General features: G+C 38.4%; 2 protein-coding genes across 3 annotated transcripts; one reads left to right on the top strand and one right to left on the bottom strand.

Moving 5' to 3' along the window:
• Positions 1-37,111: 37,111 nt before the first annotated feature.
• Positions 37,112-37,732, bottom strand: LOC132313815 (uncharacterized). Its single transcript, XM_059812758.1, has one exon. It carries the CDS (start codon positions 37,730-37,732, stop codon positions 37,112-37,114), a length of 621 nt encoding a protein of 206 aa, XP_059668741.1.
• Positions 37,733-40,490: 2,758 nt separating this feature from the next.
• Positions 40,491-69,822, top strand: LOC132311091 (uncharacterized). 2 transcript variants are annotated; one of them, XM_059808819.1, is made up of 13 exons: positions 40,491-41,006; positions 41,553-41,674; positions 41,766-41,926; positions 46,841-46,958; positions 47,724-47,758; positions 48,225-48,300; positions 48,392-48,422; positions 49,054-49,346; positions 51,338-51,595; positions 65,937-66,038; positions 66,160-66,213; positions 67,380-67,488; positions 67,599-67,746. In XM_059808819.1, the coding sequence occupies exons 1-13, from the start codon at positions 40,832-40,834 to the stop codon at positions 67,640-67,642; spliced, it is 1,578 nt and encodes a 525-aa protein (XP_059664802.1). In that variant the 5' UTR covers positions 40,491-40,831; the 3' UTR covers positions 67,643-67,746. The 2 variants fall into 2 exon arrangements, with proteins under 2 accessions (XP_059664802.1, XP_059664801.1); XM_059808818.1 differs by lacking the exon at positions 67,599-67,746 and adding an exon at positions 69,171-69,822 and having other exon boundaries at positions 40,493-41,006.
• Positions 69,823-72,089: the final 2,267 nt, after the last annotated feature.

The raw sequence follows: 72,089 nt of genomic DNA, 5'->3' as shown, positions 1-72,089 counted from the left end.
CCACACGTTGGCCCAAAACCGCCCCTAATGCATAATCGGATGCATCACACATGATCTCAAAGGGAAGAGACCAATTAGGGGGTTTCATGATCGGGGCAGAGGAGAGGAGAATGCGAAGTTTGATGAAAGCTTCCATGCAAGCGTCATCAAAATTGAACGGAACATCCTTGGCTAAGAGATTACACAAGGGCCGTGAGATTTTGCTAAAATCTTTGATGAAGCGACGATAGAATCCGGCATGGCCAAGAAAAGAACGGATTTGACGGACGGAATTCGGAGGAGGAAGATTAGAGATTAACTCAACTTTTGCCTTGTCTACCTCGATTCCCCGCTTAGAAATGACATGTCCTAAAACAATGCCTTCTTGGACCATAAAATGGCTTTTCTCCCAACTTAGAATGAGATTCGTCTCTTTGCATCTTTGGAGCACAAGAGATAAATTTTTGAGACACGAGTCAAAGGAGGAGCCAAATACGGAAAAGTCATCCATGAAAACTTCCAAGAACCTTTCAACCATATCGGAGAATATGGACATCATGCACCTTTGGAACGTTGCCGGTGCATTGCATAGACCAAAAGGCATGCGTCGATAGGCAAAAGTACCAAAGGGACATGTGAATGTTGTTTTCTCTTGATCTTGGGGGGCGATGGCCACTTGGTTATAGCCGGAATAACCATCAAGAAAACAATAGAAGCTTTGGCCGGCTAACCTTTCAAGGATTTGATCAATAAATGGGAGCGGGAAATGATCCTTCCTAGTTGATGAGTTGAGTTTACGATAGTCAATGCACACACGCCACCCGGTGGTGGTTCGTTGTGGCACGAGCTCGCCCGCTGAATTTTCAACAACGGTGAGCCCGGATTTCTTGGGGACAACTTGTGTGGGGCTCACCCACTTGCTATCAGAGATAGGATAGATGATTCCCGCATCTAGCAATTTGATCACCTCTTTCATGACCACTTCCTTCATGTTTGGATTTAACCGGCGCTGGACCTCTCTAGTAGGCTTGGCGTCATCCTCCATATGAATGCGGTGCATACAAATGGAGGGGTCAATTCCTTTCAAATCTGCCACTGTCCAACCAATAGCTTCTTTATGCTCTTGGAGCACCGCTAAAAGGTTGGTCTCTTGGTCTTTTTGAAGGTCCGAGGCAATAATGACCGGAAGGGTTTGCTTTGGACCAAGGAACACATACTTGAGATGGGCCGGGAGCGGCTTAAGCTCAAGTTGTGGCGGAGATAACAATGATGGGACCGGAGGAGTGGTGGAAAGTTGGGGAAGTGGTTCTTTTGGAATTTTCCAAGGAGGTACATCCATGATAGCATTAATATCAAGCAAGGAATTGACTTCTTGAATGGCTTGATCAACATCAAAGTTTGAGAAGTCAAAATGAGACATGCAAGTTTCAAGGGGATCTTTGCTTAGGATGAAGGGGAGAGATTCTTCGACCACTTCATCAATGACATCCACAAGAAAACAATCATCCTCATTGGAGGGATGTTGAGTGGCATGAAAGATGTGGAGTTTGACTTGCATGTTTCCAAAAGCAATGTCCATCACCCCGGTTCTGCAATTAATTGATGCATTAGCCGTAGCCAAAAATGGTCTACCAAGGATCACGGGAATGTGCTTTTTTGGGTCATGGACTGGTTCCGTATCAAGAACCACAAAATCTACCGGGAAGTAGAATTTGTCCACTTTGATGATGACGTCCTCAAGAATACCTCGTGGATGCTTGACCGATCTATCGGCAAGTTGCAAAACCACGGAAGTCGGCTTAAGATCGCCCAAACCAAGTTGTAGGTAGACCGAGTATGGAATTAAATTCACACTAGCTCCTAAGTCAAGGAGGGCCCTCTCGATTTTGCTGTCACCAATGACGCACGAGATTGTGGGGGCACCCGGATCCTTATACTTCGGGGGAGTGCTGTGCTGAATAATAGCACTAACATTTTCAGTCAACCTCACTTTTTTTGGCAAATGATTTTTAGAAGTGCGCTTTTGAGTGCACAAATCTTTGAGAAATTTTGCATAGGGAGGGATTTGCTTGATAGCATCCAACAGGGGCAAGTTAATCTTCACTTGCTTGAAGACTTCCCACATGTCTTGAATTTTACAATTCTTGTTCCCAAAGTGTGTCGACTCTTGAAGACGTTGAGGAAACGGAGCTTTTGGCTCATAAGTAGTTTCCACATTTGGGGAGACATGTGTGGGATATCCGTGAATGGTATTGGGACAAGAATTTGGATTAGAAGAGCTTGAATTTGGATTTTTCAACGGCGAAACTTCTTCACTTTTGTCTCCATCGACCTTGTTGTCCACCACTCTACCACTCCGAAGGGTGGTGATAGCTTGAACTTGTTCATGAGTCGGCCCACTCGGAGGAGGGGTTTCGTCAATCACATGCATTCCTCTAGGATTTTCAAAAGGTTGAGAGGGAAGCTTGCCCTTGTCCTTTTGAAGCAATTGATTCACCGAGTTAGCTATTTGGCCCACTTGATTTTCGAGATTAGCTATGGATTGAGTATGAGAGTGGACCATTTGGAGAGTAGGTTGCAAGGATGTCAAGAGTTGCTTGTTGGCATCCATTATTTGCTTATTTAATGATTCCATCATTTGCTTGTTTGCAGCTACTATCTCGTCAGTTGGACACACAGGAGGTTGATTGGAGACATTTGGATTGTAAGGAGGACGGTAGCTTGAAGAGGCTTGGAAAGGTCTACCTTGATATTGAGAAGAGGGCTGATTTTGCCGCCCTTGGTTTTGGAATTGGGAATTCTGTGGGGCTTGTTGCCGCCATGAGAAATTCGGATGATCACGCCAACCCGGATTGTAGGTGTTGGAATATGGATTGTTCCCGGGCCGCGAGAACATGGCATTAGCTTGCTCTTGGTTGGGACTAGGAAATTGCTCCGTTGTGGGGCAATCTTCCGAGAGATGGAATGGACTAGTACATGAAGCACAAACTGAACTTGCCGAATTTTGAGACAATGAAGGAGGAAGATGTGGTGCCATCAATTGATAGAATTTATGAGCGATGGCATCCACTTGAGATGATTCCTCCCTTATTGACTTTGGTTGACAAGGGTTGGTGTTGCTTGGAGTGATTGCGGTCGGAGCCCTACGAGAATTGTGTTGAAGTGAATTTTCACTCAAATTCTCAAGTAAGGTCCAAGCCTCATCCGCATTCTTGGACATGAACATCCCACCACAAGAAGAATCAACCATGAATCTATGGGTTTCGGTCAAGCCGGCATAGAAAGCTTGCACTAATTGCCATTTTGGGATCAAATGATGAGGACACTTCCGAAGAAGATCTTGTAACCTTTCCCAAGTCTCGTGGAGTTGTTCTCCATCAACTTGAGAAAAGCTTAGAATGGAACGCCTCATTTGGTTGGTTTTACTCACCGGATAATACTTCTTAAGAAATTCTTGTTGCAATTGAGCCCAAGAAGTAATAGAGTTGGGAGCGAGGGAGTTCAACCAATATTTTGCCCTATCTTTTAGGGAGAATGGGAAGAGATGGAGATGAAGTGCATTGTCCGGAAAACCTCTCAACCGGATGGTTGAACAGATTTCAAGGAACTCATCAAGATGCTTGTATGGATCTTCATTATCAAAGCCATGAAATGATGGAAGCATTTGAATGGTACTAGACTTGATCTCATATTGAGCTGCATCGATGTTTGGCATCACTATGCAAGATGGAGAAGCATAGGTGGTAGGGATGAAATGATCTCTAAGAGTCATTGGCTCGATATTAGGAATTTCAGCCCTTTCATTCCCCGGATTTCCTACGTTATCCCCCATTATATTGAATTCAGTTTCAAGGTCCCTTGTAAGAGTGGGTTCCCTAAGGTTCCGTCTAAGAGTTCTTTCAAGAGAATTGATATCAATGGGCGAATCGATTGTGGGTAAGGAAAGTGACCTACGACCGAACATCAACAATAAAGCATATACTCAACAAAGCAATTCATCAACCACAACTCCACATACGATGTTCCCTTTCTCCTCAATTATCAAGACGGAAAATGTAAATGGCCACGACAAGGACCGATGCTTTAACACAAAATTTAAACAGGATAAGAGCCTCAACAAGGGCGTCACAACTAAACTAAAACTAAATTTAACACATGCACAATATTCACAACTCGAAACTAGAAGTCACGAGACTTACCTGGGGTCCTCTAGACTTACAATTTGCTAGCATTCCCACGGCGAGCTTCGAGTCCCTAGAATCTTACAACACTTAAAACACAAAGGTGGTCAAAACACACAAGGAATATTCACAAGACACAATATTCACAATCAAACTAAATTTAACCCTAGAAACTTCGGTTGCTAAACCGTTTGTAGTCCCCGGCAACGGCGCCAAAAATTGATCGGTTGGTCAATTAACATCAACCTTCGCAATAGCACGAATCATTGTAAAATAGGGCTATTGGTCGGGTAAGTCGAACCACTGGGACTGCGCTAGTCTATGGCAACCTAAGAGTCTAGATTACTTTTAGAATGATGAGGGGGTATATAGAGTTTTGTTGGTTTGTCACTTAGTCACTAGAATTGAAATGTGCTTAAAGAAATAAATGCAAGGAATTTAAGAAGAAGAAGTCTAGAAAAGGAGGTCTAGGGAAGTGAATTCACCACCAATCCTATAAACATACTAAATTTCTATTAACTTGGGAAACAATTTCACTACATGGCAATGATATGTAGTAATACTAGATTGCTACATTATCCTCAAGAAAATCATAGGATCAAGATTTAAGTATAATCCCTCAAAGAGCCACATGCTAGAACTACCTAGATTAGGTGTAGCCATAACATGCTCACTAAGCTAGGGACCATCAAACCCCTTAATCACTATGGTAATAGCACATGAAGTCAAGATACAAGATTAATCCATCAAAAGGAAGTCTTAAGCTATGGATTAACAAATTTCTCATACAACATGCCTTTAAACCCATTTCACAATTTCATTTCCATTCTCACTATGAAGATGCAAGTTATATAATCATGAGAGGATAAAATCTAAGACAAGATAAGAACTCAACATGATCATTTATAGGCATTGAAATCCATTACAACAAGTGTAAGTGCTCTAAATCATGAAACTACCATGTACATGAATCATTCCCCAAATTAGATGAAATTAAAGCATGCTTACAAGAGAGAGCTTCATCACCTCCCTAGATGGAGGTTTAGTTATCCATGGATACAAAAATGGAAGAAGGAAGATTGGAAGAATAAGCCATTTTCGAGCTCCCTTCCTTTGGCTTCAAGAACACACCCTCCTTGCTCTCTTCTCTCTCCTCTAATCTTGCAAAATGAAGCTTAATCATATATGTGGCCTTTGGGTAGCCTTTTATGCTCCAACCATACCCTCTCTCCTCCAAGGGACACCTCCAACCACTTCATAAAGAGGGAAGATGGCATTGAGGAATCCAATGTGCAAGTGGGCTGAAATGAGCCATTTCCGAAGGGCATTCTGCCTGATTTTCGAGCGCACGCTTGGTGACTTCGAGCACTCTAACTTAGTGCAATGTGTAACATGCTCCTCTTGCTCAGTGCTGACCTATTTTGGGAAAACTGCTATAACTTTGTGCCCCGAACTCCGAATGACGATCTGTTTGAAGCTTTGGAGAGCTGATTCAGTGCTTTAAAAACTTCATGTTTTGATGAAGACCCAAATCTCAAGTCTGGTTGGTCGAAAATGGGGAGAAAGGCAGTACATCAGTGCTGCCAGGCAGTTCTGCGCACCTCTGTTGTGAAGATCATAACTCTCTGCTCCGAACTCCGAATGATGAACCACTTGAAGCTTTGGAAAGCTGATTCAGAGCTCTAAATCTTTCATGTTATGAAGGAAGTCCAGATCTCGAGTTTGGAAGGTCAAAATGGCAAGCAAAGACCAGGCTCTACTGCTGCCAGAATTCAGCATTGGCACCCTTTTGTTGCTCAAGACTCCACAAGGCCTTATTCTTGTTCCATTTTGGCCAATGAACCTGAAAATGCATAAAAACATAGAATTGGAGTTAATCTACATAAAATAATTAATAACTGGACTTTGTTAATGTAATTTAGGGCGCTTGAATATACATTATTCGGCGCTCATCAGTCGTGCATTGGAAATATGGAGACCGTCCTCTTGACGGATCCAATTTATGAGGACCAATGAGATTCTCATCTCGTCGAGCTATCGACGCTAAACTTAGCCATTCTTAGGGAGCACCAAACTTCCTAAACTTCTTCATCTCCTCTCCTCTTCTTCTAAAAAAAAAAAGAAAAATCCAAAAATACGAAAAATTGCCTAGGTATGAACCTTAAATTTAACACTTTTTCAAAAGTGCTTCGAATCTCATTTTGTTGGTCATACTAGGTGTCCAGGGCATCAAATAGGATCTGTTAAAAAAATATAAAAAAATTGGGATCATTTCAGTCTCCAATTTCTAAAATTAAAATTCTAGAAAATTGGAAAATTGGCGTACGGATACGCTTCCTTGCGTCCAGACGCAAATCCACCTAGGAGCAAATTGTTTTCAAAAACTTAAAATTTTGATTTTTTCCGAAACATGTCCGTTTTTTATTCCGACTGTTCCGAGGGGTGTCTTAGTGTTAGTACATCATGTCCAAGCAGGCTCGTGAATTATGGATCTTATTCTAGCCTCCAAATGGCTGGAACGAAAAAACAGTGCCTAGCCTATTTTGCATCCGGACGCTCATTGCCATCATCTATGTGTGATACCCCTCGAATCCGAGACATGGGTTGATCAGGCCCAAGCTCAAACCCGAGGGAATATCAAACAATCAATATTTTAAATGAACACATATTACAAAATGAATTAAGAAATAAATAATTAAAAGTTGAAAGAACTCTAAAATATAATCCTTTAAAATTAATACTTAAAATCCAAAACCTCTAATAGTTTAACAACTAGGGAATCCCTCCAAATGGACCCCTAATAAAAATACAAACTGAAATGTAAATAACTGAAAGAATATCCGAAGTTAAACCACGGAGAAAAGTCTTACATCGTCGTAAGAATGAGTGATAGTTTCTGCTCCGCACGATCAGGTCTAAGACTGGATCTGGCGAATACCTGAAAAATAGAAGTAGGTCAGGCCCACGAACAAGTTATATCCTACTACAATCCAAACAGAGACTCAATACGCATGTACATTCTAACCAACTTAACAATAGCTATATAATCCGTATATATATATATATATATATATATATCCACACTACAGGACTCTCACCGGACTATGCAGAGGGTTTTAACCGAAATAGAAGACAACATGCAAAAATGCACCTGAGTGGGCATGAGTACCTAAGCCTAACAGGGTATACCTCAACCTAACATATCCAGCTACGCATCCTACTACATATACACTCCCTAACCGGCGACTCTGAGACTCTAACTCAGATCGCGGTACCATAAATATATACTTAAAGTCCATCCTATCCATCCATAATAAATCTAGTTAGCCGTTCAGCTTGTTCAGCCGCACAGACTTACATATAAGTAGGATTTTATTTTCATAATCCGTTCCCTTATTCCGATATAGGTAGGACTTAGCGTTTTGAGCTAATCCAAACCTAGTATGCCACCGTCCTATACCAATGTATACAACTCAAGCATCCAGTAGTTGATAATACAGACTATAAATGTAAATATCAACTAATCCATAAATCTCACAATTGATAACAGAAATATTAAATATAAATATCAATTATTCCATACTAAGCATGATAAAGTTTTATAAATTAAAAGGCTTATTGATACTACTTCCCCAGGTCCAATAATTGATAATTCATATCATACATGTAAACATCATTTAATCCCAACTAGGCATGATAGAGAACAGATATATATATATATATATATATATATATATATATATATATTAACATGCAGATTTAAACCTACTCCAACAAACTCCAACAATTGACAGTACATCAGTATATGTAACTATCAATTTATCCACAACAAGCAAACTAGACATCTGTAAATTCGTAGGCTTATATGAGATTACTAAAACATGATAATTGTATTCACATCATTGAGAATTGCTATCCTAAGATTTAGCAATTTAAAACCCTTTACATCCGAAAACCGTAAAGTAATTTATTTAAAAATTACCTACTAATCAAGTATAAAACTAAGTTGGTTTATTTTGCATTAGCCTACTCTCTGAAGTTTTAATAAGTCTTAGAACATCTCTAAACACTCCAATATAGCTTCTACCTGAATCTGAAAACCCTAAAATCCAAGCACCGTAGCCAAAATAGTCGCCGAAAAGCTGAAAAATAAAAAGAATTCAAGGGAGCCTGCTCCCTCAAAGAGAGAGCCGCCTCCCTAGTGCATGGAGCCGGCTCCCTCCTTGAGGGAGCCTGCTCCAAAAGTCCTAGAGCCAGCTTCCTCCTTGATGGAACCTACTCTTTGCTTAAGGGAGCCTGCTCCCTTCCAACGGGAGCCGGCTCTCCTCCTGTTCCTTCTTCATCTTCAAGTCCAGCGACTTCCCAGATGTCTGTCCTTCATTCCTAGGGTTCCTAGGTGTCTGAACTAGGTTCCAGTATATTCAAGAGGCAATTAAATTCTTTATACAACTACCGACATCAACTTAAACATGCATTGTGCACAAAAAATCTAAACCAAACAGTTTACCTTTCATGATCACCTACTGTTTAAAGCAACTCAACCATGCAAACAGATTAATTTCAGTTTTTCCCCAATGTGTTACAGACTAATTAAACTCTTTATACATCAATTTACATGAATTAAAACAGAAGTTCGCACGAAAGAATTTAAAACAAACAATAAACAACTTGTAAACACGTCCAGTTTTAAGCATCTCAGACATGCAATCCTGTTTAATTTTAATCTTTATTTATTCTTGGAGTTGTATTAGTCGTATAAAGAATACGAGCCAAATGGAGAGAGTTAAGAATAGAACTTGCCTTTAGGTCTCAGTCTGAAACCTTGCACCGTCGTCTTCCTAAATTCTCCGGCGAAAACCGACTACTATGAACCCTCATCTGTTCTCTTTCTGCCTCCACTGTCATGAACCCTAGGCAGAACTTAATACATATATTTATAGGCCACCCTTAAACCTAAGCCTAAGTGTAATATGAGACGGAGAACTAAGTCGGCTACAACGTGAAGAAAAATAAAACAAAACCTTAAATTTCAATTAACGCATTTAACTTACTCACACAATTACGCCAATGAAAGAAAATACCAATAATCCAATTAACGTAATTATAGGAAAAAAAATAAAATACAATTTAATAATTAATTAATTCACATAAACACCATTAAATGAAACAATAAAATAATTCACTTAAATAAAACAAATCGTCAAGTAATGCAAATGAACACGCCAATAAACAATTAAACAATTAAAAATGCAATTTAAACAATAAATTAAATACCAGGACTATCCTTTTGAAATTAGGGGTATTACATTCTTCCCCCCTAACAAAAGGAATTCTGTCATCGGAATTCGCTCTTACCTTCTTCCAATATTCCAGGAAACTGCGAGCGAATGACATCCTCCCGTTCCGAAGTAGACTTAGCCTCATTGTGATGACTCCACTAAACACACACCCAAGGAATAACCTTATTACGAAGGATTTGATCCCGACGGTCGATAATACGACACGGGTATGACGACCCAAGTTTTGTAAACCCGGTGCGTCAGTGATGACCAAAAGATGACCCGATAACGGATCTGAAATGCGGAAGCAAAAGGTGAAACAACGGTCTCTAGAGATACAATGTGTCTCTAAGACACCAATGTGACCCTCAATGAGGTCATGGAACCCAAAGGAAAACGAATGCGGAAGTGTCGTTTCAAAAACGGACAAAAAAGAACCTACGAGCAAAATGGTCATTTTGCAAAAAAGTGGATTCAAGTGCTATCGAGCACACCACTGGGAAGACAATGAAAAACTAATCATGATGGACTCAAGAATTTCATTATTCGGATTCTGGACGAAGGAGAAACGACAAAACAAAGAAAAACGAGCAATAAAGCTAAAAGGGGTAAACTGGTAATTATCTAGAAATATCTGGGTGCAACCGAACACACCGTTGGATAGACAATGAAAAATTAATCAATTTTAAAAAAAAAATTCACTTGATTTAGAGTCCGGATGAGGGAGAAAGGTCAAAAACAAAATTGGCGTCACGGCGGCCCGACGAAGGCCGTGACAGCTACAGTGCCGTCAACCCACTACTACTGCAACTGAGAGTAAAAATGGGCATCTAAACGGACTTTTTTGGAAAAACTCAAAGAAGAAACCCCCCTAAAATCAAGTTTCCTACCTCGATCGCGAAGGGAAACAAAAAAAATGCATTGTAAAATGCCCAGAATGCCCCCAAGAAAATCTTGTTAAGGGGGTAAAAATTTCTCCGAGCTGCTGCCCAAAGAAAGGAAATAGGGCTTCGGGAGGTTTTTAAATTGCCTAAATTGAAAATACAATCTTAAAATACACCCACAAGACCCATGGAAGTTTCGGATCAGTCGTCACACTTTTCAAAAAAAAGTCAATGAATAGTACCAAGTACATATGCACTAAAAATCTGCAAAACCTGGCAGCAAGGATTTTTCGGACAAATATGGATTTTTGAGGGCCAAGATGGCATTTTCTGGAAAAACACAAAGAAGAAATCCCCCTCAAAATTGAGTTTTCTACGTGACTCACAAGAAAAAATGAAAAAAACTGTGACGGCCCAAGTTTTTCAACCCGGTGCGTCAGTGATGAACCGAAGGGTGACCCGATAAAGGATCCGAAATGCGGAACCAAAAGACAAAACAACGGTCTCTAGAAATACAACATGGCTCTAAGATACCATTATGAACCTCAACGAGGTCACGAAACCCAAAGGAATCAAATGGGGAAGCAACGTTTCAAAAACGAATAAGAATGAACCTAGGGGAAAAATTGTCATTTTCAGCTTAAAAGTGGGTGTCACCAAGCACACCATTGGAAAGACAACGAAAAATTAATGAATTTAGACTCAAGAATCACTTCATTCGGAGTCCGGATGAAGAAGATATGGCTAACGGAAGAAACAGGGACAAAACGGTCAAAAAATACTAACCCAAGAACATCTAACCGGTTAGGAGACCTTCCTAACCGGTTAGGAGGCCAAAACACATGACCAACACACTGCCCCAAGCCATCTAACCGGTTACCAAGACCCTTCTAACTGTTTACATGTAAAGAGGCAGTAAGGGTGCGACCCAAAAACCTGGCAGCAGGGGTTTTTTGGGAAAAAAATGAAAATTTGAGGCCCTATATGACATTTTCTGGAAAAACTCAAAGAAGAAACCCCCCTCAAAATAGAACTTTCTATGTGACTCACGAGGAAAATCGAAAAATACATAATGTAAAATGCCCAAAATGCCCTCCCAAGAAAACTAGTCTAGAGGGTCCAAAAAGCTGCTAAATTAAAAAGTGAGAGCTGAACTTCGGATGCGATTTCCAATGCCAAGATGGCATTTTCTGGAAAAACACGAAAAAGAAACCCCCCCCCCCCCTAAAATCATATTTTCTAATCAACCATGTGAAGAATGGAATTTATTTCTCAAAGAAAATTCCCAAAATACCCTTAGGTCAGAATATGCAACAAAAGTGAAAAATGAGTCCGTAGGAGGCTTATTTCACCAAAGAAGAATCCTTGCCCAGAAACGACCATGCACGCAAACGTAACTTACCTAGTAAGACATGCTACAATGGTCCATGGCCCAAAAATATGGCCGATACAAAATATGACCCCCCAACGGCCAAAATGCCAAAAACGAAGTTTGAAACGAAAACTTGGAATTTAAAATCATGAGATGGTTTCAAAATGCCGTTTGGCCCTTGGCCACACTTCTTACATGGTGAATGAATGCTAATGGAAGAATCAAAATGGAATTCCCACACCCAATGCTAACATGGTGAAGTAAAAACTTAATATTTTTCAATACATTCATAATATTCCATGAAGTCAAAAATTACATAGGATACAAATTACATGTCATTGGCCTCCGGCCTCATCTCATACATGTCAAATACATCGTAAATAGTGTACTCATGTACACATTACATATAAGGAATCAAATGTACACATGTTGACATATAAAACTATAAGACTACAATTGGCATTCCGAGCGAACCTTCACAAAAATGGAAGTCTCCAAGTCCACAAACCATCCAAGCATAATGAAGACCTCAACTTTGATTCTTGTACCTGAAATATGCCCCAGTATCGTAGGGGTGAGTAACATAAAGCTACTCATAGGAAATGAGCATGCATCGACCTACGTTTTACAAGTTTGCATGATTTAATCATTGTGGTTCATTCTACCTAACGTCTATGTTAAAGTTGAGACTCAAGGAGCATCCTAGCTACCTAAGATCATTTCTAACATCAATCACCTCATTCATGCAATTTTAGCAACATAGGTTCATGCTTACACAAAGCAACAACATATAGATTCTCAAGGTTATCAATTTGAAGTCTAAGATGCAACATCAACTAAATATAATAATTTAGCATAATTAGAATATCTAATATCACACATCAAGACATAGATTCTCTAGGTTACCAAGTAGAAATCTAAAAGTGTGAAATCAACTAAATATATCAATTTAGTATGGATGTACTTAACAACATCAAAATCGCCAATAGCCAAAACCACAAGTCAACAAAGTAAACATGATTGTCAACTTAGAATTGAATGCGAAAACAAATAGTGGAAGACTTGGAATTGAATGCGAAAACAAATAGTGGAAGACTTGGACATCACGTTCGGAATTCTGCCGAGACCTCAATGGTTATTCCGGGCACTAACCCGCAAGGAAGACCACCCTAAGTGCGCACTATCTCAATGACTTAGAGGACTCACGTCCCCGTACTAGAGCCAAACCCTAGCCATCTCAACTCAACGATGTTCCAAGATTCCAAAATAAGCCAAATAAGTTCATAACTTATATATATTACTACTACATAGTAACAAGTTAGTAATATAACTCTCAATTGTGCATAATAAGCATTTCATATCCATAATGCTACGAAATCACAAGCCAACAATATATTCATATTAGAAACATACTCTCATGAATATAAATTTAACAACAACGTCCTTCAATGCATATAACACAACCAAGTGAATATATCACAAGTCAAAATCCATGCTCTTAAAATAGAAACAACTTCTAAAACATGATTAGATCCATGGATAAACAAGATAGAATTTAATTACATCAAAATAATTAAACTCTCTAGCTTTCAAATCATTTCCAAATGGCCTCAATTTAATATATGATTAAAGATATATCATGCTCATTACATATATTCACAAAAAAGCTTAATTAGGCCCATGAAACCACCAAAATAGATTTTAATTAATTCCCTTAATGAAAGTCTCTAGATTTCCAAACTCAACCAAATGCTCTCAAATTAAAGTATGTTAACAAACATGCCAAAACTTAATTTAAAAGCATAATACAACTCAATTTCATGCAAGGTACGGCCATGAACTTTAATCTTTCACAAAAGATAAATATTAATTAAAAAGAGCAATTCTTATTTAATTAATCCAAATTTAATACATGTTAACCAACATATTAAAACAAGATTTTCTACTATGCCACAATTCAAAACAAAGTTATATATTATCATGAATTTTAAATCTTATACAAAGAATTAAAAATTTCTAACTTTCTAGATTTGATACAAGGCACATATATAAGTTGTATAATCATGCTAAACACTCAATACAACACACACAAAAGCCTAAAACATTCCCTACCTCCATTTGAGATGAAATCTCAAATCCCCACCAAAATAAATCGGCTCCGAATCCGACGAAACTCCTAAATTTTGTCGGGGACAACACCACGAACATGAATCCCAAGGAAGCCCCATCAAAAACACAACTTGACTTCAAACCCGAACTTAAGAAATGGCCAAAACGAGATTTCAATCGGTTGGAATCGAATGCCTCGCCAAGGGGAACAATAAACACAAAGGCATCACCACTTTTTAATGAAGGGAAGAAGTCCAAAAGAGGAGAGAGAAGATGGCAGCCATGGATGGAGCTTGGATCGGCCATGGGAGAGGAGAGAGAGAAAAATTTGATTTTTCTTTCTAAGACTTCCTATTTATAGAAAAACTTAAAAAGTGCCCCGAACGGGCCCCGTCGGGTCCGAAAAAGTGGAATTCACGCAGACGCGCTCAAATGGCAAAACTCCGTGAACGAAAAAGATTCCAAATGAGAAAATATGAACAACGGAAGAAACAGCGTTAAAAATCGAGTCCCGAGAAGAGAGTTATGCCCAAAACAAGTTTGGCGCAAACTGGGGCCAGAAACCCTGAAACTGGAAAACATCGTCCAGGAGGAAATTCTAAGAGTCCACGACTCGACGAAATGTGAAAATGAATCCCGTACGAGAATCCAGGCTCAAAACAAGGCATTGAGCAATAACTTTCATTAATTGCACAATGACCGATCCAAAAAGTGAAAACTGCGAAATTGCCCCAGAATGAAAATATCTTCCAAAATATATTTTCTTAGATACTCCTGAAATAAAATATCTTCAAGAGATATTTATAAAAAATGCCCAAGAAAAGAAAATAATTCCAAAGAATTGTGCATCCACGCCCCTATGGACACCGGGAGCAACCAGAGTACTTTCTTGCAAAAGTGAAGATACGTATTTCATAGAAACCACTCAAGATAAAGATACGTGAAGTCAAAAACCAACTCCGAACATAAGAAGAGTGGTTACGCAAACAAAGTGACAATAAGGAAAGGACGAAATAGGGAAAAAGACAAAATAGGGAAAAGACAAAAAGTGAATAGTGTCTAAAAATGAAAAATGCGAAACTGACTCGGTCCTCAAAGGAAGTTGTCAATCCACAGAAAAGAGTCTCAGAAATCACTCCAGAGTACTCGAGATGACACTAATCGACAAGAAACCAAACTCAGAAGGGAAAAGACAATGAAAAAATTTATCCGAAAAATTCGGGTCATTACAACCTTCCCACTTTAAAGGGATTTCGTCCCCGAAATCCAGCCCAACGAAACAGAAAGCGAAACCAGGATAACTACAGAGTACATCTCCGAGTATCCCACATAACATGCCATACCAGCGACCTCAAAGCTGAAAGGAACACACAAGCCAATGTCATCTACACCCACGTGCTCATGACAAGACAACCTCTCAAAGGAAAAGTGACCACATGGCCACACGATAAGTTTGAACTCACACAGAGAACCCAAGGTCAGACAAAAGAACGAAAAACAGCAACCGAAAGCATTCCTCCTGATGAACCATCAAACTGATCCAAAAATAACCACCAAAAGGACTCCAAGAAACCACATATCGAATCAAGGTACAGAACAAACACAACGTGGCAGTACGAATAGCGACCAAAACCCGCCCGCAGCGTACTCAAATGTGTGGTAGCAATGACAGTACCTAGTGCCCGCCCACACTTACTCGTCAGTAAGGTAGCGTTGACGGCAACTAGTACTCACCCACAACACACAACCTTGTACAGTAGCATGATAGTATAAGGCACTAATTCATAACCTGCCCCCCACTAGGTCTGCCCCCCACTAGGTCTACCCTAGTGAAACCTCTCGATACAAATGACATCAATGTCACAAAACGATCACGGTCAAAAGCAATATGGGAACTAGGCATCTGTGAGAGTTAGAATATGATCCAAAGACGTTCCGGCCATCTCGGCCAATCCCAAACTCTGACAACAATGTCATAGGCACCATTATGCTTAAGGCCCAAAATCCTGAACACAACATAACCAATAACTCCAATGTCTCAAAATGCTACTACCAATAACATCAATCGAGAATCCAGAGCAACCTGAGAAGCAAATCAAAACTTCCAGAGATCAAAACGAACCTCACCATAAGGCATTTCATCGAAAACCTACATTTCTCCCTGAAACTGATCAACTACAAGACCAATCACCATGATTAAACATCAGATCCACATCCCTATCACGGATAACTAAATCCTCAAAATACAAATCCACCAAGTGGCACACACATCAAAATGCCAACAACCAAGGTCACAAGATGAATCTCTCAAAACCATGCTTGGCAACATCAAGCTAAATCAAAATTCCTCAATTTTTGATCCACAACCAATCATCAGAACTACGATTCCTCAAAACTAAAGTAATTTGTGCAACAAAAGTAATTTTTACTTGTTTTAGCTACTGCATATATATACTGTTTTTCTTTCTTCTCTTTTCTCATATATATATATATATATAATTTATAAGAAAGAGCTTGAGTTTTTTCTCCACAACATTTATCTACACTACTAAAATGGATATAGCATTCACCAACCAATAACAGTATTCTCAAACACATATGACATTCCTTCCTACAGGTATGATCTCAATGCATAAGACACGCTTTAGATAAATTTTCATAGAATAAAAAATTAATGCAGATACTTGAAAAAGTAATTCAGAGACATACGATTCTGTAATGACCCAGTCATTTCCTTCCTTTCCTTTTTCCTTAGAATTTTACGGATGAATTTTTTTCGTTGAAATTTCTTTTTTAAGTTCAGTTTCTCATCGTTTAGTGTCGTCTCGAGTGCTCAGAAATGGTTTCTGAGACTCTTTCCTTTAGATTGACAACTTCCTTTGAGGACCGAGTCATTTCCACATTTTTTCATTTTTTTTACACTATTCACTTTTCGTCCTTTTCCCTATTTTGTCCTTTTCCCTATTTTGTCTTTTCCTAGTTTGTCACTTTGTTGACAAAACCTCACTCCTTGTGTTCGAAGTTGGTTTTTGACTTCACGTATTTTCATTCTAAGTGGTTTCCACGAAATATGTATCTTTACTTTTGTAGAAAAGTACTTTAGTTGCTCCCGGTATCCATAGGGGCATGGATGCATAATTTTTCAGAATCTTTTTCTTTTCTTGGGGTGTTTTTCATAAATATCTTTTGAAGATATTTTATTTCAGTGGTTTTTAAGAAAATATTTTTGAAAGATATTTTTATTCTGGGTCATTAGTGTAGTTTTCACTTTTTGAATGGGCCATTGTGCAATTAATGAAAGTTATTGCAAAATACCTCGTCTGGAGCCTGGATTCTCGTACGGGATTCATTTTTACATTTCGTCGAGTCATGTACTCTTAGAAATTCCTTCTGGTCGTTTTTCACCAGTTTCAGGGTTTTTGGCCCCAGTTGCCGCTGAACTTATTCGGGGCATATCTTTCTGCTCGGGACTCGGTTTTCGACACCGTTTTTTCCGTTGTTCATATTTTCACATTTTGAACCTTTTTTGTTCATGGAGTTTTTCCGTTTAAGTGCGTTGTTCAAAATCCACTTTTCCGGACCCGTTCGGGGCACTTTTTGAGATTTTCTATAAATAGGGGGACTTAAAATTTAAAAGTCATCTTCTCCCCTCTCCATGCACGACCAGAACCTGCTACGGCAGCCCAAGGGGGCTGCCACCCTTCTTTTTTCATTTGAACCTTCTTCCCTTTGTTAAAAAGTCGAAGTGCCTGTTTGTCTTGACCACGCACATCTTTCCCTCTAATTAGAACCCGTTTTTGGCCAAATTTTGAGTTCGGGTTTGAAGTCAAGTTGTGATTTTGATGGGGCTTCTTGTGGGTTCATGTAGATCGTGTTGTCCCCGACATAACCCTTCGGTATCGTCGGATTCGGAGCACTTTTTTTTTCGGTGGGCTTTTGAGATTTTCATCTCAAATTGAGATAAGGGATGTTTTAGTGTTATATTAATGTTGTATTGATTGTTATATGAGTATATACAACTTGTGAGCATGCCTTGTTCAAGTTATAGAATTTAATTTAATTATTTTCTTTGTTTAAGATTTAATTCTCATGATGCTAGGCAACTTAGAATTAAATTGTGGCATGCTAGAAATTTAAACCTTGGTATGGTGGTTGATATATTAAATTGGGGTTTTTTGAATAAGAATTACAAATTTTATTTAATATTTATCTTTTGTGAAAGTTTAATTCACCTAGTTGTATCAAGTATGGAATCAACTTATAATGTGATATTAAAGTAGGCCTTGGTGAGTTCTTTAACATATATTAAATTGAGGATATTTAGATATATTTGAAAATCTAGAGAAAATTAATTAATTAACTTAATTAATTTTATTTTTAAGTGTTGTAGTCACTTAAATTGATTTTGGGTATAATATATGTGAAGACTATGCTATATCCCTTAAGATATATTAATTTGAGTTCATTTGGGATTAATATGAAATCTAGAGACTTTTCATGTTAGGTTGAAAATCCCTTTTAATGTAGTGAAATTAATTACCTTGTGAGCATATTACTAATTGGATGTAGAATTAGTACTTGGGGCCTCTTAAAATGGTAATTGGACTTAGCATGATATAGAATATCATTGACTTGTAAAGCTTGTTTAAATATATCTTGTGTAGGTATATAGCTTATTAGAATATTACAATTGTTTACCTTGAAAGCTTGTTACTAAATTGAAACTTATTTAGTACTTGTGGCTTAGGATAGTAATGTGACTCAATTGTTGTAAAATATTCTTGCTTTGTGTAAAATTGCATATTAGAGACTTGACATGTCATATGCTATTTATACTTGAATCATTAGATATGGTTTGTGTGGATTCAACTTTATTTGTGCATGAAAGATGGTTTGATGCATTATTGATTTTGATATAAATTTGGTCTAACTTATTGATTTTGGGAAGCTTGTAAGGACAAATTTCACATAATGGCTAGGGTTTGGCTCTAGTACGGAGACAAGAGTCTTCTAAGTCATAAGTGCGCACTAGGTAGTACCTTGTGGGTCGTAATTGCCCAGAATAACTTATGCATGTGCACACTAGGTAGTGTCTTGTGGGTCGTAATTACTCGAAAACACTTGCTTGGTCTAGTGACCGCATGTCCTAGTCTTTCCATTATTTGTTTTCGCATTTAATTTCAAGTTGTTAATCATGGATTACTTGTAGCTTGAGAATTGATGCTTGCTTTGGATATTTGAATCTTATTTAGTATACTTGAACTTGTATACTTGCTCCGTGAGTTTAATTTCATTTAGTATGCTTGTGCCGTGTATACTTGTTTTAGGCGTACCTCTTTTAGCTTAGTATACTTGTGTTCGTATACTTGACTTACGAGATTTCCATATGAAATGTATACTTATGTAAATATGCTTAGACATTGCATGACTTGTCTTAATATGGTTTAGTATACTTGGAAATATATGCTTGTATGTTGTATAATATGTTTTAGCATTACTTAGTATACTTGAGCCTGTATACTTGTATGCCGTTGTTCACTTTAAATTGCATGAGTAGCCTAGGATGCTCCCTGAGTCTTATTTTGAAATAGACATTAAGTGGCATGAGCCCTTTGATATGCTTCACCTTAAGGTGATATAATTGTAAAACGCTAGGTCGATGCATGCTCATCTCCTACGAGTAGCTTTATGTTACCCACCCACGTAGTGGGGACATTTTTCAGGTACAGGGACTTTGATTTGGGATGCACACTATGCCATGGAAGTTTCGTAGACTTGAAGTATCATTTTCATGAAAATGTTGGCTTGAAATGTCATTGTAGCCTTATTTGTCAAAATGTGTATATTTTATTCCAATTATGTAATGTGTACATAAGTACACTCTTTATAATGTATTTGACATATATGAGATGAGGCCATAGGCCAATGACATCTAATTTGTACCTTATGTAACTTTTAACTTCATGAAATATTATGAAAATATTGAAAAATGCTAAGTCATTGGTTCATTATGCTTGCATCGGGTGTGGGAATTTCATTTTTATTCTTTCATAGGGTCTCGTTAATCATGTATGAAGTGTGGCCAAGTGCCCAATGGTAATTTGAAATCATTTGTTAATTTTGGTTTTCAAATTTCCCTTTTCTTGTTCATCTTGGTCTTTTTGCCCGTTGGGGGGTCAGATTTTGCATCGGTGGTATTTTTAAGCCATGGACCATTGTAGCACGTCCTAATAGGTAAGTTACATTTGTGTGCATGGTCATTTCTGGGAAAACTTTCTTCCTTGGTCAAATGAGCCTCCTATGGACTCATTTTGAAACTTTGTTGCATAATCTGATCTAGAGGCTTTCTAGATCTTTCACATCAGTTTTATTTTCTTCTTTTGACATGGTCGCTTAGAAAATGTGATTTTAGTGGGGGTTTCTTCTTCGTATTTTTCCAGAAAATGTCGTTTTGATACCGAAAATCCATTGCAAAGTTCAGCTTCCAGTTTTACATTTAGCAGCTTTATAACCCTCATGACCAGATTTCATGGAGGGGCATTTCGGACATTCTACATTGAGTTTTTTTTTTTTTATTTCTCTGGCGAGTCACGTAGAAAACTCGATTTCAGGAGGGGCTTTTTTTTTCGTATTTTTCTAGAAAAATTCATCTTCTAACCCGTTTTTGCTCTTAGTTGCGGGCAGATTCTGAAAACAAATCTTGTAGCAGCTTTTTGGGTCCCTTTTGACCTAAGCTGATCTAGGGGCATTTTAGGGATCTTACAGCGTGTTTTTCTTCGTTCCTTTCGCTATATCGGGTAGAAAACGTGATTTTAAGGGGGGTTTCTTCTTCGTGTTTTTCCAGAAAAACTCGTTTAAGGGTCCATTTTTCGCCTTAGTTCTGAGAAAAAAATCAAATGTTGCTTGCTGTAAAAACACTATTCTTGCCCAGATTTCTTACCCGGAAAATAAGTTGATTTTTTTGAAACTTTGAGTCTTCATATCTTTATCATCCGGACTCCAAATCAAGTGATTTTTGAGTTTAAGTTTATTGGTTTTTGCTGGTCTATATAACGGTATGCACGGTTGCATCAAATTATATTTGAAAAGACCATTTTACCCCTTGTAAAGTACCTTTGCCGCACTGATTTTAAACCCAAAAGTTAGTTTTTATGAAACTTTGACGTTTCATATCTTCTTCGTCCGGACTTCGAATCAAGTGATTCTTGAGTCTAGATTCATTAAGTTTTCCTGGTCTATCTAACGGTATGGTCAGTTGCATCCAGTTTTGTCTAAAAAGACCATTTTACCCCTTGCGAAGTACCCTTGCTGCATTGATTTCAAACCCAAAAATGTAGTTTTTATGAAACTTTGGAGTTTTATATTTTCTTCATCCGGACTTCGAATCAAGTGATTCTTGGGTCTAATTTGATTAAATTTTTGCTGTCTTTCTAGTGGTGTGCTCGGTAGTACCCGATTTTATATTTTCAAAAATGACCATTTTGCCCTTGGGGGCCTGTTCGGTCTTTTTCTGATCATTCGTTCCCGCATTAGTTCTCATTGAGTTCCACGACCTCATGGAAGGTCACTTTGACTTCTTAGAATCTTGTTTTCTATTTTCGCTTCCGCATTCGGATCCGTTATCGGGTCAATCTTCAGTTCATCACAGGACGCACTGGCTTGAAAAACCAGGGCCGTCACAAATTCCATAATAAAGATATAAATTGTTGATCAAAGGAAAATAATATTAAAATTGACTCACACGATTATAACATCCTCTAATTAATTTATCACACAATTAAGCATAGAAGCTAGGAGATAGAGGCAGATAATTAAGGAATGGAATACATGGAACTTAATTGTTTGATAAAAATTAAAAAATATATCAGATAGGGTTTGTTAGAAGACGAGTAGTACATAAATTAGGGTTTTTCTCAAATCGAACACTTCAGAACAATTTTCAGGTCATTATTTAAGGAAAAAATCAACTAAATTAGGGCTTCTTTTTCAAAGTCGTTTACTTTCAACATGAAAGCTCAAATCGAATAATAATCAGTCAAAAACAGAGAGAAGAAACAAAATTTTTTTGAAGTAACGGAAAGCTACAAAAACCTCGGTTGTTCTTTGAAGAGAAGACAAAATCAGGGACTGATGATGTCGTTTATGGTCGTAGAAGGACTGTGTTGCACTGATTTACCCTTTGAAACTGAATTGCCTTGGAATCACTAAACGCCCACTGCTGCCTTTAACCCTAAAATGTTCCAACTTTCCCTTTATACCTGAAGTCAAAAGTTGGAATAAGTGGATTTTTGTAGCCTCCGCTACAGTATTGTAATGGCCCAAACAGTACCTGAAACATGCTAGAACACCATTTTGTAGTTTCATCTTTTGGCCCAAAAAATGAATTTGTTCTAACACTGTTGAAACCAACACAGGCCTGTGCCAAACATGTTTTGGGCCTCAATAGTGCTACTGTAGCGGGCCTAGAACACTACAACACAGAATAGAACACCAACCAACAAGGCCTTTATTTTGGGCAAAGGGGAGCAATGTACCATGTATTGGTTTTTTTTTTTTTTTTTTTTTTTTTAAGTTTCTGTCATTGTTGCCATTCATCCATTTTTTTTTTTCCAACCGAACCGACAACTCTGGGATTTTCCGAGATCATTTGGGTGTATTTGAACACCGCATATCCATTTTGGACCTTGGGAAATCTTCCTGAAAGCCTACTTCCATTCCTTGGGCAGAACTTCAGCATTTGGACATCCAGACACCCATTTCTACGTCTGGACGTAGCTGCTGTTTTGTGTTCGACAATTTTGACACCCGATTTTGATATTGCCATAACTTATTCATTTTAAATCCAAAGTATGTGATTCTTGAGTCTAAATTACAGAATTTTGAGTCATCTTTTCAATGGTATCAATTCCATTTTCAGATTCAATTTTTAATAAGAGATATTCTCATTTTATTGGGACAGTGTTGGGATTTAGTTCGAACCGGGATAGGGTTTTCGTGGGATACCGCTTCCAATGGCATTAGGACTTCTTATGAGGTTACCAAAGGATTATATTGGATTCATTTGATCTCATTTGACTTGTTGGGAGTAAAATTTTCTCTCTCTTTGAGTAGAATGACCATTTTACCCCTATTCTTGTTTTTGACTCTTTTCAACCTTAGCTTCCGCATTCATCTTCAAATTGAGTCTAGTGACTTCTTAGAAGACCACTTTGTTGTCTTAGAGGTAATGTCTATCTCTACATACTCATTTCTTTTCTTGCTTTCGCATTTCGGACTCGATAACGGGTCAGTTTTCGGGTTACTCATTTCAACACAAGCTGTGAGAGCCTTTTCTTCTTTCCAAAAACTATTTTCATTGGTGTTTTTCCAGCATCCGAAAGTAGTTCACTCACATTTTACTCTAAGTCTAGTTTCTAAATAATTTTAGTTTGCCTCGTTTTGATAAAAAATTGAATTTTCTTAAGTTAAGCACTACTATTCCATTTTTCGTTTTAACCTTATAAATTGCGCCCTATAGTTTAGGAACATGACATACCTTAGGCCAAATGAGGGCATGTCCCTGAAATAATTTTTTTCAAAAAAAATAATGAGATTACATAATTAGGCCTTAAAATTAAAACGTAAGAGTATTTCTCAGTTGTATAATGTTATTTGTGTAGTGAATTTGAGTGGAAAAGTAATTGTGTAGTGAAAATGTGATAGGGACAAAATTTGAAATGTCTTTTGTTTGAAGAATATTTTTTCCACTCATAGTTTCTCTGGCCATGGTCATTATCAATGATTCTACCTCTTCTCCCTCATCTCCTAAAGAATGATTTACTTATATATTTATAATATTTTAAAGGTTCCACTTAACATAACTGAAGTAATTAATCATTTTTGGCATTCTTGTTGAAGATTCCACTTAACATCACATGTATAGAAGTATTGTCATCTGCATACTAACTCTTTTAAATTTAACTTGGATTTTCGGGTATCACTTCATTTCACTTTAGCAGTCAAGTATAGAAAAGTAACTGAAGTTTTCACTTCTTGCAACTATGCATTTTGGTGGTAGCAATTGAGCTGCAATTATTATAATGAGCGCAAAGAAATGGCATGTAAACTTAATCTTGATAGTAAAATAATCATACCTGTGATTAGAATGACACAAGCACACGCATAAAAAACATTTCTAATTCCAATATTATGAATTTATGGCTAAAGTGCAACTTGACCTTAAAAAGTGAGGCTTGATAATGGTATATTTCTATTTGCAACCTTTACCGATTAGTAACTATGATAAACTATATTTTTAAAAATATTTTTTTTTTATATGCTTGTAATAGGCAAAACCGCAAGCGGATAAATAGAGAACTACACCTATTAACAACTATGGTAAGTTGCTAGAGTTGTTTACAAAAGATAGAGTGACTGGTGATGAGGCTTCAACTACTAAGGAGAAACATTTTCAATGGGCTAGCTTAACCAATGACGAGTTAATGGGAAGCATTGATGGTATTGATTAGCTAGTAGCAAAAAATGAGGTGACTTTGGAGAATGCTGAGCATGTGGCTGATGAGATTGAAAGGACAATGTCTCCTAAGGCACCTTCTAATATACCTTCAAGTGCAAAAGGAACGAGGAAACGGACTTCACGTGGTGTCTCTGATGATACCCAAGAAATAACAAATGCAATTTCCTCTGTTGCAGAATCAATAAAATAGGGAAATGCTTTTTATAGAAAATATAATCATAAGGTGCATTCGGAGGAGGAAATCTATAATGAGCTGGAATCAATTGGACTTGAGCCATTTTTAATTGATGATGCTTACTTTTATCTCGCTAACCATTGTAATCAAACGAGGCAATTCCTTGGTGTTCCAGTTGTAAGGTGTAAGAATATTTTGGAGAAAATAATGTATAGTTTATCATGATGCTGCTTGATGATGGGTAGTCTTTCTTTTTGTTGGGTATGGGTTACTTTTTTAAGAAACACTTATGATAATTTACTTTGGGAATGCTATGAATTCCTTTTTTTGGGTGAAACTTGTGATGCTATATTATAGAAAAATTATGTATTGGGTACAATGATGTAAATCTGGGAACTTGACTATGATGTAATTATTATTGTCTACTCTTTTGGTTATGGAATTTTATAATGATTATACTTTTGGTCTTTTGATTCTATTTAGCAGGTGATGTTTGTGTTTATTGGGGTTTCTTTTGTTGGTTCCGTAGTAGGTTTTTTCCATTGAAATTGGGGTTGTGTTAGTGGACTATCAAACCAGAGCGAAATAGGAAACTATGCTTCGAATTACAACATGTGCCTTGGAGAATATTATCAAGGGAGTTACAGTATGTGCCTTAGAGAATATTATACAGAAATATTTAATGCACTGGATAATCAAGGCAGGGGCCTTTAGAGTCAAGTTGTTTTGCTTGAATAACTTGTGCCATATTTGATGTGCAAGCCTTGAAACACATCTCATGCACTTTTCAATTTTCAGTTTATGCAAAAATCCTTGTTTGCTGATTAATTAAAAAAAAAAAAATTGGCTAAATGTATCCTCTTTTTTGTTTGTTTGTTTGTTTTTTGGTTTTTTTCTTTCCCAATAATTAGATTGTTCTGACTGCCTAGCTTGTGGGAATTTTGGGTTTGAATGCACCTATATAGGCTAAAAGTTGTAAAGTTAAGAGCTATACAGACCACACTCACTTTACAATCACATAAATTTTCCTGTTATATATGTGCACATGTTTTTTTAAGACATGTTGAGGGGGTTTTACTGATGAAACACGAACAGAGATTGTGAAAAGGTGTAGCCATTTCTAATAGAATTTCAAAATTAAATTCAAATTGCAGAACTTATCGGAAGTTTGTACTTTGGAACAACAGAGTGCCCCTCCTTGATTAATTTTGAAATGTAAAGATATATGCTATCATTGTAGTTTTATTTTGTTGACTGTGATCAAATTGCAAATGAAATGATTCTAAATACTACTTTGATTGGTTAGCATAATCCTTATTCCTTTGATTTTTGATTTTTGGTTGCAGGGCTGCTGTAATTCCAAGAGCAAAGGGAGGTACGCACCATCAAATGAAATTGGTTTACAATCACTTGGTGCCCCTCTTCTTGTTTTTGATCCAATGGATGGATTGCTCCTGTACGTGTCTGCTCCCCAGATATCTAAACCTTTTTCACATACTTGTATAGAAGGTTTGGTTTTACACTTTTCCGTCTCTATCCCTTTTTATTATAAAATAAAAAAATATATACATAAATTGAACTTGAGTTCTATATGCTTCTTTTAGAAGAACAATGGAAAAGGATATTCATTCAATAAATGGCTTCTTTTATTGATAACTTATTAGAATTTTCATTCACTAAACAACTGCTAAAACTTAGAAATAATTGTTAAATAAAATTTGGGAATGTTTCCTTCTGAATTACCCTAAACCCTAAAACCTTTACTGAGTAATGAAATCACAAGTCCCTAAATTTAGTGAAAACTTAGTTTCCTATATTCTTTTTACAGGTGTTCACGATGGAAGACCAAACATATCTACAAATGGAAGGAAGGCAACTATTAGAATATAAAAAGGTATAATAGTAAATTTATTAAAATACTTTCCTTTCTTTTCTTTTACCAAATATGATTATTATTCTTTCATTTCTTTTCTTTCATTAATCAACCAAACATGATAGGGGTTTAAAATTATCCTTCACTTTCTTTTCTTTCATTAATCAACCAAACACGATAGGGGTTAAAAATATCCTTCCCTTCCCATCCCTTCCCTTCTCTTTCTTCTCATAACTAATGTTATCCTGTCTTTTCATTTCCACCGTACCAAACATAGCTCAAGTGACCAAGTGATGCAAAATTGCAAGGGAGCTTGTAATATAACTTGTAAATGTTGACTCTTCACCTTGGAGAAGAGTATGCATATATTTTGTTATTGACCAACAAGAAGAATCTAAAGAGTAAATTTAGGACATTCTTAAGGGTCAGTTTGGTGCAATGGAAAAGGGAGGAAAGGAAAGGAAAGGGGATAGAGGGTGATTAAAAATTTATATTTGGCTTAAATGGTTGGAAAGAAAGGGAAGGTTTTGGAAGGTTAACACAAAGCTTAAACATAAATTTCTTAACCTCCCAAAAATGGGAGGAAATGGAAAAAAATGGAATGAGAGGCTTGGTGTGTGATTTTTGATGCCAAATTAGCCCTTGATTACACGTGAATTTAATTTGCAAAACAAGAATTACAGACCCTGATTAGTTGATTTAAAAAAAAAAAAAAAAAAAAACAAGGTAGCAGTTGTAGAGAGAGAGGGGGGCAAGCTTGAGAGTTGAGAGAAAGAGGGCCAGCAGCTAAAGCTTACGAACGGCAAACCCGAATTGGAACAACAGGTGATGGAAACTGAAAGATCGATATGGGTTTTGATTTTTTGAACAATCTGAAATGATGCCGATATGTGTTTTAAACTTTTGATTCTTGCAGACAAATATATAAACTGAAATATATGGGTTTTGAACTTTTGATTCTTGTAGTAGTTTGCAGTTGCAGAGAAAGAGAGAGAGGGCAAATTCAAAGTTGAGAACGAGAATAGAGATGGAGGCTGAAATGATTTGCCCTAAAAAAAATTTTCCTTTTCTGGTTGCCAATCCATGGGCCTTTATATAGGAGACAAATATATATATATATATATATATATATATATATATATATATAAATTTATTTTTTAAAATATAAAAGGGCATAATAGTAAATTTATTAAAATAATTCTCTTTTTTTTTTTTTTTTCCTTTCTTTTTCCAAACATGATTATTATCCTTCCCTTTCTTTTTCATTCATTAATCAATCAAACATCCTTCCTTTCCCTTTCCCTTTCCCTCATAACTAATGTTATTTTCTCCCTTCAAACCCACCGCACCAAACATAGCCTAAGAGGGCATCTTGGGATGAGAACGTGGACATTAAGGGAGCTTACATTTTCTTCGTCTCTATTCCTATTTATTATTGTTTTTGCATACTTCCTCTTTCTTGAATAGCAGTTGCACAAAATCATAATAGTAATAATTAAAAAGTTCCATAGTTTCTCGCAGTAGACCTAATTTACCTAGTTTTTTTCCGTCAATATTTGGGTAATAATATGTATTTATATGCTAAAGGTTGAGGTATTTTGCTTTGTTTAGAATGGGAGGATTTTACTAGAATTGGATTTGAAATAGATTTTAGGTGTTTGGAATGTGTGAGATTTTAAAAGAATTGGGATTTGACGGAATTTCATGAAAAATATAATAACCTAAACAAATCTTGAAAAAATTGAAGGAATTTGACATAACTAAAACGGTGTCTCATCCTAAAATTATACAAAATTTATTTCTTTTCAAATACCCTTTTACAAATCCCATTTTATTTAACAAATACAATAGAATTCCATATTATTTACAATCCAAGTTTTTTTTCAATTCTAATTTCAAGTCCCAGAAGTATTTGGTTTCAAACAAAGCGTTATGGAAGCTTCAAATAATTGTTTTAAACTTTAAAAAATATGAGATACTTGTCTCTCTTTATTTATAAATAAATTTAAATTTGATTTATCAAAATTTTTATAAAAAGCTGAAATCTTTAAAATTTCAAAGGTATGAGATACTTGTCTCTCTTTATTTAGAAATAAATTTAAATTTAATTTATTAAACTTTCTGAAGATGCAAGAAATTCATTCTTTTTTCTCTCTCTAGAATTCTTACACTTAAATAGAATAAAAAATCCCCCTCTTATCCACCCGTAATGGTCTAAATATTCTCACTACCTAATTACATTGGGCCTATATTCAAGGGTTTTCTTCCTTTTGGGCCTGATTTTCCAATGGGCTTGATCTTCCTCAGTGGATCCTCCAAGTTCGGCCCATTCCGGGGCACTTTTGCATGGACCATACTTCAATTGTTCGACCCGATCCCATGCCAGCGAGCTATAACCGGCCCATGTCACTTACTGCATCCTCAACTGCCCCCATATTTACTCCCTATTGATTAGGGGGTAATTATTAGAGGCTGCTAATCATAACCTGACGGCTCGAGAAGATCGCGTGGGAGAATGGACGGTTAGATTTGGGGGTCGGCGTTTAGAGATTAAAAAAACTCCTCGCTTTCCTGACTCCTCGGCCCTCAGGCCCACCTTATTTTTATAAGCCTCATAGATGTTCCATCGATTCTCTTTACCGTCTCCATCTCACTTTCTGTTGTTTGAATCTTCTCCGGCGATTTCTTGCAGAAGATCCTCCTTCCAGCGACCTTGCAGTACTTTTTGCCGTTCTCACTTTCTGAGGTTAGTTTCATTTGCATTTTTCTTTTGGAAGACCTCTCTCTCTTCCTTAAAATCTTCATTCATTCTCACCATGACTGTAGATCTAGATGTTCTTCGCATGAAACTTCACCTCCCTGACGATGTACAAATTAGAAATTACCCCAGAGAGGTGAATATTAGAACCGGTGCTGGCCTTCTTCCCGGCGAGGTTCTGTTTTCACTCCTTCATCTTAATCTCCTTAGGTTCCCTTTGCACCCCTTCTTTTGCTATGTTTTTAACAAACTAAAACTTTCCCCTTTGCAAGTAAACCCAAATTTCCTTAGGATTTTGTCTGTTATGCTACTTCTGATCCGTGACAGAGGTCTAAATCTGGACCTCATAGATCTTCTCCTCTGTTACAAGGTTAGCAAGATCAGAACTGATGAACCGTTTTACCACTTTTTCCCTATTGAGAAGAGGTCTATCTGTACAGATAAAATCAAATCCAAGAAGGGTTGGAGGAAAAATATAATTGGGGTTAGGGGAGCCTGGTTCCCTCCAGCTGTGGAGGATTTTCCTATTCCGAGCGCTTTTGGAGAGTGTTATATCTCTTCTTACAAGAAATACAAAACCCATAAGAGTGACTGTCCTTGCGAGATTTGCATTCCCTGTTTTTATACTTTCTTGTGCCGTTCCTTAGGCATTCCTTGTGATGATTTGAGCTACAGTGTGTGCAGGGATAGGGATAACTACCTGAAGCAGTACGTTCTGACCAACGTTCCCTCCTGCTTGAACCTCCTCACTTCAGACAACCTCCTCGCTCTTTCAGCCCTCGGCAAGACAATGAGTCAACTCCAGATCCCTTCCTTCGGCAGGAAGAAAACTGCCCCTAGGCCTGTTATCACCCCTACATCAAATTCTTCACCAGCTTCAGCATCTTCCTTGCTACCTTTCTGATACCACTCCTTCTACCGATCCAACCGAGACGGCTACTGACCCGGTCGCCAACACAACGACCGCCAGTCCGAACATGACCCCCTCTGTCAGTAATCCTCCCGGCTCTACTACTGCTTCCGCACGGGAAAAGGCAAGAGGAAAAAGGCACCAGCCTGATAGTGCCCTTAGCGTCGATGATGTTCTTTCGTCACAGAGGGTAAGGCCCTCTGGGCCGAATGTGATATCTCTAGCAAGGCCTCCTCAGACTAGGCCCCCTACCCCTTATGGGCATGCCTTCGCTTCAGGAACGGCACCATGGAACCCTCGCTTCATTCAAACAGACGGATCGTCTGTAAAACCGAACGAGACCATATTCAAGGATGGTCAGACCGCTATGGCGTACTACAGGAGCATGTGGACTCCCAAGGACATTGAGGTAGCCAAGGGTTTGTCTTAGAGGGAAATGTTCAGCCGATTTCCCTTATCTGCCATGGAGGTAACTTCTACCTCTTAGTCAATAAGTCTTTATACAGTCTTTACACTTAATTTCTTCTAACCATCTGCTCGGCTTAACCAGTTATCCTATATATCTCTACAGACCCTGTACGAGATGATGGCTATGCAGAAGCAGGTTGAGCTTGTGAACGCCAAGGTTCGTGCGCTCTCTGACAGCTTTAATGTAGTGAACAAGGAGAACGATGCTTTGGCTGCTCAGAAGACCGGGTTGATGGTTCAGCTTGGTAAGGTTGAAAAGGAGAGGGACTCGCTGAGGAAGGAGACCGACTCTCTTCAGGATAAGAGGAATGCATTGCAGCTCGAAAAGAGCGTCTGGCATACTTAGCGGGAATCCCTTAAGGCTAAAAAGGAAGAACTGCTACGCCTTCTGAGTGATGAGCAATCCGCTCGGATGGCCTTTGAGAAAAGGGCTTTGGACGAGCGCAATGCTTTACTCGACACCATTAGTAGGGTAATTGGTGGTATGCTAGCTCTGCATGCTCAGTTTTCTAGTGTTGGGGCCCTCAGATATACTCAGGGGTTTCGAGAGGGTTATGCCGATCGTGTTCCGGATGAGGGTCAGACTGGTTCTACCCCTGATGATATTGACAAGGAACTGGAGATTGACCCTCCGGGTATTTTTGCTGATCCAGACTCCACCACTGCTGAGGGCATATTTGATGAGTGCCAAGAGATTGCCTCTTCCCGAATCACTCCTACTCCTTCTGCTGCTCTGACTTTGGACATTCTTCCTCTGTCCACCGTGGCTCCATCTGTTACTACTGCTGAAGATAACCCTCAGCAGAATGATTCTCCCAACGCTATTGAGGGTAGGACTCAACAGAACGATTCTGTCATTCACCTCTACTCTCCTCCTCGTGAGGATGGTAATACCAACAATAATGAGGAGACCGTCCAGCACCATTAAGAGGCTGACGAGGCAAACGCTTCTTAGTTAGAACTTTTTTGATGTATTGACTTTCCTTCTTTTGTATTTTTGCCATCTGTATACCTCATCGTTTTTGTAACTCTTTAAACTTTATTATTAATGAGATGGCCAACTTCTGATCAAACTCTTTCTCAACGATCTGATCTGGTTCTTCCTTATATGTCAGTGGTTGGCTTTTAGCTAATTTTTTGGCGTTCGGCTCATAATACCAGCTGCCACTTATTTTGCTGAGTGGTTGGCGCTCGGGTAGAACGCCACTTGCCACTTTCATTCTTTTACTTCTTTTGGCAAGTTTTTGGCGTTCGGCTAATAGTGCCAGCTGCCACTTACTTTGCTTAGGTGCCTGACGCTCGGCTAGAATGCCACTTGCCACTTGGCCTTTTATTTCTTAGCAAGTGTTTGGCGTTCGGCTCATAGTGCCAGCTGCCACTTACTTTGCTTAGGTGCCTGGCGCTCGGCTAGAGTGCCACTTGCCACTTGGCCTTTTATTTCTTAACAAGTATTTGGCGTTTGGCTCATAGTGCCAGCTGCCACTTACTTTGCTTAGGTGCCTGGTGCTCGGCTAGAGTGCCACTTGCCACTTGGCTTTGCCATTTTTACTTACTCAACCTCTTAAAGAGGAATATTATTTTTATAAATCTCAGAAACTTGTACATTCGCCTCTATTCAATTGACAATGAACAAAATTCAATATTGAAATTCAACTTTTTATTGATAATACCTCTTCAGAGAAGTAGCATTCCAAGGCTTGTTAACCAGCCTTCCGGCCATGGTCTCTAAGGTATATGCCCCCTTTCCTATGGCTTCTGCAATTCTGTATGGACCTTCCCATGGTGGCATCATCTTTTTGACTATACCCACCTTCTTTTTCAGAACCAGATCACCTGGTCTAAAGTCTCTGTGCTTTACTTTTTTGTTATGGCTATTCGCAAGCGTCTGCTGGTAGGATGCGAGCCTTACCGCCACTGCATCTCTTTTTTCCTCCAACAAATCGAGGTTAAACCTCAACATACTGTCATTATGCTCTCGGTTCCATGCCAAGCTTCGAACAGTCGGAACCAAGTGCTCGACCGGTATAACTGCCTCGGTACCATACGCCATGGTGAATGGGCTTTCTCCGGTCGGTCGCCTTAGGGTCGTTCTATAAGCCCATAGGACATTTGGCAGTTCATCTAACCATTTCCCTTTTTTTTCTTTTAGCTTCTTCTTGATACAAGCAAAGATTGTTCTATTTGTGATTTCCGCCTGTCCATTGGCCTGTGGGTGACTTACTGCCGCCAGCTTTTGATTAATTCCATATTCCTCCAACAACCCTCTTACTTGCTTACTGTCAAGGTTGGTCCCATTATCCATGACGATTGACCTCGGAACACCAAACCGGCAAATAATATTACTCCAAATGAATCGTCTCACATGAGTTTGAGTAACGTTCAGGTATGGCTCTGCTTCTACCCACTTAGTAAAGTAATCTGTAGCCAATAGCACATACTTGTTTTGAGCTCTTGCAGTTGGTAGAGGACCAACCACATCCATCCCCCACTGTGCGAAAGGCCATGGTGTGGCCATTACGTGCAAGTCCTCAGGTGGTTGGTGAATCAGTGGTCCGAACCTTTGGCACTTATCGCACCTTCTGGACAATTCTTCCGCACCTCGCGACATGTTCGTCCAGAAGTACCCTTGCGTCATTGCTTTGTGCTCTAAAGATCTCCCCCCTGAGTGGTTTCCACATACACCTTCATGAATAGCTCGTAGTATCTGCCGAGCCTCTGTGGGGGTGATGCACTTTAAGTACAGTCCGGAAAAAGATCTTCTGTACAACTGGTTATGCACTACGGCGTACTTCGCAGCATTCACTTTGATTTTCTTAACTTCATCTCTTTGCTCAGGCAGAGTACCATCCCGGATGTAAGTTATGATCGGATCAATCCAGCTTGGCTCATATGGAATAACATTCACTTGCCAAGGATCTGAGCCCGAAGGTTCTTCGAAAATGGATGACTGGTTTAATATTCCTACTGGAATCACCCTTGCCAATGTTTCTCCCGAACCCGAGGCACTACATGCTAGCCGATTGGCATCCTCGTTATGCTCCCTCAGAATTTGAATGAATTTAATTTTTTCAAAGTTTTTGGCCTCCCGCATAACAGCAGAATGATATGCTTCCATCGTTTCATCCTTGGTTTCATACTCGCCATTCACCTGCCGAACGATTAACTGCGAGTCACTAAAAACAGTCAAATTCCTGACCTTTAGCTCCTTGGCAAGCTTAATTCCTGCCAGCAATGCTTTATACTCTGCCTCATTGTTCGTGGCTCCGAATTCAAGCCGAAGCGCTTGACTTAAGGATGTACTTTCTGGCGTCTGCAGTTTGATCCCAATGCCTGCACCCATTTGATTTGAGGATCCATCGACGAAGAGTTTCCATAAGCAACCACGAAGGTCTTCCTCTATGTCCTCTGAATCGCATTCTAGTAAAAAATCTGCCACCGCTTGCCCTTTGACTGCTGTTCTGGGTTCGTATGTGATATCAAATGAGCTTAACTCTATGGCCCACTTTGTCATTCTTCCTGAGAGATCTGGTTTGTGCATGATTATTCTGATAGGGAAAGTGGTTAGAACGATGATAGGATGGGATTCAAAATAATGCATGAACTTTCTTTTCACATGCACTAGCGAAAGTATCACCCGCTTTGCCTTTGAATAACGTCTTTCGGCCTCAGTCATTGTCTTGCTAACGTAGAACACTGGATATTGCTTCCCTTCTGCATAGCGGATCAAAACACCACTTGTCGCGATGCTGGATACTCCGAGATATAAAAATAGCTTTTCGCTCGGTTCTGGAGCTGACAGGACCGGAAGGTTCTGCATATACTTTTTCAGAGCAGTTAACGCTAGGCACTGTTTATCTCCCCAAACTTGCCTGCTGTGGCTTCGTATTGTGTCAAAAAAATGTTTTGCAGCGATCTGACAATTTGGAAATGAACCAGCTCAGTGCAGCGATCCGTCCCGTAAGTGTTTGCACTTCTTTGACTGTCGTCGGCTCGGTGATCGGTTGATCAACTAAACATCAACCTTCGCAATAGCACGAATCATTGTAAAATAGGGCTATTGGTCGGGTAAGTCGAACCACTGGGACTGCGCTAGTCTATGGCAACCTAAGTGTCTAGAATTGTTCTTAGAATGATAAGGGGTTTATAGAGGGTTTTGTTTGTTTGTCACTTAAACTTAGAACTTAGAATACATAAAATAGTAATGTGCTAGGAAGTAAAGAGATATAATACGAGTAGAGAAGCCTAAGGAAATGAATCCGCTCCATCCCTAAACACATGCTAGATTAGAGCTAAATTGGGGAAACAACATAAATATGTGACTATGGAATGCTACAACCAAAATTGCTACATTCCTTCAAGAAATTCATGAAATCATTGGCAAGTATAACCTATCAAGATGCACATGTTTGAACTACCTAAACTAGTGTGTAGCCTTGGACATGCTTACTAAGTTAGAGATTATTAAGCCTTTAATCACATGATAGGAGCACATGTAGTCAAGAGTCAAGAATAGTCCATCAAAGAAGGGTCCTAAGCTATGGAATATCAAGATTCTCATACAACATGCCAAGAAACCCATTTCACAATCTCATTTCCAATGTCACTATAGAAATGCAAGGCATACAATCATGAGAAAATATGATCTAAGACAAGATAATACATTCATCATAATCATTTATAAGAAATTAGGTTCATTACATCAAGTGTAACTCTAGATTGTGAAATAATCACATATATACATCATTTTCCCCAAAATAAACTAAGGCTAGAACATGCTTACTAGAGAGGGCTTCATCACCTCCCTAGAAGAGGGTTTAGTTACCCATGGTGGCCCTAGATTGAAGAAGAAGCTTGATCCTCATCTCCATTTTCGTGCACCCTCCTTGAAGCTTCAAGAACTCCTCCTTCTTGCTCTCTTCTCTCTCCTTTATCTTGCAAAAATTCAAGCCCTTTGATATTGTGTGGCTCATATCCCTCTTATCTACCACCAAAAGGCCACCAACCAACATCTCCAACCACTTCATTAAAGAGGAAAGCAAAATGAAGAAACCAAGGTGCAAGTGGGCTGAAATGAGCCATTTCCGAAGGGCATTCTGCCCAAAATTCGAGCACTCTAAGCAAGGCCTCGAGCACTCGAATTTAGTGTAAAAAGCTCCATGCTTCACTTGCTCCGCCCAGACCTACTTTGGTTAAATGGCCATAACTCTCTACTACGAGCTCCAAATGATGAACCGTTTGAAGATTTAGAAAGCTAATTCAGAGGTCTAAATATTTCATGTTTTGGTGGAGATCCAATTCTCAAGTCTGGTTGGTCGAAAATGAAGATCAAGGCAGAATTTCATTGCTGCCAGGCAGTTCTGTGAGCCTCTGGTAACAAGGCCATAACTCTCTGCTCCGAGCTCCGAATGACAAAATTTTTGAAGATTTGGAAAGCTGATTCAGAGCTCTAAATCTTTCATGTTATGAGGGAAGTCCAGTTCCCAAGTTTTCAAGGTCAAAATGGCGAGAAAAGTTCAGGATCCACTGCTGCCAGAAATTCGGCCTTGTGCCTTTTGATGGCCAAAACTCCACAAAGCCTTGATTTTGCTCCTTTTTTGGAAAATGGACCTGAAAATATATACATACACACAAATGAAGATAATCTACTTAATTAAACAAACAACGGACTTAACTAATGCAATTTAGGGCGCTTGAATATACAGTATTCGGCGCTTATCACTCGGCATTCTTAGTCAGAGCTTCTGCTTGGGCAGGGCTTGCCTCGATGCCTCTGAGATTAACCATGTGCCCCAGGAATTGGCCAGAACTCACACCAAATGAGCACTTGGTTGGATTGAGCTTCATTCCATATTGCTTCAAACATCAAATATGTCTCGTAGATGTTTCACATGGTCAACTTTCTTCTTACTTTTTACCACCATGTCATCAATGTAAGCTTCCGCTGTCTTCCCTATTTGTCCCTTAAAAATTTTGCTAATAAGTCTTTGGTAAGTTGCTCCGGCGTTCTTCAGTCCGAATGGCATGACTTTGTAGTAATACGTCCCGCGTTCGGTAACGAAAGAAGTTTTTTCTTCATCAGCAGGGTCCATAGGGATCTGATTATAACCTGAATAAGCATCTAAAAAGGTCAAACGTTCATATCCAGTAGTTGCATCCACCATTTGATCAATCTTTGGTAGCGGGAAGCTATCCTTCGTACAGGCTTTGTTTAAATTGGTGAAATCAATGCACACTCGCCATTTCCCATTTTTCTTCTGCACAACGACAATATTTGATAACCAGTCAGGGTAGTATACTTCTCTTACAAACCCCGCATCAAGCAGCTTGTCAACCTCCTCGGCAATGATCCGGTTGCGCTCGGGAGCAAACCGTCGCTATTTCTGCTTTACAGGTTTTGCATTGGGATTAACGTTCAAGGAGTGACAAGATACAGAAGGATCGATCCCTGGCATGTCTAGGTGACTCCATGCAAACACATCTGTGTTTTGAGACAAAAAACTAACTAACTCCTACTTCTCCTCTTCAGCGAGTCGTTCCCCTACTCTGATTGTTCGTTCTGGTCGGAACTGATCGATCTGCACATCAAACAGGGGTTCTTCAGTCAAGTTCACTGGCTCCTCCCCCCCATTCTGCTTGGAGGGAGGCTCTTGAAATTGTTATATCGGACTTGCTGAACGAATGAGAGCTTTCCCTTTCTGGCGTGTTTCAGCGTTACTGAATAACATTTTTTAGCTGCAACCTGGTCCCCATGAATGTCAATCACTTTGGTCCCGTCTGGCCCCAGGCATCTCATTACCTGATGTAGAGTGGAAAGAACACCTTGAACTCTGTGGATCCACCCTCTGCCTATCAGAAGATTGTAAGAGGGATGAATTTCAACAACCACAAAGGTTTCCATCAGAACTCTCTCGGTAGCATGTACCGCTACCTCCACCGTACCGACGGGCTCTACTCGCTTTCCATCAAACCCTAGTAGAGGATTCCCGGTGGGTTGCAGCCGATCCCGTTTGATCTCGAGCCGATCAAATGTGTCCCTTGGCATAATGTTCGCATTACTTCCAGGATCAATCAGAACTCTGGGCACCGAGCATTTGGCTACTGTCAAACTTACGACCAACGGGTCCTCATGAGGGATCTGAACATGTAATAGATCTGTTCCGTCAAACTTTATCTGCGTTGATGCGCTCTGTTGGTGTAGAGTGTTTACATTGCCTATCCTTCTCTTCATCTATGCTTGGCGAAGGCGTGTTGAAGCAGTTCATCTGACTTTTCAGCAGGCTCTGACCGACCGTGAATTGCATTGATTATTCGAACTGGTTGCGTGTTATGAGAATTCGACTTCTGATTCCTCTTCACGTGCTCCATTAGTCGATTCTGTTCCACCGCTGGGCCTTGAATATAACTTGCGAACTCCCCTCTGGCTATCAGCATCTCTACCTGTCTCCTTAGGTTCCTGCATTCGTTAGTCTGATGGCCAAAGTCAGAATGAAATGCACAGTGCTTAGACTGATCCCTCTGTTCGAGGGGTTGTCTGATTGGTAAAGGAGGTCGGAACTTATCTTTATTTTCTTGGTACAGTCTTGCTAAGGTAACTTTTAATGGAGTAACCAGCTCTTTCTCTCTGGGCCTTTTCTCAGATTTCCACGAGGAGCGCTGCGGCTGAACCTGCTTTTGCTTGATATTTGCTTTGGTCTTTTCTTCCGTGGATATGACGAATGTCTTCCGAGCCTTTGCCACCTATTCTTCTTCCAAGCGCACAAATCCATTGGCTCTTTCATTAAGTTTATCCATAGTTTTCGGCGTGTTCACCACCAAGCTTATGTGGAATGGGGTGCCACGGGTCATGGCCAGTATAAATGCTTGAACTGCCGTTGAAGGGTGACATTCAATAACCATGCTCTTGGTAAGGTAAAACCTGGTTAGGAAAGCCTGGAGACGCTCATCAGCATGCTGCTTCATTGTGAATAGGCTCGAAATATCCTTCGCTGGACGTTTGTTTCCATAATATTGGCTTATGAACCGATCACACAAGCTTCGGAAACTATCCACTGAGCCCCTCGGCAGGTTCTTGAACCAATTTAGGGCTGGTCCAGCTAGACTCGTAGGAAAGCACTTGCACATCAAAGAGTCATTCTCAGTGTTCAGAGCCATTTTCAACTGGATGTGATATACATGATCGATCGGATCGGTCATTCCGTCGAACAAAATGAAAACGGGCATGGAAAATTTCCTCGGACTCGGAGCATTCAGAATCTCATAGGTGAACGGTGAATCAACCGTTCGAGCTGCTGAACGGAGTGCTTCATTTTCTCTCTGGAACCCCGCGGTTGCTCTCTGGTCTACAGACCTCCTCTCTGAGCCGTGATAGCCGAACGTCGTCATGGAAGGCTGATAAGTCAGATCGAATGATCTGTCCTCAACAAAGTCTCTACGCTATGGAGGCATAGCTTTGTGACGATCCAACTCTATCGCTTCACCTCGGCTGAGCGTTTCTTGATGTGGATCAAAAGTCATTGCTTCGTTTCGCCTAATCTGCTCACGCCGTGGATCCACGTGAGTCGATCCTTCACGATCATCAATACGACGAAGTTTTGGCGGCAAACCGTCTCGCCGGATTTCCTCGCGGTGAGGATCTATCAGATTGTTTCCGACCTCCTCGCCGTGATGTGCCGCATCGGTACGTGCACCTTCTTCTCCTATCGGGAGTGGTTGCAGAATTACTGGAGCTTCTTGACGCTGCATTTCAGTCCTTAGATCCGCATTTTCTCTCCGAAGAGCTTCGATCATGCTTATCAACTCATTAAGTTTTACCTGCTGGACGTTCTCTACCGTATTGGAGTTCTCACCCCCTATTATGATTCCAGATCGAAGCAAAAGCATGAATTACGAACTCCGAAACAGATCTGAGCGTCACTGATGCAAATTTCGTTAGATCTGGGCTCAACTTCACCGAATCGTGGTCACCGTTTGCTAGATTTGAACTTTTCTAGCTTTGAACTCACACTGCAATTGAGCAAATCACAGTTGTGTCATTCCGAAGCAAATGCCTCAGAATCCACAATAAGCAAGAATTCTCTCTGAACAAACTACAATCTCACTGATCTGGATTCAACTTTCAGAAATCAAACTGTGTACTCACAAACTTGATTGAACTAACATGGTACTGATCAGGCTCAAATCGATTTTCTTCGTCGTTCCCACAGACGGCGCCAATTGAAGATACAAGAAATTCATTTTTCTTTCTCTCTCTAGAATTCGTACACTTCAATAGAATCAAAAATCCCCCTCTTATCCACTCGTAATCGTCTATTTATAGACCATTACAAATATTCTCACTCCCTGATTATATTGGGCCTATATTCAAGGGTTTTCTTCCTTTTGGGCCTGATTTTCCAATGGGCTTGATCTTCCTCAGTGGATCCTCCAAGTTCGGCCCATTCCGGGGCGCTTTTGCATAGGCCATACTTCAATTGTTCGACCCGATCCCATGCTAGTGAGCTATAACCGGCCAATTCCATTTACTGCATCCTCACTTTCTATAAAATGTTGGAATCTATAAATTTTGTTACGTGTTTATTATAAAACTCACATTTGTGGACTTGATCAAGAATTTTAAAATCTTAGACCAATCCAACGACGGTGAGATAATTTCAAAATTTGAATTAAGTACAAACGTTTGTAGAGGCAAAGCTTACCTCAGAACGTGTGAGACTTGATTCAACTGGTCTGGTTACTCAAACTCATGACCGAACTAATGGTGTAAAAACAGGATTTTTTCTATTTATCTACTAATAAATTACCCTTGTCAGCAAAGACGGTCTTCAACTCCAATCTCTCATCACAGTTATTCATGGTAATAATTCATCCCATTTGAAGACAATATTATAGATATGAGGGCAAACAGGGAATATTGAAAAATTTGGGATACCAGAGCAAAATTAAAGGCGAATATTGAAAAATTTGGGATACCAGAGCAAAATTAAAACAGGGAATATTGAAAAATTTGGGATACCAGAGCAAAATTAAAATTTTGCAGAAAAAGGTTCAAAAGAACACGGTTGTATTTTACCTTATATTCCCTCGCTGGCTACAAAAAAGAAAAGAGAAGAAAAAAACAAAACAGAAAGAAAAGTACATTTCAGATCTCTCTTCTGCAACCGGCTATTCGAGTCCCCAAAGCTCGCAAGAGTAAGAAGGCCAATATATATATAATATAGAGAGAGAGAAGAAGAAGAGAGTGGAGAGAGAAAGTAGAGAGAAGAAGAGGCGGTGCTGCATAACAGTGGGAGAAGGAGGAGAAGAAGAAGAAGAAGAAGAAGAAGAAGAAATGGGTTGCAGAAACAGAGAGTTGTTGGAGGAAGAAAGTGCGGTCTCGGTTTCACTGAGCGACGCCCTAATTTTCTCTACCATGTGTATCGTTGGCCTCCCAGTCGATGTTCACGTCAAGGATGGTTCGATTTATTCTGGAATATTCCACACAGCCTGTCTAGAGAAAAACTATGGTACTTTGTATTAGCTTTGATTTGATGGCCATTTTTATGTGAATCTATTGGATTTTCTGAATCCCTTTCTGGGTTTTATTGATCACATGAAATTGTATCCGATTATTGATTTTCTTGTAGAGACTCTAATGATTTTGCTCATACTGGATTGGATCAGTTTGGGTTCTGATCTGGATTCGTCCAATATAATTGTACATCTTTATCTTCAACGCTTTGTTTGGTTGCTTATAAATATGTGAAACCATATTCAATTTGAATTGTTTCATTCTTACATTTGTCAGTTAATTGGGGGCTTTTAGAAAGCAAAAACATACACTCAACTAGGCCATCTGGTTTAGTTGAGGTGAGTTTTCATTTGCTGGAAACAAGTAGTATATAATTTATAATTTTTTTTTTTGGTTTTTCTTAGTCTCCTCATCTACCAAAATAAGGATATAAATGGGTTTATTGAAGTCCTTTTCACTTTTTATTCCTTGATGCTAGTGTACCTCATCCAAATTAAGAGTGTTAATTGAGATTTACCACATTGATATATGTTTGATTTAGGTATTGTATTGAAGAGAGCAAGGATGACTAAAAAGTGTAATTGTGATGCTAATGTGGCGAATGGGGGTCTAATAGAAACACTTGTAGTCTTATCAGAAGATCTTGTCCAAGTGGTTGCCAAGGTATGTTACTATTTTTCTTCATCCTTGGGTTTAGTAACCACTACGATGTTGTGTTGGATGACATGTAGATATGTTTTTGGTTTGTATGTAGGAAGTTCTGCTTTCATCAGATGGTATCGTTGGCAATTTCACTGGGGATGATGTAGAGGATATAGCCGGTGCTGTTTCTTCCACTGAATGTGCAGAGAGCAAAGCCAAGATGAGAAAGCATAGGGAGTCTAATCTGTACTTAAAGCAAATTAATCAAACAAGGTAATGCTTTCATAAAACTTTCCGTTATTTTAAGCATTAATTCTCTGTATTTGTCAGACTCAGCATAGATCACATGGCTTGGTATTAACTGAAAGGCAATGGTACAAAACGAAAAAAGAAAAGAAATAACATGTACAAAGATCAAGTAAGGGCTTATTAATTTGGCCATAAGAAAACACAGGTTCTACCATACCGGGAAAAAACACATGTTCCAACAAATTCAACAATATAATTTTAGAACCTTTTATTTTGCTGCAAATTCACTGGTTTGGAATTAAGATACCAAGTTCTCTAATGTTATTATAGCATTTGGCTGTCAAGTTGTCACATAAGATTCAGATGTTAAATATCTGAAACTATTATTTGAGTGCCTGCAAGTAATGTCTAAACCATTATTTTCTAATTTCCCACAAAAAAAGGTTATGTTTCATCAGTTATTTGTTGGACTGAATTCTTTAGTGTTTCGGAATTAAAATTTTATTGTACTTGGAGTTTCATCTTTTACTGAGTTGGTGCCAAGCCTGGAGGAAGGAAGAGGGTTGTGGTATCAGGTATGTGGATGGGGAACATATCATACTAAACCATATGGTTACACCCTATGAGCATCAATCCTGAGAGAAGTGGATTTGTCCATCCGAGTAATTGGAGTTAAGATTCTGTTAAGTTGAGTGGAGTAGCAATTCTAAATTTTTATGAAAATGTGATTTTTAATTCTCTCAAAGGAATTTCAACTATCACATTAATATTATTTTTTCTCTTGCAATAAGAATATTACTATTTTCCATATACAATTAAATTAAATACCCAATGTATGTTCTTCTATTTTGCTATTGTGGCATAGGTATCAGTTAATCAGTATCGGTACCAAGATTATACAATGATAGTATCATCAGTACTGAATTGGACTATCAAAAGCATTCATACTTGATCTCCCCCTTTTTTTTTTTTTTGATTAGTATGCTTAATCTCCCTTTTGGAATATAAATTAGCCTTATACATTGGCCATATATTTTTATGTATTGGATAATGAATTGTAGTGTCGCTTTCCCGCTACTGTAGACATGGTTGGATCCCTCTCTCTTGATAGATATGGCTGTGTTGAACCTTTGAACTTGGAACTGTGGCCTGTTCTGATTTCTCACTGTTAGCGGTAAATCAATTAAATTTAAGAGAAGCTTAATATGCTAACAGAGAGAGTTTCCATACATTCTGTAGCATCTAATGTTTGAATTTGGCCAAATAACTATTTAGCTTGATTGCTGGATTTTGCTTCTGGGTTTGTTCGGGTTTCTGTGGGTTATGCCCAGGTCTTCCATAGGTTTGATCGAGGCTTGGAGAGGTTGTACAGTGGGGGGTTCAAGTCCGTGATTTCTGGAGGGTTATGCCTTTGTGCGTTTGGTGGTGTATATGGCATGAGAGAAATAGGACATCTTTTGAAGGAAAGGAGAATCCTATTGGGTCGTTGAAGTTCTCCATAATTAGCACCCTTTTTTGTTGGGTTTTAGGGAGAAATTGTAAATCCATAGAGGAGTTTGTTGATCTTTTGGGTTCTTTTGAGGGATGCGTTCCCCTTTTGAACGCTCTTAATACAATCTTTACTTCTATAAAAAAACTGTTTTTTTTTTCTCTTTCAATCTCTTCTTTTTAAGTCATATTTTGCCCCACCCTAAAAAGGAAATGAAAAAATATAGAAAAAAGAACTGATACCAAAAAAACAAAAAGAAGCATTTTCATTTGAAATATGAAGCTTGCAGGACCACTGAAACAGGAAAAATCCACTGGCCATAAATACACTTTCAATGAAACAATCAGCTGGAACATTATCAGCTGTAACCTTAATGTTCTGAAATTCGAATCGAACTTGATTGTTTTTGTTACCCTAGGCGTTGGAGTGGGATAGATCTTCTTCACATGGTTCTTGGAAAGTCATTTAGAATGCATTTGGAAGATCTTCCCAACTAGTGGAGAAGATAAAATATGTCATGCTGATTGGGGAAAAAGAACATAATTGCAGCAACAGGGCATTTAGAATGCATTTGGAAGATCTTCCCAACTAGTGGAGAAGATGAAATATTTCATGCGGATTGGGGAAAAAGAACTTAATTGCAGCAATAAGGCAAGATAACTCTTAATTTTGAAGTGACTTAACTGCCCATTTTTTCTTAAAAAGCCCAACATATTGAAGCCTTCCATCCTAACACCAAAGATATCCTTTTGAATTTTATTTTCAGTCATTTCACACAAACATGTATTAACTATTAACCCAGGATTTGGACATCTAGTACTTATATCGCAGTGGCATGCACTCCTAAGAGGCAGTACTTTTGGAGTTCTATTTTCGGTGGATTTATTTATTTATTTTTTTGATAAGTACTATTTTCGGTGGATTTATCAAAGTACCCTAAGAACATTTCATTTTTTTCCACTGTATTCTTTTATCGATTGACAGTGGTAAGAGTCAAACTATAACACCTCCTCTCATTTAGATGTCATGCCACTAAGCCATCACTTCTTTACTATGCTATTATGGCATTTGGCCTTTTCTTTTTAAATTTTTTTTCACAAGATTTCATTTCTTATATATTGGATCCTTCCAAATTTGGCCACCAGTTTCCCGTTTATTGGATCTTTAGTTCTTAAATGTGATATATGTTTTTCCCTTTTGATTTCATAAATGGCTTGATTAATAATCATCTAGACAACCATTTGTAACTTCAAACCTAGCCTCCCGCTACTATTCTCTTGTTAGTCTGCAATCATTGTTAGTATTACTGAATAGTTTTGCGCCTCACCGTTCACATTCTTCTCCTATATTTAATTGAACCTCATTTTTTGGGATATTAATGAACAGTTTCCATGCCAGATTGTCTTTCTTTCTTTTTATTTTTTAGTTTTTATTGAATTGTTTTATTCCCTTGGTAGGAAATTTGAATCAAACTGTTTATAATGTTTATATCTATGAATCCTCCTTCCCTTATGTGACAATTTAACTTAAAGAAGACCCGAATGTCTTTGTTGCCAATGCCATCTTATCGTATCCACTTTTTTTGTGTGCTTATTCTGCCAATGCCATCTTATTGGCTGCATCCACAGTTTTTGCTTATTCTTGTCTGACGAGTACAAGAGGAAACTTAATCCTGATAGAAGTCTTCTGGCTAACATTCAATTTCAAAAGAAATCCTATACAGGTGCCATTATTTAAAAACATGTTTAAACCTGTTTCTTCTGTTTCGCCATCTAAAATAAGTTCAAGAACTGTGTTATATAGGTACCACAAGGGTCATTGGAGTTTCTTTTGAGTTCTGTAACAAACACTGTGAATCTATGAAAGCAATCTCGTACGATCTTCTTTGGGCGAGTTTCATATTTTTAAGGGGTTTGATTGCAAAATATAATATATATTTTTTGATAAATAAAAGTTCATTAAAAGGCGCTCAGGAGGGGAGCACATTCTAAAAACAAAAACCACAAGGACCGAAACTGGCCCACTATACTATCAAGATCGCAAGAAATAATAGGATAATGCATGAAAATAATAAATAGATCAAGGATATTTGAAGCAGCAGAAAGATTTTCAGTGGGACTTCTGGAGGTTGACAAATTGACAAGGATATTAAATAGATCAAGGATGTCAACAAGTTGACAATTTTTCATTGCTTCCCTTTTATTGACAATTTTTATAGAGGTTGTGCTAATCTTAGCGGGGCTTCTGGAGGCAATGTAGTAGCGAGAAGGGGAGTATCATGTAATTCATCTTATTGTTTAACCTGTTTGGAAAATTGTCTATTTTCTATATAATTTTTCCTTCATCATAAAAAGTTAATAATAAATATATGATTGGAATCTGTCCTTCACTTCCTTTTTATTTTTTCTTAAGTTGGTCTTGTTTGTAGGACATTCTATGTATGTTGCTTTACTTTTGTTTAAGGCAATTAGCCATTTCATCGAACTCTTAGCTCGTGACCATGGTTTGAGGAATAGTTGTCATTGCAACTATACTTTAGCCTAAATTGTTATTGATGCTGAAAGTTTTAAAGTAAACAGGACATTGTGCTTTTGTTAAAGTGTATTATGACATATTATTAGTAGTTTGTGGAGGTTCTGCAAATTTTTAGTTTTGGGGTAGGGAAAAAGGGGAATCATAATAGGGTATTTAAACAATGCAGTGGTAGTACAAGAAATAATCTTGTTGTTGGAATTCAAATTATAATTTTTTTGGTATGGACGAATTGTTAATGAAAATGGTAATTGATTGCTGAAGGGAATAAAATGCACTGTTGTATTTTTCTAGAAAGTTTCTGCTTTTTTGCACTTTACTTGTCTTCTGCAGCTGCATAATTTCACTCATGTATTGTTATGCCACAGATGATATTTGATTGGATTTTGGTGGAGTCAATGATTCATTCCTAACCTATGTTATCACCTAGTTTCATCTTTTTGGCTTAGTATATTTATATGCATGTGAATTGTTGCATAGTTATTATGTTTCTGTTCTCTATAGTGTGTTTTATAGCCCTTAAATATAAAGGACAGATCCTATGATATAATAAACATCTGTTCTTTATGTTGTGTTATGCTGTTATATATCTTCAAGTCTCCCTCCATCCCAAATCTGTTGTCCTCTTCAAGAGTATCATATTTTCAAGGAGACAAACATTTATGCATCCCCACTCAAGTGGGGAATGATTTTCCAAAATTACCCTGCAAAATCTAGAGATTCACATTTTTTGGTGGGGAAGTTTTTAAAATCCTCCAGAAGAATAATTTGGATAATGTAAAAGAATTAATATATATATTTTTAAAAGGCCAACTGTTATTGGATAAATTAAATAGGAAAGATGGGCAAAACAAATTGGGACAGAGGGGTTATTGTTTTGGATAGAATTATGTTCTTATTTTCTTTTGCCAAAGCAGGAGTTTGGTCCAAATTGAGACTGAGGAACCTCGTGGTTTTGCACTAACAACGGTTCGTCATTTAGGCAATGCTCCAGAAGTTGAAAAGAGAAATTCAGACGGCATACAATTAGCAAAGGTGAATATTTTCTACTTTATGAAAGAATTATTATTTTTAACCTTTGAAGTTAAGTATATGTGGCCAGATTTGAAGTAGGGCCTATTCATATTAGAGGAATGGCATCTCATTAGTTTGATTTATTCTCGACGAGTGAGCCTGTAGGGGGCCTCTGGACAAAAGATAGTTCGGTAGATTGCTTGTAGCCATGAAGGAAAAGTTTAATCTTTTGCCTGTTGTTCTTTTATTTGAGGTTGTCCAAGAAAGATCCTGCATCTTCCAATATGGCTAATATATTAATTTAATGGTCATTCACCAATTAAATGACTTAAATTGGCGGCGCACCTTTATATTGGAGGGTCACATTGCTAAAATATTCATGTGCATTAATGTGTGGTATACATGCCCCTGGTATGAATTTGTTGGGCCCATGATGTGCTAACTGATGGGATTACCTATTTTTATGGGGCGAAGGTTGAGTGTGATCATCTAATAAGGGAAATAGGTTAGTTGTCAGCTTGTTGCGGTTGGTGCATGGAAATATCTTCTCTGATTTGGTTTCAACCTGATTAATGGCAAACTTTGTGGTTGCCCTTTGTCTCAGAGAATGTATTACATGAAATATATGCATGCTTGTGCATGTGTATTTATGCTTGTGTGTGCGTGCCTAAGCGCATGAGTGACTCTGTAGATGTGTGCCATTTTAGCCTGTATGTATGATGTGACATTTTGTAACTTATATGAGTTGTTTTTCTCATTTTTTGTCATTTTTTTTTCCAAATGCAGAAGGGAGGAGCTTCCCGTGCTCCACTAAATGAGAGGTAGTACAAATCTTTCTTTTTCATTATTTTATTTTATTTTTATTCTCATGAGTTGATATTTAGCCAATACCCACTATATCTTGGTTTTCATGCCATTTCTGCCACTATATACGCACCAAGAGTGCACACATGTTGGATAGACTTCTACTATCAATTTTGGCATCAGTTCACACCATATATACATATATCCTCCCTTTCTGATTTTCCATGATAAACATGTCATCTTCTGCTGGACGTTGGCAATTGTGTGTCTATCAATAATTACCTTGCATATCTGTTTCCTATGGCTATTAGTCATCTCAGACACTGCTCTCTGTCTGATGCTGGCACTTTTGCCCTTTTAATTATGTTCATGTAAATATTCTTTTGTGTTCCCACTTCGATGTATAGATCTTTTTTTCTTTTGTTTGATATAATTATAAAGTCACTAGTTTATTCCCAAATTCCTGTCAATTGTTTCTGACAGACAGGTTGGAGGCGGCAGGTCACAAGGAAAACATGGTGATTATGAACAGACGTCTGAATTACAAAAAGAAGAAACTGTATGTTAAAATAAACAATACGCTGAATTATTAGTCCACATAGTAAATGATTGGTTTTATTAACATCATGCATGTTACTTTTTTTCTGCAGACACAAGAAGCTCAAGGCTCAAGTTCAAGTTGTGAGTTCAATATTCGTCGTACTTCTTGATGGTTTAAAATGATCTTGATAAACCTCTGATATAAATGCTTGCTTGTCTACATTTTTGAACGTTCAGAATTCCTAGTAGAAAATGCCTAACAAAACCATGTCTTTTGGACTATTAGCATGTTTGGCAGTAGCATACCAGTACCAATAGTGCACAGTAATGAACTGCCACTGTTTTTCTCTGCTTCTGATATTTCCTATAAGAACTGACCCAGTCATGAGCCATCTTTTCGATCCTTTTCCCTGTACAATGACTATCATTTTGTACTATAAAATGGATGGAGTTCAGTGGATGCATTATCCAATTGAGTGGATATTATGTAAAATAAATTCCCATATGGTTTTCCTAGATTATGGTAATCTTTGGAGGTGATGAATAACTACCCGCATGCCGTTAGTAAATTAATCTTGATGTCTTGTCGTGGATTTCTGCTTTATGCAATTCATGATTTTTCTAATTTTTACATGTAGATGGGATGCCTCACCTGCTCAACTAAATTTTATATTGGATTATGAGTTTTTAGTCCCTTACACGGAGTGGTAGCCTGCTTTATGCAACTAAATGCTGCTATTAGATTGTAATTTTCTAATCCTTTTACATGCAGTTGATGCACGCCTTATACAGTTAAATGCTGTTGGGGATTGTGGAAAGATAACACCCAATCTATTGCCGAATGGTGCAATTCGTGACAATCCCGCTCCTTCCATTGTCAAAGTGGATGATCAATGCCAAGAAAGGCACACTTCAAATGACTTTCCATGCTCAAATGCTATATCTTCAGGTCTACCAACCTCTGTCACTTCACTTATGTATGTTACCTCAGAGTCATGTCATTCATCGTCTTCTCCAATTGAAATGGCCCCTCCAAAAAGTTCAGGTTCCAATAGAAGTGCTAAGGTAAAGTGGATGTTTGGAATAATGTAATATTTTTTATAACTTGATGCAATATAGTGACCGCTGTTTCAGTTTCCTTTATCGTGTTTTATTAGTTCTGGACACAGTTTGGATTATTCAATTGGTGGCCCTCCTTGGATGTGGGATAACCTTAATAAAGATTTTGTAGTAGTAGGTACACCAAACACTTCAGTGCTTTAGCCCTATATTGGAATGCATCATTGAGGCGATCAATAGGAGAAAAAACTGAAAAATGTCAACTGAAAATTTAAAGAACGATTCAGAGCAAAGAAATGGAAGAACAAAAATCTTATGGATTCACAAAGAATCTGTGGATAGCCATTCCTTAGTTCTGCCAAATCCCTTTACTTATGAAGCCAAGGAATGGTTTAAGGCCTGACTGCAAATTAAGTATAATTGAATTATATAAGTCATTTTAAAAAACGTAACTCGTCTTAAAATTATTGTTTGAACACTCCAACTATTTCTATGGAAAAAAAAAATTGATTTAGATAATATTTTTATAGATTCTGTCATCAATAATTAAAATAAGATACATGTAATATACACGAATATCGAATAACTATTCACACAGTTATGGGACTTCATTATTTAATAGAAGTAAAGATTCCAACAAGTAAAAGAGAGGATGCATAATTTAGTGTGGGAGCAGTTTTTGACTTTTTGTAGCTAGAGAGTTGGTCTTTGGTGAGAGCATCTGCTATACCTGGCATTTATTACGGCACATTATATCGTTTTTCTTTTCATTTTTCTTTTTTTCTATTCTTTCTTCTTCTTTTTTTTTTTTTTTTTTTTCCCCTTTCTTATTTTGAACAATGTTCTTTAGATTAATCTCTCTTAATTTTTAGCTACTGGATTCCAAGTAAAAAATTTTTATCAGCGTCTCTAGTGTTATATATATATATGTTAGAATTTTCCCTTTTTAAGAAAATTAAATTATAATCTTTTCGAATTGTTTAAAAATCAAATTTTGAAAGTGAAAGTCAAATTACTATAATGGATGGGACTAAAATTAGAATGGAACTTTTTTGTATCTGATTGCTGGAATCTCATATTCGGTATTTTTGGCGTTCTGTGGGTAATGCCTAAGCACTCTTCCAATTAATTAATGCTTGGAGAAGATGCCCTGTTTCTGGTCATGCTTGTGATTTTTGGAGGGTCGCCCCACATTGTGTTTGGTGGTGTACTTGGAGAGAGAGAAATAACAGAAACTTTGAAGGGAAGGATTCGTGTTTTGCAAACCTTAAGTCTTTTATCCTACGCTCTCTTTTCTGTTATGTCAGAGGCAGCGCTTGCTCCTCGATCGATGACTTTTTTGTTCTATTGGACTCTGTTGGTCCATAGGTTTGGGTTTTGCTCTTTCGTTTTTGTGTATTAGGGACGCGTTCCCCTTTTGAACGTCTTTCTAATATATTTTTACTTATCAAAAAAAAAAAAAATTAGAATGGAACTTGGAAGAAGTGACAGGAAGCCCCTGGGGGAAATAGAATAAATTTAGTGATTTGACAAGTACGCCAATTAACAATATTCAATAGGGGGCCATTAGCTAGGATAACTTGTTTGGGTAGTAGGGGGTGCCAATTCATTACAGAATCCACCTTGGGGGCCCAACAAATAAGTGTGAAGAACTTTTATTATGTGATAGTAAAGATTTATGATGTGATTTCAATTTGGGACACTGTAGCCCCCAACTGGAACCCCTTTAGATCCACCATTATATGAGCTGCTATAGCCAATCATGAGATTAATTTAATCTTTAAGAGCATCTAATATTGTTTACTTGTTTGGTTTATGAGGGTTGTAAATCAGTTGGAGTTATGAACTAATAATAAGACCATCGTCATCCATTGTTTTAATGGGAAAGAAACTTCAATATTCTCTCTGGAATTGTTTCACCATATATTTTATTTTTGTCAGTGAATTAACCTTTTGATCAATTGATAATTCTTTCCCCTGAAATATATTTGCTTTAGGAATTTAAGCTCAACCCTGGTGCAAAGATTTTCCGTCCATCATTCTCAAACCATAGATCAACAACTCCTCCTGTGGTGCCAGCAATTACAAGTGTGAGTTACATACCAGACAACTGTCCTGTGGTACCCATTGCTGCTGCAGAGCCAGATGTTGAAATCAACACTTTTTCGCCTCGTACATCTCCACCTGTTAAGTTTGTTCCAATCAGTAACTTGATGACTGGAAATGACAGCAGTGATTCTCAATATGCCCAGCCTGTACGTATTTTTAGACCTTAATATTTTCTCATTCCTTATATGTAGCCAGTTACTATTCTTTTTAGTCACGGATTTTGTTTCTAGCTCCTATTAAAGCGACATCATGTACGAACTGCTTGATGTTAGCATATGATAATGTAACTTTGATACCTTTTTCCTGCATAGAATGTTATGCTTTTCCCCGTTAGTGTCTTTTCGTCCTATATTGGAGGTTAATGAACAGGCTGGTTCTCTTAAGAATATAATTAAATTACTGAAAAATTTGTCAAGCTTTTGTAAAGTCAGTGCAGTGTTTACAGCTAACCAGTTTTGAGTCATCTCCTGATTAACACTGGAAATTTCATAAGTTCCTAGAATATTTTTTTTCTTCCCTTATTTGGCTGTTAATAACACTGGTTTACATGTTCTAGCTAACCTTTATTCCTATGGTCTGCATTGATTAATGTACGGAGTGATACCAATGCATATGACCCAGGTATGTGGTTCATAAAGGCATAAACCCCTAGCTATGGAACCCTTTAAACTGAGCATTTTGTTCATATTCGAATGAGCCTAAATTATTTTATGTGATAATTATCTACTTCTATAAATATACATTGATAGTAGCAATATTGCACGATTCATACCCTGTAGCCCTTTCTGGCCTAGAGACAGCAGAGGCCTACTTAAAAAAGAAAAACAGAAGAAGAAGAAAATAATCATTCCTTCAGGTGTGTTGGCATGGTAGTAGCTATAATGTCTCTATATAATGAACTGTACCTCGTTGGTCATCTTTACCACTTAGTTGTGTTCCCTTTCTTCATAATATTATGATTTCTGGATATTTCAAGTGCTGTTTGTTGTGTACTGGAACCTTCTTACTTAGAATCAGTCACGTTAGAGCCTGCTGATAGTGTAACCAAGACTTACTCTCTAAACCACAATTGGTTGGCATACTAGCCTCGAGTTGTCTAATGTGTCTGGGTTTTGGACCTATGGGTACGCTTATGAGTTGGACTTGAGATGGACTAGGCATGGGTAAGTTTTGAATGACTTGAAGGATGTGAGTCTAAGTGAATCATGTTGATATGTCTAAGTCATGGGTAACTAGGGAAGTGGGACTCATGTCAATGTGTGAGCTTAGGTCTAACTAGGGTAGGCCCAGTGTCATTAAAGGCTCAAGGTGACCGAGGCGCTAGAGGTCCTTTGAAGCCTAGGTGTGAGGCGCACGCTTGAGCGAAGCGAGTCACACAATTGAAAATTTAAACTACCATAAAAGCATTCATATCTCATAAGTCATATCAATATTCTAAAGATTAATATCAAACATGAAAAAGTAAATCCATATATCCAATTTCAAGAAAATCTGTTAACAGAAAGGGGGAAAAAAAAAAAAAGAACACACAAAAAAAAGAAGGAAATTATTTAGGACAACATTCAAGGAAGAAGGGGAGGAGAGAGAGAGAGAGAGAAAGATGACAAAAAAGAAAAGAAAAGAAAAACTGTTAACCTAAAAAAATAGAAAAAAAGGGTAAAAAAAAAAAAAAAAAAAAAACCCGCAGGAAAGAAATTTGTTAACAAAAAAAAAAAAAGGCAGGAGGAAATAATTTAGGACACAGAAGAAAAAAGAAGAGAGAGATAGAGAAGAAGACAGGGACAGCAAAAAAAGAAAACTGTTAACAAGAAAAGGAAAAAAGCAGAGGGAAGAAAAGAGAGAAAAGTAGATGAGAAGGGAGAGAAGCTGTTAAAGAAGAAAAGGGGAAAAAAACGGAGCCCAAAAAAAAAGAGAGAGAAGAAGTAAACGAAGAGAGAGAGAGAGAGAGGTAGACATAGACGATACGAGAGTGAAGTAGACAAAGATGATAAGAGAGAGAAGTAGACAGAGAGAAGAAGAACAAAGAACTGACCTGGCTTTGTCGTTCGTTTCTGCTAGGGCTTCGTCGTTCGTCTCTGCAACGTGGATTCGTCTCACCCTCTCACGTCTTTCTATGTCCGTCTCACAGTCTTACTCTCTCACGTCTTCTCCCTGTTGGTATTTGACTCTTGGCTTTCTTATTTGTTTATTCTTTTGAACTAAAGTTCCAGAAGTGGCAAAAAAGTTCCCTTTTTGGCTTAGGAAAATATAATAATAATGTTTTTTTAAAATAGAAAAAGTCAGTTGCGACTGGGTGCGCCTGACGACCAGGATGAGGCGCAGCCCAGGCGCGCCTTTAATAACACTGGGTAGGCTCAACTGGAAAGCTAGGAATTGATGTGTTAAAGTTGTAAATGACTTGGAAAGTATTGAGTCTAAATGACTCGTGTTGGTATGTGGCTTAGGTCTAACTAGGGTAACCTAATTGAAGTGGTAAGGGTGTGTTAAAGGGTGGTAAGTTTGAGTACTTGAAGGACTTGATGATGATCCAAAGGGTCATGTTAAATGATGTGGACCTAGGTCTAACTAAGGCAGGCATAGTTAATGTGATAGAGGTTGATGAACCTATTGATTCTTGATTCACTTTGATGACTCTGTGTCATGTAATATGATGTGAACTTAGGTTTGACTAAGGTAAACCTAGATGTCATGCTATGAGTAGGTGCACTTAAACCTAAGGGTTGGAATGTTACCTGTATGAGTCTGACAGGTATCTGGGCATAAGCTGTATGATCTTTTTAATCAGGTTGGTCTTTTCTTTAATCCTAACGTTATTCTTCTCACACTAGTAGTGTAATCAAAGTTGTGGAACAATGTATCTTCTTGTTTGTTTTTATTATTTTTTTCCTGGGTTAATAATAATATTTATGATTATTATTATTATTATTATTATTATTATTATTTCTTCAGTATCCATGTACTGGTTGACACTTAGCTTTCACGAATACAGTTGTAATGTCCATTTGACTAGTAGACAAAAAGCAATATATTATGACATATCCGGTATACTTTCTCAGATTCTTTTGGGTGGATATGTACTTGCTCAGATTGATGGGTTTTCTTATATTGGTTTTCTATGTCTTGCGTATCGGTATCCTTCGTTCTCTATTAGATAAGGGTTCAAATTTTAGTGTTTAGAAATACAACATCTACAAAGCCTTTTCCACAATTACCCGGAGTTCGCTACATGAATTATATTTTCCCATTCCACTCTTATCTATGATGTAGAACAGCTCGCTCAAGATTATATGAGCATACAGGATCATCATTATCAATTTAATTCCAGTTTCTCTCTTGTGAGTGCGTTCTTTGTGAATTCAAGGGTTTAACCTTGTTCTTTGTTGTTTCTGCTATGTTAGTTGGTATCAGAGCAAGGTTCCGAATCCAAGATTCGCCTTTGTTTCGATGGCCGGTTCACGAGCTGGAAGCAACCCCTCCAGCGGCGGTGATCGTGATGGAGTAGCTCTTTTGAGGGCTGAGTTTACTGAGTTCTAGACCAACGTTAATCATACCTTACTTGATATGCATGAAACTATGCGTCAAGTATTGTCGAGATTGACAACGGTAGAACAAAACTGCGAGAACAACAGGTTGCCCAACGACAGTGATCATGGACGTCCTGCTTGTAATCGCAACCCAAACCCATCGAATAGGCAACCAACCTATGAGGAAAATGTCGGTTTTGGTAACAACCGAGCTGTACAGGTGTTTGGAGATAATCGAGGTCGATGGGAAATTGATGATTCCAGGGAATTTCGTATGAAGATTGACTTACCCACCTTTCAAGGTCATCTTCGTATTGAAGAATTCTTGGATTGGATTAGTGAAGTTGAATGTTTCTTTGACTATGTGAAAATCCAGGAGGAGAAGCAAGTCAAACTCGTAGCCTATAAGTTGAAAGGTGGCGCATCAACATGGTGGGATCAAGTCAAAACTACTCGTGCACGTGAGGTTAAAGATCCGGTATGTATATGGGTTAAGATGAAGAAGTTGATGGAAGCTCGATTTTTACCCCCTGATTACGAACAAGTTCTTTATCAGAAATATCAGTCCTGCACGCAGGGAAGTAGAACGATTGCTGAATATGCTGAAGAATTTTATCGGCTGTCATCCTGTAACAACCTGGTGGAACCCGAATTTGGCATGGTGGCCCGTTTCAAAGGTGGGTTACGATGGGATATTGAAGAGAAAGTGGCATTGCAACCGCTATTCAAACTGTCTGAGATTGTCACGGCGGTAGAGAGAGCAGAATAGTTACTAGAGAAGTCGAAGAATCGGTCTCGTGGTTCATATAATACTCCACGTCCTACACATGACGTGGGTAAACAGACCACAGTAACCCTGTTCCAATGACATGGCTAGGCATTGGAGATGGTCCAAAAAAGGCTAAACCCGTAGCACCCATAGGCCTTGCTGGAAGGGGAGCCCCAGCTGTGAGAGAAAATTCCTATGCACACCCAGGTATGGGCAAGTGTTTTCGATGTGGAGAACCTGGCCATAAATCCAACAATTTCCCCAAGCGACCGACAGTAAATCTGGAAGGCGAGGGTGAGGAAGGTGAGTTCCTTACCTTTGAAGAAGAGGTGATTGAAGGAGACAATGGCGAGTTGTTGTCCCACTCTTTAGTTGTGAGGAGGTTGATGTTCACGCTAAAGAAGGAGGAGCACCCGCAATGTCATAATGTGTTCTGTACATGTTGCACTGTCAACCATAAGGTATGTGACATTATTGATAGCGGCAGTAGTGAGAACATTGTTTTCTTAACAATGGTTCAAAAATTGGGGCTTAAAACAGAGAAACATCTCCATCCATACAAAATTGGATGGATAAAGAAAGGCTCAGAAACATGAGTAACTGAAACCTGCACCGTTCCATTCTCAATTGGGAAAGCGTATGTAGAGGAGGTGCGTTGTGACGTAGTCGACATGGATGCATGCCATATGATATTAGGCAGACCATGGCAATTTGATATCGATGCCACTCACTGTGGTAGAGACAATGTGTATATTCTATACAAGAATGGTCAGAAGATTGTTTTGGGTCCGTTGAAAGAAGCCGAATTTCCCAAAGGAAATTCAGTTGTGTTGATCAACAGTGAGGAATTTCTGGCGAAGTGACAACTGCCCCTAAAATCTTTGTTGTTATGTGCAAGGGGGAAGTAGTTGAACAACCTCCTTTTACAGTACCAGCAATAGTGCAACCATTACTGCAGGAGTTTAGTGAATTGGTGCTGGAAGACTTGCCTGATAGTCTCCCTCCCATGAGGGACATTCAGCACCACATTGACTTTGTGCCTGGGCGAGCCTGCCAAGTCTACCACATTATCGGATGAGTCTTAACAAGAGTCAAATCTTACAAGAGTAAGTGGAAGAGTTACAACAGAAAGGGTTGATTTGGGAGAGCATGAGCCCATGTGCTGTTCCGGCCTTGCTAGTACTGAAGAAAGATGGGAGTTGGAGAATGTGCGTTAATAGTCGCGCAATTAATAGAATCATTGTCAAGTACAGATTTCTCATTCCACGGTTGGATGATATGTTGGATATGTTGGTGGGATCGAAAGTCTTCACCAAAGTGGACCTCAAGAGTGGATACCATCAGATCAGAATCCGCCCTGCGGATGAGTTGGAAACGGCTTTCAAGACAAAAAAAGGACTATACGAGTTGTTAGTCATGTCATTCGGATTATCCAATGCGCTAAGCACTTTTATGCGGTTGATGAATCAGGTACTCAGACCATTTATTGGTCGATTTATAGTTTGTTTTTTTGACTATATTTTGGTTTATAGTCAAACAGAGGCAGAAAACCTTTTGCGCTTGAGAGAGGTATTAATAGCTTTGTAGTAGAATAAACTGTTCATTAATATGAAGAAGTGTAGCTTTGTGACCCCAAGCCTAGCTTTCCTCGGCTATGTGGTTTGTAGTGATGGCATTCGGGTAGATGAGGAGACGATGAGGGCCATTCGGGAGTGGCCTACATTGAAGAATGTGGGAGAAGTACGCAGTTTCCTTGACTTAGCCACGTTTTACCGAAGGTTCATCAAGAACTTCAGTAGTATTGTGGCTCCCATCATAGAATGCATGAAGAAAGGAAAATTCCAATGGGGAGAGGAAGTTGAGATGAGTTTTTCCTTAATCAAGGAAAAACTGTTAGCCATAATCTTAGTCCTTCCAGATTTTGAGAAGCTTTTCCAGGTGGATTGTGATGCCTCAATAGTGGGAATCGGAGCAGTTCTATTCCAAGAGGGAAGGCCAGTAGTGGTTTATAGTGAGAAGCTGAGTGAAACACGCAAGAAGTTGACTACCTATGAGTTGGAATTCTATGCGGTGGTGCAAGCTTTGCATACGTGGGATCATTATCTTATCCAGTGAGAGTTCGTGTTGTTTATAGATCACCAGGCACTGAAATCCATTAACAATCAAACAGTGTTAATCGGATGCACGCGTGATGGGCGGCTTATATCTAGCTGTTCACCTTCTCGCTAAAAACACAAGTTAGGCCAACAGAGCAAAGTTGCAAATGCATTAAGTCGGAGAGCAGCTTTCCTAGTGACTATGAGGGTTAAAATCACAGGGTTCGAGTGCTTGAAGGAGTTATATGAGGCTGACGAAGATTTTGGCCAAGCCTGGGAAGTGTGTAAACGAGCCAATCCTTTAAAGGGTTGCAAATGCAGGAAGGTTTCTCTTTAATGGCAACTAGTTGTGTATTCCACGGAGTTCTTTGTGGGAACAAGTGGTTCGTGAATTGCATGGAGGAGGATTAAGAGGACATTTAGGGTGTGGTAAGACGCGAGAGCTAGTAGAAGAACGGTATTATTGGCCGCAACTCAAGCGTGACGTGGAGAACCATGTGCGGCGATGCTCAATCTGCCAAACTAATAAAGGCCAATCTCATAATACTGGTCTTTACACACCGATGCCTATTCCATATGCTCCATGGGAGTATTTATCCATGGATTTTGTTCTAGGGTTGCCGAGGACGCAACGAGGAGCAGACTCTGTTTTTGTGTTGGTCGATCAATTTTTCGAGATGTCCCATTTTATTGCATGCAAGAAGACGAACGATGCAGTCCAAATGGCCAATCTGTTTTTTAAGGAGGTGGTTCGTTTACATGGGGTGCCACAGTCCATTACCTCGGATCGTGTCACCAAGTTCTTGTCTCACTTTTGGCGGACTTTATGGAAGAGATTCGATACCTCTCTTAATTTCAGTAGCACCAGTCACCCCCAGACTGATGGCCAAACAGAGGTGCTGAATAGGACCCTTGGAAATCTAATTTGCTGTATTTCAGGAGAGAAACCAAAATAGTGGGATCTTTCTCTTGCCCAGGCAGAATTTACTTACAATTGCATGGTTAATAGGTCCACTGGCAAATTCCTTTAAAAGTTGCTTTGGATTTGGTATCCTTATCGAAGTTGTTAGGGAAGAGTGTTGCTGCAGAGAAAATGACTGAGCACATTAAGACCATTCAGCAGAGTGTCAAGAAACATCTAGAGGAAACTTACGCCAAATACAAGGCTGCAGCTGAGAAGAGACGAAGGAAAAGAGTATTTGAAGAAGGGGACCTAGTTATGGTATATCTAAGAAAAGATAGGTTTCCAGTGGGAACGTACAACAAGAAGTTGAAGGCCAAGAAATATGGTCTGTACTAGATTCTAAAAAAAATCAATGACAACGCCTATGTGATTGATTTACTTGCTGACATGGCCATTTCTTCTACTTTCAATGTGGCTGACATACATGAATATTATCCGCCAGATTCGGGTAACTCGGGGACGAGTTCTTTGTACGCAGGGGAGACTGATGTAGAACAGCTCACTCACGATTATCTGAGCATACAATGATCATCATTATCAATATAATTTCAGTGTCTCTCTTGTGAGTGTGTTCTTTGTGAATTCAAGGGTTTAACCCTGTTCTTTATCGTTTCCGCTACGTTAATCTAAGACCATAGCCTCAGTCCACATGTTATTATATCCTTGTTAACTCTATCCGTGTTAACTTTGGTCTTTCCCTTCCCCTAGCATTACCCTCAAATGTGGACCATCTCACTCTTCCTAACTGGTGCACTTAATGGTTTCTTTGTATCTGCCTAAACCACCTTAATCAATTTTCTCTCATGTTATCTCCAATTGGACCATTTCTAATTCTATTCTTTGTTGTCTTGCTGCATTTGCATCTCAACATTTGCATTCGGGCACACTTGCTTTATGCATATGCTGTTTCTTAGCTGTGCTACGTTCTCCTAAAGAACGGCTGGTCTAGTAGTTGTTGCATAGTGTGTTTAGAAATAGTTGACGTTAATTTGAGTTCAACAACAATAAAATTGCCTGAAGTAGTACTCTTAATCATTCTATCTTTAAGAAGTTTTTACAATGCTTTAAATGTAATGTTCCTCCGTGTTCTACATCCATGCTCTACTAGATGTAGAGAATAGTGATCATGTGAAAGTAGAATCTGTAGACTTGTAGCATAGATCTGGGACAATTGAAGTTGCATTTATTTGCTGAGGAGACCTTTTTTTTGGTCCCTCTCCCAGGAAGGGTTAAATCTTTCTGCTAACATTTGGTTAATTGTCAATTGCCCTTGGTGGTTGTACCAATAAACCATTCTACCTGACTTGTTGAATTGTTGTTAGAAACTTAGACCACATCTGCTGCATATATTAGCAACAAATATATGCACGTATGCAAAACTCTCTGAGCACATGAGAATGTGATTTTTTTTTTTTGGTTGTTTATAAGAATGTCTTGAAATGTATTTAGGTTACTAAAATGTTCAATTCTCTTGGACTGGCCATAATGGTCTTTCCACCACTTCCATTTACACCTCTTCACTTTCAACTTCCCATTCATAGACATGCATAGTTAAACAAGACAGCATGTGCTTTGGCCTCATCCAATTTAATATCCTATACACTGTCAAGTTCATTTGCCCATCGAGAGATCACATAACATGAACAAAACTATGGATTTACAATGGAGCAAAAAACTAGGTGTTTAAACATTAAATATATTAATAAATCACGAGGATATATATATATATATATATATATATATATTGAAAGCAGAGTTTGTCACCTCAGTGATTTGTCCTTATTATAATGTCTTTATTAGAATACTGTTAGAAGTTTTATATATATATGTTGGGTCATTATGTAATTACATTTAGTTGATAGGACCCTTGTGTTATTATGCAAGACTTGTACCCTTTATATATAAGCCTACACAGGCTTATTAGGTTAAGAGTGTTGAATATGCAGTATATATGTTTTGCTCTCTCTCTCTCTCTCTCTCTCTCTCTCTCTCTCTCTCTATTTTGAACATGGTATCAGAGCAAAATGATCATGGGTGTGAGAGTCAGTAGGTGGGTTGTTCTTGTATAAGATCTGAATCGCAATCGGAATCACGATTGTGGTTTTGGTGTTTATGCCAGCAGCTTCTCATTCGTCGTTGTCGGCAATTCCTTGTTCACCGTAGTCGGATCTGCATCCTCGTTCGTTGTCATCAGATCTGAAGCTTGTTCGTCATCGTCTTTGCTTTCTTCGTTGTTGCCGGCAGCTCCTCTTTGGTTGTTAGCGAGCTCGCCGACATCTGCCGTCTCGATTTGCAGAGGTGAGGTTGGTTTTTTGGGCGGAAGTTGCAGCTGCTGCTTGTGATTGGGTTGCCATCGCCTCCGCCGCGTTGTACACCGGTGTTTGTGAAGGTGTGAAGAAGAAGACCCGTGTTTGGCTACACGGTTATGCTATTCCAACCCTGGTTTACTAAACCTAGGATAGCTATTCCAATTCCGGTTTACTAAACCAGGGATAGCCCAGACCCGGCCTGTTGCCCAGGATCCGGCCCGTTTGTTCAAGATCCGAACCGTTTGGTCAGATCCGGCCAGTTTGTTCATATCCGGCCCGTTTACCTGGATCCGGCTCGTTCCTAGGTTCGGCCAGAATACAAATTTTGCATTTTTTTTTCCCTCTTCTTCTCTGTTTTCCTGGATTCAATATGGCGTCCAGTTCAGATTTGCTTTCTCCCACATTAAGTCTTCATTCTCCCATGACTTCAGTTAAACTCAATGGGAATAACTACATACTGTGGGCTAAATCTGTTGCAATTTTTCTCAAAAGCAGAGGTCTTGGCAATCATCTGACTAAAGATAAACCCAAGGAAATTGATACTTCTTTTGATGCATGGGAAAAGGAAGATGCTCAGATCATCTCTCTGCTGTTAAACAGTATTGAACCCCAAGTCAGTTCAACTTTACTTTACTTGGATACTGCCAAGGAGATATGGAACAGATTGTAGCAATTGTATTTTGGGACAGGTAATATCACTCGTGTTTATGAGCTCTGTAAGCAGTACTTCCATTTTGAACAAGGTAATCATAGTATAGAGGCGTATTATTCCACAGTTATGGGAGTCTGTGAGGAGCTGAATATGTATCAGCCCATTACTGTTGATGTTCGAAGTATGCAACAACAGCGTGAGGAATTTAATGTTGTCCGTTTTCTCACCGGTCTGTCATCAACATATGAGGCTTTTCGTGCACAAATTATGGGTAGTCCCACCCTTCCCTCTCTTGCTGAGGTGTTCTCTCGACTTCAACGCGCTACACTTGCCAGTGACACCTCAAATTTGAATTCTGGGTAAAGTGGTGAGAGTTCAGCTTTGGTAGTTTCAAAGGGTGAACATAATGCTTACCGTGGAGGTCGTGGGGGACGCTCCACACGTGGTGGTCGTGATTCACGGGGAGGACGTGGCCGTGGCAGGGAATCACGAAAATGTACTCATTGTGGCCTTTCTAATCATACTGTGAACTTTTGTTGGGACCTTCATGGCAAACCATTTGGTTATGCCAATCAAGTTTCCTCCTCTCCGAATGATGTTGCTTCTCGATCTCACAACGTATCTGAATCAGAAACAGTCCCTGTTCCACGGGATGAGTATAATCAGTTTTTGTCTTATAAGCAAGCATCTAATTCATCTTCCACGGCTACCTTTGCCCAGGTAATGCGCACACGTGTCTATTGTCTTCCACTCGCAGTCCTTGGATCATAGACACTGGAGCATCCGATCATATGACTGGATGTTCTTCTCGTCTATCTGATTTTAATTCTGTACCTTTTTCTCAAAGTGTTACTCTTGCTAATGGTTCATCCACTTAGGTTTCAGGTTTGGGGACAACTCAACTTAGTGATTCTTTGTCTCTCTCATCTGTTTTATATGTTTCGCAGTTTCCCTTTAATTTAATGTCTATCAGTAAGCTTACTAAATCTCTCCAGTGCTCTGTTACATTTGATCCTACTTCTTGTGTGTTTCAGGATCTCAAGACGAAGAAGAAGATTGGTACGGGGCATGAAGCTGGTGGCTTATATTGTTTTGATTTGGAACCTTATCCTATGGCTCTTCAGTCTTCTCTGTCTCCATTCCAGTGGCATTGTCGTCTTGGTCACCCGTCACTTCAACAAGTTCCTAGTCTTAGTCATTTGAAATTCTTGTCATGTGAAGTTTGTCAACTTAGTAAGCATCATCACGTGTCTTTCAAGTCTAGGGTTAATAATCGTGTCTCTAGTCCTTTTCATTTGGTTAATAAAGCATTCTTCAATCAATAAATTTCATTATTTTGTGACATTTGTGGATGAGTATTCTCGCCTGACTTGGTTGTTTCTATTGAAAGATCGTTCTGAGTTATTTTTAATTTTTCAAAAATTTCGAAAAGAAGTAAAAACTCAGTTTGGATGCCCAATTCGTATTCTATGTTCTGATAATGCTAAGGAATATTTCTCAAACCCCTTTGATACATATCTTAGTGATAAAGGAATTATTCATCAAAATTCATGTGTTTATACTCCTCAACAAAATGGAGTTGGAGAACGTAAGAATCGACACCTCTTAGAAGTAACCCGTGCTCTTTTGTTTCATATGCGTATGCCTAAACGGTTTTGGGGTGATGCTGTTCTTACTGCCTGTCATCTTATTAACCGTATGTCGTCATCTGTATTAGATGGTAAATCTCCATATTCCATCTTATTTCCTGATTCTCCCTTGTTTTCTCTTTCTCTTAGAGTTTTTGACTGTGTATGTTATGTCCACAATCTTGATCCTGGTTTTGATAAACTAGACCCATGTGCCACAAAATGTGTCTTTCTTGGCTACTCTCGATCTCATAAAGGTTATCGCTGCTATAGTCCTGTTTCTCAACGGTACTTTATTAGCGCGGATGTAACCTTTTGTGAGTCCATCCCATATTTTTCAGATAATGATTCACTTCTTGATATCACTCCTGAGTCGCCTCTTCCTGCGGTTCCTCTTCCCTCACTTTCTCTTCAACCCAGCTCTCCTTCACCTGCCCCGTTACAGGTGTACAAAAGAAGACCAAAGCCATTTGTTGTCGTGCCTCCTCCATCATCTTCAGAGTCTTTGAATCCCACAAATTCCACTGTGTCTGATTCCTTGCCAATTGCACTTCATAAAGCTCCTCGCTCGTGTGTTACTAAACATCCCATTGCTCATTATGTCTCTTATAATTCCTTGTCGCCATCATTCTCATGTTTTTCCTCTAAGTTGTCTACTACATTTGTTCCTAAGACTGTGCAGGATGCTTTGTCCGATTCGGGCTGGAGGAAAGCCATGCAAGATGAAATGGATGCTTTGCATAAGAATGGCACATGGACTCTTGTTCCATTACCTCCAGGTGCCAAACCTGTTGGTTGTCGCTGGGTATATACTGTGAAGTATCTTCCAGATGGGTCTGTTGAGCGTTTAAAAGCACGTCTTGTTGCCAAAGGTTATACCCAGACTTATGGTATTGACTATGATGATACGTTTGCCCCTGTTGCTAAGATTTCTTCTATTCGTGTTTTGATTTCTCTTGCTGCTAATAGACATTGGCCTCTGTTTCAGTTAGACGTTAAAAATGCCTTTTTGCATGGTGACTTAGCAGAAGAGGTTTATATGGAGCAACCACTTGGGTTTGTTGCTCAGGGGGAGTATCTTCACACTGTTTATTGCCTTAAAAAGACCCTGTATGGATTAAAACAATTTTCACTGGCTTGGTTTGGAAAATTCTCTGAGGCAGCATTAAAGTTTGGTCCTCACAGGTGTCAGACTGACCATTCGGTATTTCACCAGTGCACTAAAGCTGACTTCATAATTCTTGTGGTGTATGTAGATGATATTGTGATCACAGTTGATGATTCTGAAGGCATTGCTAAGTTGAAGTTGTTTCTGTAATATCGATTCCACACTAAAGACTTGGTAAACTTAGGTATTTTTTGGGTATTGAAGTTGCTAGATCCAAGACGGGTATAAGTTTATCCCAATGAAAGTATGTGTTGGACTTATTAGAAGAAACGGGTATGGTAGGTGGTCTTCCGGTTGATACTCTTATGGATTCAAATACAAAACTTGTAGCTGATGCGGGTGATCTATTTAATGACCCGGGCAGATTTCGTCGCCTTGTTGGGAAATTAATTTATCTCACTATTCCTCGACCTGATATTTCATATGTTATTAGTGTTGTAAGTCAGTTCATGGGAGCTCCTAGAATGCCACAATAGATTGTTGTTCTTCGGATTCTCCGATATCTCAAGCAAGCTCCAGGTTTTGGGTTACTATATAAACCAAATGGTCATCTCAGGGTGGAAGGTTTTACAGATGCTGACTGGCTGATTCTCCTTTAGATAGGAGATCTATTACAGGCTACTGCACATTTGTAGGAGGAAATCTAGTTACATGGCGAAGTTAAAAGCAAACTGTGGTAGCTTGATCTAGTGTTGAAGCTGAGTATAGGGCAATGGCCCATACCACTAGTGAGTTGACATGGATACAACATTTTCTAAAAGAACTTGGATTGACAGTTGAAGCTCCTACTCCATTGTTCTGTGATAATCAAGCAGCAGTTCACATTGCATCAAATCCTGTGTTTCATGAGAGGACCAAACATATTGAAGTTGATTGTCACTTCATTCGAGAAAAAATATTACGTGGGAGCATCTCTACTCCATTTGTGAAGTCTGAAGATCAATTAGCTGATATGTTTACCAAAGCATTGGGTCATAATCGGTTAAGAACTATCTGTTTCAAGCTGGGATTATTTGATATATATTCTCCAGCTTGAGGGGGAGTGTTAGAAGTTATATATATATATGTTGGGTCATTATGTAATTACATTTAGTTGATAGGACCCTTGTGTTATTATGCAAGACTTGTACCCTTTATATATAAGCCTACACATGCTTATTAGGTTAAAAGTGTTGAATATACAGTATACATGTTTTGCTCTCTCTCTCTCTCTCGATTTTGATCAAATACTACGTGAAAAAACATTTTGCTGGAATTTAATAGCACCAAGATGCCGCATTGGTGCCAAGAACCAATTGTCAAGCACCGATATAATCTATATCTCTGAGGTACAAAATGCAGCTATGTTTCTTACTAGATTTTCTTTTCTGGGTATAGATTGTTGGCCATGTGGGAAGCAGGACACAGCCAATCAGATATGCTGGTCAGTATCATCCTCTTCAAGCTGGGCCTGCCTATGTTCATCCAAATTCTCTAAATGTAAGTATTCGGAGGATTCTATGTGCCTCTTTGCGGTAGTTTTCTCGCAGTAGTCAAGGTTTTGCAACAACAAACAGAGATGTTTGGACAATTAATTTACTTCTTTTATTGATATTATCAGGTTATGGTTGGACGACTGGGTGGGCAGCTCGTATACGTTCATCCAGTTTCTCATGTAAGTTACAATCCCTGCAACTTGATTAGATTACATGATAGATTATTATACCAGTTTGATATTCAAAACACTATTTAATTGCTTATAAAAAAAATAAAATAAAAACTTTATTTAATTGGACTAGTCCAAAATATAAGCTAGCAGATTATTTCATTAAATTTTATTCAGCTGCTTTTCTAGGCTCTAGTTGACTTCAAATATTTTTCCAACAAGCCAAATGTGGTCTCCCTTTTAATGTTCATTGCATGAACACTGCAATTGATGATATGAGCAACCATTTATCCTATATGTATGAGGGAGAGTAAAAGCGAGATATTGATGGTTTTAGTTATGATTAAATTTGGGGATCAGGTTTTAATTTTAACAGACAATCTTACTATTACCGTTAATCTGTTTTCTTTTCCAAAGAAGATGGTTTAAGTTGTTTTTAGCTTAATAGTTTCATTCGTATTTTTGACTGGAAAACTCCACTTAGCTTAATGGTTGTTAGTTGTAACTTCCGTTGCGCTGTGCTGCTACTTTTTACAGTGCGCTCCATGATGATCTGATTGCCAGTTAGAAAGCTATGAACATGGCAGGCCCAATAAAAAATAGGCTGAATGAAGAACTACTGTCCTGCCTCAGTTGAACTGAATTTAATGTTGAAGTTTGAGTTCTTTTTTCTTTCTGCAAAAAAACGCTGAGGAATGCTGTTATATAAAGCAGTCTATTAGGGGATGAAATGCACTTTCAAATGATAGCCTATGTGTAAACAGTGGCTTCTTATAACTACTCGCAGCTAGTAGAAGAAATTCTTGAGGCCATATGCATTAGGTCGGTCTCACTCCTCATGCCTTGATATTTAGAAGGAAAAATCTGCCTGTTAAAGCTTATCAAAATTTTTATTTGCTCGAATATATATATTTTTTTATAAATAAATTTGCTTGAGCCTGTTTCTGTAATTCATACTTTTGTGCAGTCCTCTCTTCTTTATGTTTTTATTTTCACTTCCAATTTTCTTTTCTTTTTCTTTCTTTCTTTCTTTCTTTCTTGCCTGTTTAGTGTTTATATATATATATATGTTACATCCCCAATTAGTTGGTAGAAGGTTCTTATATAATCTATATGTATGTTACATGAAATTTTTGATTGCTTAGTTGTCTTCTTTTACCTCTTCTATTTTGAAGGATGTGACTCAGGGTGCGGCAGCTCTCTCTCAAGTGTCTACTCGTCCTCTGCTGACTCCACATCAGGTCCATCTTCCTAAGCACCAAGGCTTAAACACAATAAATCATGGTGAGTAGTTAAAGTGTGAAAAAGTTGCAGAATGTTTTTATTATTGCTAATGTGATCAGGAATCTGGTCATGGTTTGTTATTGATAGCCTAACAAGAACTTCCATTTTAGCAAGTAACCACAATCTATGTGATAATGGAGCAATGCAATCATAGAAGAGCGCTCCGTTACTGTGAGGTTCTTCATCTAATGGCTGAAAGATGGAGCTCAAGTCAGCAGGGGCGTAGCCAGGTTTTCATTTCCGCACGTGGGGCTGGGGCTGGGGCTGAGGGTGAGGGTGAGGGTGAGGGTGAGGGTGAGGGGACACTTGATAACTAAAAAAAAAAAGCCAACTAACATGACAAATATAGATTGTTCAAATCAAAAGGCAAACAAGAAAAAAAAAATCAGTGCAAAATAATATGCTAATCAAGGAGTAGTATAAGAAAGAAAAATACTTCACAAATATAAGAACCAAAATATTGGTAATATTTCCATTGAATATAATTACAATTTTTCTCGAAGAAGAGAAAAAAAAGGTTGTAGTACATACTACATAAATCATACATAAGTGCAAAAAGAAAATAAGTGGAGGGAAAAAAAAAAAAAAAACAGAAGAAGTAAAGGAAAGAAAAATGAGAGTAGTGGGTGGGGGCCGTGCCAGGGGGGACATAGCCTACTTTGGCTACGCCCTTGCAAGTGAGATTGCTCTCATGATATATTTTATCCTAATGCTAATATTGAACAGTCTTTAAAAAAAATTAAAAAGAAAAAAATAAAAATAAAAAAATAAAACGAGGAAGAGGAAGAAGAAAGAAATACAATAGGTTAACGTGAACTGCACCTTGTTTAATATACTTATCATGCATCTTCTGGCATGATGAAGGGAAAAAGAACATGATAAACTAAATCAAATGGTTTCATGTGAAATGTAAAAGCAAATAAACAAAGTATCCACTATTTAGCTTGGTCACCAGGCTACTAAGACTCGACTATGGTTACATCCCTTGGGAAGTTAATGAAACAATTATTTTTTTTATTGAATGCAAATAAGGATTTCCATGGAGGCAACCACATTGAGGGTGGCCCCTGATGCAACGGTAAGGTTGCCCTATTGCAACTTGGCGGTCGCGGCTTCAAAATGGAAAATATCCTCTCCGCATGTGGAGGGTAAGGCTGCGGACATCTTACCATGCCCAGACCCCACTGTGGCTGGAGCCTCGTGTACATTGTGTTTTTAATTTTGACGGTTATGTCTATATCTAGTCCAAGTGTCCAGCCCTCCCAATACCTCTAATTAACGAGGACCAATTCTAGGTTTTTTTTTTGGATGGATTCATTGATATCGATGGTTAATAATTTCAATGTAGATGTTTCATTAGGTCACACATTCTTTCTTAGATTAGTGTAGACATTTACCTACGGAACACTTGTAATGAAGTTCATGGTTAAATTTTTGCATTTTAATTTTTTGCAGTTTCAGTTTAGCATGAAGTTCTGAATTATGGACAATGAAAGAAATTTGCAGTCTCAAATAAACATTTTTGGACAAAAGGACTTTATGAATCATATGTAAATCTGTAGTTACTTGGAACAAACATTTTATAACCAAACACAATAAGTCAAGTCATTTTATTTTTGAAGGAACTTGTTTCAAATTTAGTTGCTGGAATGTGTTACGGAAGCAATTCAACTTTTGTGCAGGAAGTGCTGCAGCTCAAGCATTGCAGGTGTGTGTGACTCCCACTTTTATAGCGAGTGGACAGCAGCCGCTTGCGGTGCCAAGCCATATACCTCTTACGCAACCTCCCTACCCCATTATTCGTCCAATTTCAGTTCCAGGATCCAATGGGTTTTTCAGCACCAAGTTCTAGTGAATATCCTCTTCTATAATTTTTTTTACCCCACCAAAATTTTGGCATATCATTAATTTTTTAATCAAGTTTAGCTTTCTCCATTTTTATTTTTATCCTACACATGGGATTAATAATGTTTACGTGATGAGAGGAGGGGTTGAAACGTTGTAAAGCTGGTCTAAGAACAGAGTTGTGTTTATTTATTTTTTTCCTTTTTGGTTTTTGGGTAGAAACAGTGGACAATTTTTTCTGTAAGATTTCATTGTAGGTTCGATTTACAATTTATTGAATGGAAGTTGGATTTACGGAGAACATTAAAAAAAAATTGGGAGTTCAGATGTTTCTTCATATAATATTCAGATAGAGAACTAAATTTTTCTAGGAGATCATTGTCGTCTTCTTTTTATTGAGAAAATTAGAGTTAAAGCTGATATTGCATGTAAATGATTATGAGGTGGAGAACGATATTGTTACTATATGTTATGCATTTCTTTTCTGTTCTTTCTTCGTGTAATTTGTCAATATGATAATGACTGGAATTCAGATTCTGTACGTGGAAAGTGTAGGACGTCATTTGGGTGGTAACTTCTCAATGTATTGTGCTGCTTGTATTTCAAAATGAGATTGTGGAATTGTAAGCATTTTTTCAACCAGCAAGTTAAAATTATGTTACTAGTTAAGCAATTGAGACACTGCAAGTAGAACCATAAATTAAGATCATCAGGTCATTTCTCTACCCAGTTTTTGACAATGGATATCGGAGTTATGGTGGCTTAATTTATGAGATTTCTCTGATGATTCTTTGGTTCGGTACGTGTATAATCTTTGTCTTGATCATATCGTAGGACCAAATTATGATTTCTTTGGTTCGGTACGTGTATAATCTTTGTCTGGATCATATGGTAGGATCAGAATTCGGCTAGTGAATGGTGAGGAGTTCGGCCCTCGTCAAGTCAGTTCAGCCACCACCTCAGTTGGCTCTAAGGCGTCCAATATTTAATTGAATCAGATTCTTAGCCTATTTCATGGTTGAGGACCACTGAAACTAATTTGGGTAAATACCGACAATGTACCTCAAGCCAATGGTGAGTAGTAGCGAGCATTCTCCTTGCTTTCGAAATATTTTTCTCTTGGGAATATTATAATTTTCTTTGCTTATATCAAAATTGGATATCCACACTAGTAAGATTCCGGAGGAGGAGTCGGATAGCTGGTTGTTACTACATAGAAGGAGAATTGTGAGAATGACAGGAACACAACCACATTGCTCCCATGGGGACACTGTTTGGTGCTCAAATAAATATTTTTATTAACTTAGCATTTATTTAGTGCAACTGTGGTTTATTTATAGAGGAGTGGTACTCACACTGAACACTTGTAGTGAATTGCCTAACCGAATAATTTTTAATTGGCTGAGAGTTCTACTTCCTTATTTGTTGTATAATTGACCAATTAAAATAGTAAGTCTAGCAATTTAATGCTATTCGGTGCAAAAATCATTATCCTTATTTATATAGGCAACTTGGAGTCCCCAAGCCAACTCCACACTTCGACTACTTTTCTCAAAAAAAAAAATAGCACATAATTGCATAATTGTTAAGAGGACGAGGCATATTTAAATCACAGTGCCAAAATCAGTTTTCATCCACAAACTACCATAATTTCAATGGATAAAGTTTTTTTTTTTTTTTTGGGATTAACTTGGGGTATTCGAGGTAGGGCTGCAACTCGAACGAGTTTGAGGTATTACTTGAGCCCAACCCACCATATAAAAATGCTAAACCCAAACTCAACCCAACCCTATCTTCAACTCTAATTAATCAACCTGAGCTCAATCCATCTTTTTACTTTTAAATTCAGGCTTGCAATTCGGGCTTTGATTTCATGTTAAAAATTGGGATGAATTAGAGTTACTCATATAGTTAATTTTCACACAAAAAATTTGTTGAACGGGGGGGGGGGGGGGGGATGTTTAATTTTAATTTTAAATCCTTACATTAATGAAAACAAGTAACTAAGGATAAGTGCAAACAAGGTTTACAAGGAAACCCCTCTCAACTAGGGAAAACCTTGGTTCTTGGCCTCAGCGAATATACAATTCACTACTAGCTGTATGTATCTTGTTACACACTCAGCTGTCTCACACTTTGCACACACCCAAGTATAAGAATAGACACTAGTTTTTACAACCACTATACACATTAGTACACCACAGTGCTCACAGGCATTCCCCCTGTCCTAAGCAACCTTGCTTGGGCCCAAACAGCTCTCAAAGCTCACCACACACACCATTACAGATGTAAATAAGTATAAACAAGTCTTTCCAACAATTAGAATAAGCTGGACAACACAGAACTCCAAGTTATTGCCTCAAAACCACAATCTGCTGCAATTAGGGTTTAAGGGGTAAAATGCGAATTTCCTCTCGAGATTAATTCACCAGCACCTTCACAGTCTTCTTTCACTGTAGTACTCATGTTCATAGCTTAAAACAATCAAACATAGCATGAGTATATATCAAATTTCAGTCACAGTCTTTGTATTAGCATAATACAGCTTTAGGCTTAGGGTTTGAACACTCAAAATCAAAGCATACCATTTTTCTGTCACAAGACCAACTTCAACAATCTTGATTCATCAAAATATACTTGCTAGCAGTTTAATAACTCATGAAATAGCTAAGTATGATCAATCAGTACTTGAATCCAAGATTAAACCAGAAAATAAGCTTAACAAGTGATCTCACAGCTCAAATTCATTTTCAGCA

Source organism: Cornus florida, unplaced genomic scaffold (genome assembly GCF_030987335.1).
Source record: "Cornus florida cultivar Cherokee Brave unplaced genomic scaffold, ASM3098733v1 CherokeeBrave_3.0.0_Hap2_Chr06, whole genome shotgun sequence".
Classification (NCBI taxonomy): Eukaryota; Viridiplantae; Streptophyta; class Magnoliopsida; order Cornales; family Cornaceae; genus Cornus; species Cornus florida.
This window is presented reverse-complemented; position numbering and strand designations above follow the sequence as displayed.

Bases quoted from the DNA above. Each gene is read 5' to 3' on its own strand.
- LOC132313815 (XM_059812758.1), bottom strand. From the start codon at position 37,732: ATGAAGAGAAGGATAGGCAATGTAAACACTCTACACCAACAGAGCGCA.
- LOC132311091 (XM_059808818.1), top strand. From the start codon at position 40,832: ATGGGTTGCAGAAACAGAGAGTTGTTGGAGGAAGAAAGTGCGGTCTCG. The intron at 46,959-47,723 runs GTGAATATTTTC...TTCCAAATGCAG, and splicing joins ACGGCATACAATTAGCAAAG to AAGGGAGGAGCTTCCCGTGC. The intron at 47,759-48,224 runs GTAGTACAAATC...TGTTTCTGACAG, and splicing joins CGTGCTCCACTAAATGAGAG to ACAGGTTGGAGGCGGCAGGT.